Genomic DNA, 72,089 nt, shown 5'->3' on the forward strand with positions numbered 1-72,089 from the left:
AAATGGGCCAGGAGAAGTTTATACATTAGTTGCCTCTAACCAAAGGAGCTCAGATCAGCTATAAACATCTCCGCTCTGTCAAAGACACGCCTTTCACTGATCAGGGAGGAGCCTTCTGCCTGGACCAGGAGGAATCACGCAGCTCAATCAGCAGGGCAGGAGTCTGCCCTCAGCCAGCAGGGGTGTTCTCAAGGTGGCCGGGTGCCAGAGAAGCGTCAGCCAAAGTGGACAGCTTGTTATCATGACCTCTGTAGTGAGTAAAGGACTGCCAGCATGATTGTGTGAATGAACTATTTGACAGTAAAGAAGGGACCACCCACCAAAATTGAACCAAAATAAGAAATATGGTGGAAAATATTTGGATTGTATTCTGAAGACAATGGGAATTTAAATAAAACTGGGACAACCTCATCTCCTTATCTTTCCTCAGCCAGTTAAATTCAAACACAATTTTGCAAATGTCACCCATTTTTCTAGAATTTTTAATCTGAAAGTCTGCTGAGTTCTTTATATGGGTCAAAATATACCCCCTTTGCCATCCTAAATACCTACCCTTGTTCTTCCCAGATACTTTATTTCTCAGCACCTCCATTTTTTAGCATTTACCATATAAAACTTCCTTCTCTTAAAGTTAAGTGTTTATGAAATTATACAACTCTTAGTATATCAGTCCCTATATAGAGCATGATGTATTTATTCAATGTTTATTAACAATGATGTTCACAGATTTGAAACACTCACATATTACCACTTTCCAGTTGGGAATTATATTTGTGTGGTAAATAAAATGTTTCATACTTTCCTATTATCTATCAACATTTTATTGGTGAATACAGTAACTTTGCTTTTTTTAGAAAGTGAAATTAATTCTATACGAAATTGATCCATCTTCATTTACTACATCTGACTTCATTTCTATCGTTAACAATAGCTTTATTCCTACTAGTTTTCTCCTCTTTCCTCATAAGCATTGAAATAATATTAAAATATATAACTCATAGTTAAAGCAAAATATAACTTGAATAAATGTTTTATTTCTTTTAGAGTCTTCCAAGCCTCTACAAATTTTATCACATCCATCAGCTTATTGGACAATATCTATTGAATAATATCCTTATGCGCTGGTGAGTTACAGAACCTTGCAAATATTCATTCTCCATCTTTATAAAGGGGGTGATAAGAAATAGTAGAAATCCTGTCTGATTAATCATCTATGAAGTTTAGAACTGTTTTTTAAAAATCAGTTAGGTTTGTAAAACAGAAAATAAGAGAGGTAAAGCAGCTGTTTACTCACTCTACATACTAGTTTCTGCAGTATACTATATGGACAACTGAAATAAATCACCTGAGATATAGACCCTCATTATAATACATGGCATTGTAAAACTCAGTTACACTTAATGAGGCGATGTACATGCCCCAGTCAGGAATGCTCGACAATTGTTGTTTGGTTGTCATATTCATCTCTTTATATTCCTGTAAAACTATTTAAAGCAGGGATACCAATTTTGGTAAAGTATATTGAGTAAGATAAATCCCTGTCTTATTAAAAGCATTTCTTCGAATAGTGACTGTATTTGAATATTTTGACATCATACATATGTAGAATTATTAGGGTTAATTTTTTTTAAAAAAAAGATAAAATGTATTGAGTACTAACTACAGACCAGGCACTGTTCTATTTGCTTTACATTAATTAATTTGTTTAACCCTCATCTACACTGAATTAAGTGCTATTCATACCCACATTTTGCTGATAAGTAAGCTAAAAGATAGGAGATTAAATAACTTGCCCAAATTCACACAGCTAGTAAACAGGATATTGGAAAACCCTTATTTTAAGGAAAGATCTAGATGTCAGCTGTCTTGGCCAAGCTCCACTGATATCTCTAGAGATAATGGAAAATGGGCTCCGGTCTCTGAATTCCTAGTTAACATATCTTCCCATAAAATCATGCTACTTTATATATTCAAAAACAGTACAGGTATAGGTGCACTCACAGTGTTGAAGCCATGGGGACTTCAAGTTTAGTGTCAGCCAAAACTGTCCACAAAAGGTGCCCCCTGATGTTCCTTGATCTCCAAACAGTTCCTGTGCTAAGTTCCCCGCCTTCTTGTTCATTCTGCTAACTTTTTAATGGTGATTTAATTGTTATGTAAAATTTGGATAATACAGACAAACATAAAATATAATTTAAAAGTATCCATAATCACTACATTCTTTTTTTTTTTGCGGTATGTGGGCCTCTCACTGTTGTGGCCTCTCCCGTTGCGGAGCACAGGCTCTGGACACGCAGGCACAGCGGCCATGGCTCACGGGCCCAGCCGCTCCGCGACATGTGGGATCTTCCCGGACCGGGGCACGAACCCGTGTCCCCTGCATCGGCAGGCGGACTCTCAACCACTGCGCCACCAGTGAAGCCCCAACATTCTTCATTCAGAAGAAACCACTGTATACATTTTGGTGAATATACATCTAATTTTTTTTCTACGCATATGCATGTGAATGTGTGTGTATACATGTGTGTGTATGTGTATGTTTTAGTTAATTTGGATAATAGTGTACATATTGTTCAATAAGCTGATTTTCACTAGTTTACGTATCATGAATATTTTCCATATCACTAAATATCCTTCCACATTACTGTCAATGGCTAAGTTCTATTCTAGATGTGCCATAATTTATTTAACTAACCCTTTATTTAGGGGACATTAAAATTTTTTCCAATTATGTACTATCATGCTTAACAATGTAAATAACATCCTTGTACATAAAGCTTTGACTATACCCACGATTATTACTTAGAATAAATTCCTGGTTGATGAGGGTACGCAACAATCCTACAGTATCAAATATATTTTTTTTTCTGCTTCTGAGAGTACCAACTTACCTACTACCTTGCAAAAATTGAATTCCGGTGTTATCTTTTTTCTTTAATCTCTGGTGATATTATAGGTGAAAAATTGCACCTTGTTGCTTTAAATTTCATTTTTCTTACTTTGAAGACTAAACATTTGTTTCATGTTTATTGGGCACTGCACTTCTTTTCCATGTCCTGTCGACTTTTTATTCCAGACTGATATTCAGAGTTGAGTCTTTCTTAGATGATCTAGAATCCGACATGAGCCAAGCCCTGGCCTCAGCAGCAGTGAGGCTCTGCATTCCGCCTTTGCTCACCTAGCGTTTCAACAGCCCACTGCCCTTTCCTTCTGTGTTCCCACTTCCAGCTTCATGGTGATGGCTCACTCTGATTCTGCCTCACATGACGCATACAGAGAGGAAAGAGAGAAAAAAAGCCTACACCTTGGTCCACTGTATCAGAAGACTTCATTTATATCAAAATTTCAAATTTTAAATACCAGAGACAAATTTAATCCTTAGAAAGATATCAAGGAGTTTATCTCTTTTTTCAAAGCATCAAAAAGCCAATACATCCCTGACCAGTATGGAAAACTGCCAGTTCCTCACTAAAAATGACTGCCAATTACTAAGCACTTTACTATGTATCAGGCACAATAATAATGATGCCATTAATTTCTTGGAAACTTGTCCTTCTCATCTGATTGTGTCTGATGATGTAACATCCCAAGGAATGAACCCCACCCTTTTGAGAAATTTCGCCCAAAACAACTGACTTTGTAACAAACTTCCAGTCTTCAAAACTATTATTTCTAAAATCAAGGTGAAATTTAGTACAGGTGTGACTATGGTTAATGATTTCTAGCACTAAATAGGTTTAAAAATATAAAACTCTCCTGATTCTTAAATAATAATCACAGGAGCATTTCCTAATATCACTCACAGACTCTGGAATTTGTCACCTACTTTTGGCTTTTCTACACAAAGTCTTGTGATAAATGATTCCAAATATCTGATACTATGAGGCAAGTCCTCCAACTTTGTTCTTTTTCAAGATTGTTTTGGCTCTTCTGGGTCCCTTGCACTTCCACATGAATTTTAGGACCACCTTGTTAATTTCTTCAAAAGCAGCTTGTTGGGATTTTGATATGGATTGTGTTTGCTCTGTATAATACTTGGAGATTATTGCTATTTTAACAATACTAAATATTCCAATCCATGAACATGGAATGTCATTCCGTTTGTTTAGGTCTAATTTAATTTCTTTCAACAATGTTTTCTGTTGTCAGAGTACAAGTTTTGCACCCTTTTGTTAAATTTATTCCCAAGTATTTTAATACTTTTGATCTATGGTAAATGCAGTTTTTTCTTAATTTCATTTTTGGATTGCTCATTGCTGATGTATAGAAATACAACTGATTTTGTATACTCTTCTTGTATCATGAAGACTTTCTGAACTCATTTATTAGCGCTAATAGCTTTTTATTGATTTCTCAGGATTTTCTAAATACAAGATCATGTCATCTGCACATAAAAATAGTTTCACTTCCTTTCTAATCTGGATGCCTTTCATTTCTTTTTCTTGCCCAATTGCCCCAGCTAGAACCTCTAGTACAATGTTTGATAGATGCGTTGAAAGCAAATAACTTTGTCTTTTTCCTGATCTTAGATGCAAAAACATTATCTTTCAACATTAAGTATGATGTTAGTGAGTTTTCATAGATAGACTATACAGTTTGAAGAAGTTCCTTTCTTCTTCCTAGTTTGCTGAATGATTTTATCATGAAAAAGTGTCAGATTTTGTCAAATCCTTTTCTGATTTATTAAGATGATCCTGTGGGTTTTGTCCTTTATGAATATGGTATATTACATCAATTGATTTTTGGTAAACTAATCTTGCATCACTTGGATAAATCTCACTTGGTCATAGTGTATTATCCTTTTAATATGTTACTGGATTTGATTTGTTAATATTTTGCTGAGGATTTTTATCTACACTCATATGGAAGATTTGTAGTTTTCTTTTCTCCTGACGTCTCATCTGGTTTTGGAATAAGGGTGATACTCGCTTCATAGTGTGAGTTGGAAAGTGATACTTCCTCCTTTGTTTTTTTGGAAGAATTTATAAAGAATTTATATTAATTCCTCCTTAAATATTTGGTCATACTTTGTTTTTTAACTTTTTCTATGTTTACATTAAAAAAAAATGTAACTCCAATAGCATGTCCGATAGGAGGAAATGAATGTCCACCCATTCACTCTGTAACAACCCTGAGGTTAATCTATGGATCTATGATCCACAATGGTATTGTCAAAGTTTGAGTTACTCCCAGGGAAGAGAAAGAAGTCCCCTAATTAGTCCTTAGAAGTTTCCCAAGTTTTAAAAAAAAAAAGTAGAGGAATGATCTCGGTGTGAAAAGCTGCTCCTGCAACCGCAGCTCTCTTCCATTTCTCCACTCCCTCCCGCAATGCCGGGTTCTGGGCCTGGCACTCAGATCTAATAAGTGACAGTGGGGTGACTGTGGCATCATGCCGCTTCCGTCAGCATCTGGAGAGGAAAGGGGGTTGGGCCGAGAGGGTCTCTCGGGAGGGGCGGAGGAGGAGGGAGTTCAAAACACAGCCTCGCCCCTGGAACCCTCGAAGCAGCAACGCCCCTCGCTATAAATTTGTAGCTGCCTTCGTAGAGAATGATTCCAGCGCCTGTCAGCCAAGGGCCCCAGGCTGTGGGCGACTGAGCGCCTGGGCGGACGCAAGACTAGCAGCTCTGCCGGCCCGAGGCGGCGATCCCTGGGGAGGAACCCGAGCGGACCCCGAGAGTGAGGGCGCACCCCGCACCAGCGCCACCAGCTCGGCCGGACGTGGGCGCAGCGTCCCGAGTGGCGGTGAGTGGCGCGGACTGCCCTGCCAGGCTTGGGGGCTGGGGGCGAGGGTAGTCAGTTCCCTGCCGAGGTGTGAACTGCGGGCGCTGTGCCGGGAGGCTCCCGGGGACGAAGGCGAGAGCGAGCTTAGTTCCAACCGGCGCCCACCCCGAGCTGGAGGCCCTTCCCCAAATCAGAGGAGGGGCGTCTGGGTTGGGAAGAAACAATTTGAGCTTGTTTGCCGCATGCCCCAGAAATTTCATTCCGATTTGACACAACTCTATCGAGTACAAGCAAGGAATCTGCAGAAATGGGATGCAGCCAAGTAAACTTTCTTCCCGACGCTTTTAGCTAACTCTTGTCTTTTAAATGTGACCTGAGTGTATGACTCCGCGGGGCGTCCATTTAAAAGTTGTGCCACTTCTAAAAGTGAAGTTGAGTGTCCGTCCCCTGCCTTCCCAGGCCTCGCACCAACAAAGCTCACCTCCCCCATACCCCTCTCTGCAAACCATATCGGGGGGTCCTTGGCACAGGATGCCGTGCCCACATCGAATTAATTGGGGAGGGGAAAACCCGGGGCTTCTCCACACCCCAATCCCCACAGCTTTGGCCAGGGCACGTTTGTAACTGAGGGGGATTCTAGGAGAAGCTCTTCTGCTTCCAAGACTGAACAGAACCTCTTGCTGGCCCCTTCCCTGCATCCACCTCTCTACCTAGCACCCCATTCTCCAATTCTCTTAACTATCCAGCCCAATCTCTCCAAAGTGCCAGATGCTTCGTCTCCAGAAGCATCTCCTGCCCTGACTTTGGGCCCCCATTAGAGACCTGGCTATTGAACCCATCTGGGGCCTCTGTACCTAATCTTTGTTTGCTGATGGCTTCATTAAGAATCAAACACTCACTAGCGGCCCTCTGGAGCCCTCTCTTCCTGGTGAACGTTTGGGTGCTCACTTTCCGCTGGGATCACATTTTCGACCTGCTGCATTTACTTCCAGTGTCATTCCTGGAGGAGAAAGTAACAATGAGGCAGGGAGGAAATCTGGCACCCTGCTTCTCTGTTTTATAACTTTCTTGAGCAACTTCTATCTCCTCTTAAAGGTGCCTCATCACCAACATGATTCTCTTGGTAGTTACCACCCAAGGATCCTGGGTCTCCAAGGTTTATTCTCCTTAGCATAAGCAGTAACACCTTTATAATTCTTCTCAAAAAAGGAAACTGTCTGTTTCCCTTGTCCCCTGCAGTGTTTCCCTAGCTCTAAAGGCCCCACCGCGTGGATAATCTTTCCTCAGGCTGTGGTGGAGTCCACCACCCTTTTGGAAGACAGTGCAGGAGCAGGGAAGCACAGAGAGCTGGGAATGGAGACTCCCACTTAACTGGCCATGTGCTGTTAGAGTTATTTCACAACTCTGAACCTCAAGCCCCCGCCTGTACGTTTCCCTCCAGTGATAAAATTCCTTGATTCCTTTTGTTTCCTAGTTATTGCTTAAAAAAATAAAAGCCTAAAATAATTACCCTTTTATAGCCCATGTCTGTGGTCCTCAAAACTGTCTAAATAGCTCTCCTGGTAAATTGTCTGGAAAATCATTAGGTCCAAGTGTCCATCCCCCAAATTAGAGTTGGCAATTCCTACAACCTGGCTTAAGGCTCAGGGAGTGGCCCCAAGTTGCTAGATCTCAACATTTGTTAAAGTTTCATGATTGTTAGTGTCAAGTCTGTTATCTACTCTTTTTCCCCCTTTTTTTCCCCTGACTTCATTGTTCTTTGTGCCCATCATGAGGCCTTGATTTCTAGCTCGGTTCTTCTTTGATCTTAAACTGAATAAACTGCTCCACCATCCAGCTCGGAAGAAAACTGGTTTTCTTCCACTGATGCCAAAGGAAGACTTGTCTTCCTTGAGTTTTATAAAGTGTCTTTCAGTCACTGTTGCTTTGGCAACGCTCTGCATCCCAAGAGCTCTGAGCTTCAATCTCTCCTATCACTCTCTCACCCTGCTTCAGTGTTCAAATTGTGACTTTGTGAATTGTTCAGGTTTCTTACTTCTTCGTTTTTTCTTTTCCTACTTTGGGTAAGAACTGTGTGTGTATACCTGTATATGATTTGGGGTGATTTTGCTGCTGCTGCTTGTAACTGTTGTTGCTGTTACTATGACTAATTGCTTGCCCTATGCTAGAGGGAAAATAATGAAAGAAAATTTAGTCTGCTCCTTACCCAAAGCCCAGGTAAAATACTTAGCTGAGAAGGAGTTTGAAACTCACAGTTAAAATGCGTGATGCACGTCTCCCATAGTTTTATCTGTGCTGTCACACTGTCCTTTTCATGCAGCTGATAGTTGCTGTATTTTGCTCTCAAATTTGTTACAGGGACCAAGATCAAGTCCCATCACACTTAGATGTTTTCGCTGCCTGACACAGGCTCCTGGTCTTCAGCCCCAAGCTCGCTAGTTGACTTGGTCCTTTTCCTGCTCAGTCATGACTGAGCAATGCCAGAGATTCTCCCAAGTGGGCTAGCAAATTAAGAAATTTATTTAGAAGTTTGATGTAAATCCAAGTGTTGTGAAAATTAAAAAGCTGTCTTGAAGACAGCCTGTGGCAATAAACAAATATAGAGCCAGAGCAACAAAATATGACAAAGTATCCAAGGCTGGGTTAGGAACACTCTTCTCCCACGTTATCTAGCAAATTGGAAAAATCAGCTTTCCAACTCATCACCACTGGAAAGTACTATTATTTTCTTCAAAATGCTTATAAGCTTTCTCTTTCAAAATTGCCTGAAGTCATTGGATTACATGTGTTTCTCTTCATGTAAGTGTTTATTAAAACAGTATACTAAAGCTCCCATAAACAAAAGTAAATTTTGTTCCATTTCCAGCCTTAATTTAGCTATCACTTTACATTTTCCATTCTTCATCATGATATGAATTTTAGCTACTAAGACTCAACTTTTCAGTGGCTTAATACACAAAGCCATCTTAAATCTAGGAGTATCTATAGAGATTTAAGGTACTATTCAAATGATTTGGCAAATGACTACCATTATCCTATTAAAGCTCTAAAATACATCTAAAATAAATCACAGCAAAAAAATTATATAAAGAGCTATAAATTTGCCAGATGTTTTGTCCGTTGGTAGTTAATGACAAATTTGACGATTAGAAAATGAAATATATAACAATCATAAAAATGGTAAGTGAATCTTAACTGTGGTTGTATTAACATTGAAAGTTTTTCTATCTGATTTTGATTCTTTCTCTTGATAGTAGATGATCACAGAGGGAGAAAAATTCCCTTGAATATGAAAACCAAAATTTCTTTCAAAATATTTTACTAACGAAGTATGCACTATATACTGTAAATGCTGTACAGCTGCTTTATACTATTGATATATTATTTTTATAGCTCAATTTAGAAGAGTTTATTTTTGTTTGTCTGGTTCCTAAATAGGTGCATATCTAAATGTCTTAAGTAGAAATAAGTGTCTAGAATCTGCCCATTATGGTTTGATTTTTCTTCCCATACTCAAAAATATTTTAAATTGTGTTGCCAATCTCATATTTAATTACTTTTCTAACACAAGTTGGAAAAATGGGTAAGAAATAGACATGCTTTATTTTTCATAATCTCATTGTGCCTTCACATTCCAAGTCCCAATTCTAGGTGTCCTTAAAACTTAAAATCATAGAATTAATAATCATTCAGTTTGGGTCAACTTTTATGGGATTTCTTGTTCATTTTAAATACATAAACGCTGCTTTGTTCCTCAAATGATGTTAAAATCTCATTTAGATCAATGAATTAAAGTACTTTGACTAGTGAACTTCAGACTAAGAATAGTAGAGAATACACATTTGGTTCTGCACTTTTAAAGAGAGTTAATGATTGCTAATTTCCCCTCTAAGTTTTCTTTGGCTATTTCCCATTTTATATTAATCAGGGCTCCTCTTATCTACCTTGGAAAATGAAGAATTATATCTACGAAATATATCAACAGTAGTAGAAGATACTTAGAGGGAATTCAATGGATCTGATATTAGGCCCTGAGGACACACCAAAGTATAAAAATGGTCTTTGCCCTAGAGAGATGTTGGTCAAGCTAAGTACATATTTAGATATGGGTCTCTCTAATCATCTCAATGCCACTGGGGTGGGAAGCCATTTAGAAACAACCCTCCTCCCTCCTACCTTTCAGACTAGGTGGAATGTCTAATGTGGTTACATTGTTTGATTCTAGCCATTTCCATAATAACCACTACAACTTTCCTTTCCCCATGGGGTTATAACTCCTTTGATTGTATGCACCACACCCAATTGCATCCTTGTATTCTGTTACTAAATGCTCCACAAGTCACTTTCTTGCCTGTTTGTTCTTGGCTAAAGCTATGGAAAACATAAAATACATTTTCAGATCCCTATATTGTAGAAGAGAAATGTTAGAGAGAAACCACTTCCTACTACACACAATAAAATGACTTAAAATTGATGCTTTAGTCTTACTAATTGAGGAACTAAGTATTAATACCATTCTTTTAGTCTAAAGCTGTAATGGCAAGGGCAATGTAGAGAAAAGAGTAAGAAAAGGAGAAATGAAAAAGAATAAAAGGTTGAAATATCAAATCAATGGTTCTTCAGGCTTTAGAGAGCAGGTAAGGCAAGCATATGACAATCACCTGGGGAGCGTTTTAAATCTGTACATATTGTCTACACTTCCCTTTTTCCTCCTTTCCCCATTTCCCCCTATTGAGAACCACCACATCTATTACAAATTAGAACCAATCTTCCATAATTACCTCAAGTGTCCAGGTCCAGAGACTAGCATCATGGGCATCACCTGGAAGCTTATTAGAAATGCACACTTTCAGACCCCACCCAGACTCACTGAATTAGAATCTGCATTTTAACAGGATCCCCACGTGATTCAAATGCACATTAAAGCTAGAGAAGCACAAGTGGACAGTACCTCTGGCTTGTTCAGAATGATTACCTAGAGATTCTTTCCTTGGCTTTTTAATAAACAATTTTAATAAAGCTAACATTTATTGAGCACATACAATGTGCCAAACAATATTCAGCCTTTAAATACTGTGCTTTATTTAATCCTCACAACATCCCTATATAATAGTCACTGCCTTATCCCCATCTTATAGATTGGGATACTGAGTAATAATGAGATAAGTAGCTTACCCAGATGTGGTAACTGGTAGAGTCAAGATTTAAACATAAATGTTGATTACTGTGCTCTGAGCCGCCACCCACACTGTCTGCTCTACACTAGGCTGCCTGCTTTTGAAGGCCAATTAATTATTTGATAATTTATTTAAAGTTATAACTGGAAATCAAGTTCTGTTTCCCTCATAGCAAAAAACAAGATGTCCTCCATTTTGGTTAACATTTGCCTGTCATCTTACCTTTAACTGCAATAATGAAGAATTCTAGAAATTCCTTCTTTAGTTGGGAAAAAAAATGAAAACTATGACAGCCCATTATTTAAAACTTAAGGTTTGATATCTCTATTTTCCCATAACTTAACCTGAAATTTACTTTTTTTCCTTACCTTTTTGTGTTCTGATGAACTTTTTTTTTAAAGTACTTGAATTAAACAAGCCATTTCCTACATATATAAACTGTTCATCTTTCCAACTCAAATTATATATCACTCTTTCAGCTTTTAATATAAACACTTACTTACCTATAGGCATAGTTTACAAAACTTTAGCTGAATATAGTTACTAATCAGTCAGTCTGCAAACAAGGGTGACTTATTTTAAGCCAACGACTCCCCAAATGATTTAGTCTCTGAAAGATTTCTCCCAATACATATAGATTGAGAGTTGTCAGTTGGACCTGGTCAAATGTCTGTTGCTTTGACAGGGCCTCACTGATGTTGGTCAAAAGATTGAGGTGATGGGCTTCCCTGGTGGCGCAGTGGTTGAGAGTCTGCCTGCCGATGCAGGGGACACAGGTTCGTGCCCTGGTCGGGGAAGATCCCACATGCCGCGGAGCGGCTGGGCCCGTGAGCCATGGCCGCTAAGCCTGCGCATCCAGAGCCTGTGCTCCACAACGGGAGAGGCCACAACAGTGAGAGGCCCAGGGCTCCCTGTGATCATGTTTGAGAGGAGAGGTGTGTCAACGGGACTGAGCAGCCATGATTTTCTCCGTGATAAAGGGACATCCTTAGGAGACAGAATTTCACCAGCTGCTGCTTAGATCTAGAACTTTCAGCAGTGCTAACAGTACAGCGTCTACCTTGTAAGTTATGGCTGAGGGCGAAATCAACCCAGCGGTGCCATAAAGCCAAGTAGCAAGGGAACTCGTGCCCAGGAGACATCCTGCATGTTAGCAGGCAGAGTTTAAGTGCTAATAAATGATAACGTACTAGTGATTCTCTTATGACCCTTTAGAGTCCTGCTTGTCTCACTAACCCCAAATATCTGTGACTGTGGCTGAATATAATCTGCACCAGGTTTTTTCCTAAATAAATTGAAAAAAAATCTCACAGCATTTCTTCTAGTAAACTTCATTCGTTTACAATTTTATTATCACACACACTTTTCTTCACTTTTTGACCCAAACTCTTCTTGTTATACAATTCAAATGCATCTTACATGCTTCTGAATTATGTGGGTTGCTGCTAGAACAAGAATGGTCCATTAACCCAGCTTTAATAATCTAATTTTCTTTCCATTCAAATGATGTCATGTCACATAAAACACACTGTACCATGATGTCTTCCAGCACTTAACCTTCACACAGTTAATTACTGCCACTTTATCAGGAATGGAAAAGAATCTGATGTGATTCCTACGTAATGATCTCCTGAATGTGTCCTAGTGTTTGATCTACTGGGTTAACAGAATGGATTTTTGAGAGAAATACAAATCTACTCTTTTAATTCCCATTACATTAAGCCATATGATGAAACATTATATAGTCATTATATATTTTTATATAAATATATTTTAGAACATTTAGTGACAAGGAAAGATAATCACAAGTAAATATAGCAACATATAAAACATAAATCGAGTGAGAGCCTGTGTGTGTGTATGTGTTTGATAGATTCTTGTCAAGGTGCCATTAAGGTCTTACTTGGGTCACTGGTATTCTAATGAAAATAGTTTAGTTATATTAGCACTGATTTGTGAGTAAATCACTGATATATTTTTTAAATGCCTGCATATTTGCGGAACAGATAAAAAATACCAGGAAAAATATATAACAAATCTTAAATGCTTTTGAGGATTATTAGGATCAAGGCTAAGATCAAAGGTGACTTTTTTCTTTCCCCCTTTTTTTTTGCATGTGCTTTCAAAATTTCCTATAATGAACCTCTATTATACTTCATACTTGCTGTTTATCTTGGAATTTCTTTTCCTTTCCTTCCAACTCACTCTAGATTTCAGATTGTAGACGCTACTGTTAACCCTCTGGAGAATGATACTGGCAAGTCAGCCCTGTCTCTGTTTTTTTTTTTTGTCCCTAAGGTACACTAGAGCCTTACAAGAATCCACAGATTTTACACCAGAGTGGTATTTTATAGGAAGAATCATCTAATGGGAAAATCTTTGCTATAACACCAAAAAATTGGGATAAAAATAGATACTTCTAATGCCAAAATTCTCCTATATCTCCTGTTATCACAATGTGATAGTAAAGCTGGTGTACATTGTTGTTTAAAAAAAAAAAAAGCAACCTCTATACAGTCTTCTTGAATAACTCTTTAACTTTAAAAAATTTCCTACTTAAAAAAGTCCCCAAATCTATAATGAAAAATATTGATAAATTTGGCTACATTAAAAAGAATTGAAATGGTTGTATATTAAAAAGCACCATAAACAAAGTCAAAAGATAAACAAGAACTTGGGAAAGCTATTTGCCACACATTACATGTAAAACGCCCATTTTCAACATGAGCTCTTTAAAATGAGAAACAATGAACAACCCAATGGAAAAATGAGCAAAGGCCAAGACTGGGCAAACTAGTAGAAAAATGACTACAAAAAATAAGAAAACAAAAAGCAGCTCAACCTCATTCATAACTAAAAAAATGCAAACCAAAACGAATATATACTTTTCACTTATCAGACAGAAAAAAATTTAAGATTTGATACAAGCCAGATTTTTGGTTTCATAAATTCATGTAACCTTTATAGAGGACATTTTGTAAGTATCTTTCAAAAACTTAGAGTGTATAAACAATTTGCATCAACAACTATATTTGGAACTTATTCTACTGATATAATCATATAAGTACAAAAATGCATATGTATAAATATGATCATTGGGTTTTTTTTTAAGCATCCAAAAAGGGAAATTGGAAAAAAAAAAAAAACAACCTTACAGCCCATAATAGGGGCTGGTTAAATAAATTATCATATTTCAGTGCAATGAATGGAATACTATATAGCTATTAAAATGAATGAGTTAGATTTATGTATACTGATGTAGAAAGTTCTGCTAGCATATTATTAAGTTTAAAAAAAAAGGAAGCAAGGCACAGAACATATAATGTATAAAATGAAAAAACACGGATATACACATTTATATGCATGTATATACATTTTTTAAAGTACTAGAGGGGTACATAAGAAACTATTAGTAGTAAGTATCTCTGGGAAGTCAATCTGGAGAGACAGAGTTAAGAGATGTGTACTTTTGTTTTATATGATTCTGTAAGTTGTCACTTATATCACATGCATCTATTACTGCAATGAAAGATTACAACTGAAAACATCTTTTTAAAAGATCCTTTTTCAAAATTATGGTAAAATAACACTTGTATAAGCTCTAGAATCATAGCAAAGTTTAAATGTAAATTCACAAGTAAAAATCTAATCTATTAGGATATTTCTTATATTTAGTAGTTATGTCTACAGAAATGCCTTAGAAGATTGCACTGTTTTTGACCCAGAAACAGTCTTTTTCTCCTTCTCTAGCGTTCATGTAAAAGGGTGTGAGGGAAGATGTCGACTATAAGCAGGAACAGGACCAGGTCAGCCACTCAGCAGAGCCCAAGTCTATATAAGGAAGAATATGTTCTTGATGTCAACCAGATGGCTTCATTACCTTCAAAAACTTCCTTAAGATGTAGCATTAATGCTTATTTTATAAATTAGAAAATTAAAACCTGACCATATTCAGTGAATCTCATTAATCTTTTTTTTCTTTCCAGATTTGATACATGTTAAATTGGTCTAAAATGGCTGAGGTTTTATCTGAATAAGTCACTGAAGCCATCCCAGAAGGTCTACATCCAGGTAAATGTCTTACACCTATAATGCTGTGTCTGTCAGTAGTTTTCTCTAACGTGTCAACAGTGAAGGTAGCACAAAAAGCCACATATGCCATTGTCAGGTGACAGAAACAGAGGAGGCAGAAAAGAATGAAGTGCCAGTCTCACCCCATCCCTTCCAATATACAGCTGAAGAACATATATATTAATATGATTTTCAATATAAACAGTCTCAGAATTACCAAGATATTCATGTATTGATGATAAACCATGTGAGAGATGTGCAAACCCTTGGCGAGGATCTCCTCATGGTCATAGGCGATTGCTCTGAGCAGTGCGTTCCATGCTACGTAGGGCTTTAGTAGGGCCAGGAGGGAAATGACTGTGCTCTCTCATCGGCCACCAAATGGGGAATCGGGGCTCTGTGATGCCCCAGCACTCACTTCTAGAGGCGGGCATATATCTAAACACCATAAACCTTGAAACTACCTGCTCACCTTCAGAAAACCCGAAAGTCTCAGAGTCTCATTCTTACAAAAGTCTCCCTTACTCCAGTAAGATATAGGAAAAGGGGCTCTGAAATTGGATATAGAGGTACCCTTTAATTCCCATGCAGGTTAGCCCTCTGGTAGATGTGAGTCCTGTGGAGTCACACGGCAGGGCATTACACTCAGAACCTCAGAGGGCAGCTAGAGACTGCTCTGTTGGTCCAACTCCCATCACATAGGCCTGAATGATATTTTTCATAAAAAGACTCCTGGATTTACCCGGCTAGCAGGACTTTTTTCTCCTGACGTAAATTCAGCTCAAAGAACAAGCCCTCAGCTTCCCAAACTAACAGGGGAGACACTCCCTAGTTCCTCCAAGGAGAATGAAAAGAGTAGCTTGTCCCATTCTGAGTATGTTGTGATTGCATTTTATCAGAGTAGAAGGTAGATAAGATAGGTGGTGGGTTACATATGTTAGAGGCGACTAGTCTTTTTGATTGACAAGTAGGAAACCCTTGCTGGAAGGCACTCCACAGTGGTGTTAGGAAACTATTTAGGACTGCTTTAATCTTGGAGACAAAAATAGTAACATTCTACAGAGTTCTGACACTGGAAATCTTTAGGGGTTTTTTTGTGAGGTGTAGTTAAACCTAGGAAGCATAGCTGTGCATGTTTTCAGCAAAAATCCAGCTCTGGAAAACGTACATTAAAATCTATTGAATCAGTTAGGAAGACACCAAGACTGGAAGCTTTCTTTTGCATCCTAAGAGTACGGATCAGAAGGAACTCTTTGTCTGTAACACCCCATCAGCCTTAGGGCAGAAGAATCAGGACAGCAATACGGGGAGCTCCTACTGGAAATGATTCTTAGACCATCCTCTCTTCTCTTGTATTTTCGAAGCCCCTCGGGTTCTGATTAACATTCCCATATTTGTAGCAAAATTTTCCAAATAACTGTGACATTTTGCTTACAAATAAGAAAACACTGAACAAAAACATTGTGTAAAATTTTAAACTTTTTCAAACCTTTAAGGTTCAAATGAATGAGCAAAACATACTTAATTCTAAGACTTTTTTGTTGTTGTTAAAGAACTAATGCCATACCAATTCTGCCACTAACTAGCAACTTTGCCTTTGGTTTCCTGTGAAAGAATCTTCGAGGCCCCATCCCAATCCATGGTCACTATATTGAAATACAAATAGTGTTTTCCAAGGGCCTTCTGAACTTTGTATTGTCACTTTAAAACTTTCACCAACTTACAACTACAGAACTTTGATCTCTTATTGATTTAAACCAGTAATGTGTAAACAGCATTTCAGAGCTTGTTTTATTGAACCAAAAATATTTAGGTTGAAATCTACTTATGAAAAATGGGAAAACCTGGTTCGGACATAGAATAAAGAACATGTTCAGTAGCTTAAAATCTTTGGTAACCATTTGCCCCATGTGGCTACTTAAATTAATTACAACAAATGAAATTAAAAACCGAATTCCTCAGTTGTACTAGCCACATTTCAAGTTCTCAATAGACACATGTAGTTAATGGCTACTGTATTGAATGGCACAGATATAGAACATTTCTATCACTATGGAAAGTTCTATTAGACAATACTATCATAAACAAACTATTAATAATGCAGTGGACTTCCACTGCTACTTGGCAAGAAAGTTTTGTGCTCTTTTATACTTATTTGGAAATTTTAAAATATTTTTTAAATTCCAGTTTTCTCAGTTGTAGGTTATCTGGTGTATAGTTAGTTCTCACAAGCCCCTTTTCCTTTTTCCTATTTATTTGCCTGTTAAAATATGTGGAATTAAATGTTTTACTTAAATATTTATTTAAATATTTTATGTACTCTTCTAAAGTTAGAGGTTTTCATTTCCTTAAAAATTGTGAAAAGTGGTACACACAATTATGTTGAGCTAATACATGGTTGTTGGCTTTTTTTACCTGAATCATTGACATCTCCAAGTAAGAAAAAACTAGAAAAGATGTAGGATCATTTTTAAGGCCAATATTTTTTCTTTATTGTTGATATTCTGTAAGATTTTATTTTTCCTACAATGATAGATGTGTCTCAATGATACTGACTTTAAACTAAAGTTGATTTACATTTTTTCAGCAATTGGAGAGCCAAGCAAAATAACTATTAGATCATTTATTTCTTTTTATCTTTTTTTATGGAAATGTGTAGTATTTTGATTTCAAAATTGTATGTATCCCAGATAACAATATTTTGTTTATCATTTTAATTAATATAATCACCCCCTTTTACAGTGTATTCTTAAACTTCTTAGTCACGATTTTTCCACTAATACGATCCTGTTATTTAACATCAGTCTCAATTACTTTCCAGTCACTTATACCTAGTAATTCAATTAAATTTGGTTCCTGGACTAACGGTTGTACATTACGCAAGGCAAGAAATTTAAAACAAATTTATCTTTGAGTTATTGAAGTATCAAGGATTTGAGATAGCTATATAACTAGCTGTGAAAAAGGCATATAAATATCCAGCCAATATTCCCTTTACAGATTTAATAGTATCATTTTTCAGTGAAAGCATAAATAATGGAAGTTTGGACCCAGTCTGGAACTGTTAAATATGAATCTGAGTCTTACCAATGAAAAAAAGGCAAAGTAAAGGTTAGCCACTTGTGGAGCTTTTTTTTTTTTCTTCAATAAACCAAAAAATAGCTTTCTTTATAGAATAACAGGTTTACTCCAAGTAACCTATTATTCACACAGTTTATCTACAGTAACATTGTTCCTAGGTTTAAATAATATAGATAGATATGCTCAACATACAACTATTAATACTTTTAACAATTAAAAGAGCTCAGAGAATTACCCTCTAAATTTAGAGGTTCTGTTTTGCCAGCAGGAAGAACTTTTCACTAGTACCAAAAGTGCTGTCCTCCTCTCCCTTCAACTAGCTAGTCATTCCTTTTAAGACTCTTGAGATGATTTGGATATATAGGAGTCATTTCTTTTAATTCTAGGAAGATCTAAGATATCTCAGAAATGTAATAGTACAGTACAGACCTGGCAGAAGGTAACCAGTTATCTGGAACTAGGTCTTTGGCATCTTTCCAGATTTGGAACAAAATACTGGACTCTCCCTGGGCATCCGTGAGACAACAGGAGCAATGTCATACCGCAAGTCCAAAATCCAATCAGGAGCAGACTTCCTTCTCCTCTTATCCAGGCGAAGCCAAAATACTTCTGCATACAGCATGGGCCACCATAAAAAGCAAACAAAGCCACTGTAGATAAAACCAAGCAGTGGGTAAGGCTGTCTTTTGACCTAGAGTCTGAACCCTGGCTCCTCAGTGATGCTCCAGGCCAAAGAGCAAGAACACGATGGGCATTTTGCTGCCTCTTGGTCCCTCCAGTGCGGTCAGTGTACAGAGCAGGAGGATAAAACAACTCAGTATCTTCCTGAACAATGCAGAGAAGGAAATCCAACCTGCTTTGGCAGTGTGAAAGCAATGCAAATTTGAGTCATTGATGACCATAGCTTCTTATGTGATATAGAAGTTTATTCTGTAACACTAATGGCCCAGCCATATTTTATTCAACTCTAAACCATTAATGAATGCTCATCTTCATTCTACATAGAACGTATTTATCTGTACACAACTGAACAAATAGGGAATGTTGGAAATGGCCCTGTGAGAAGTACTGGCCCACAATGCATCTGCTTGATTTGGGGCATTTGAAGTAGTTAGTATAGGTCCCTCTGGATTTCTGCTAGAATGTTGATTTAACTAGATCAATGAACTAGACACATAACATCTGAATTAAAGAGTGAGAAATACAATATGAACCAATTAAGTGAAGGAAAAATTTACTATGAATAAAATAATAAATGTCAATAAATTTAAAAATTGACTTCAGTTTCCTTTATATGACAAATGTAACAGGTCTAATTTGACATCTTAAAATGAAGAGATCTATGTGTAATCTATTTTGTGATTTTTATCTTCTTAGGAGTATGTTTTGATATCTTTAACCTTCATATTTAATTTTTTTTCTTTTATCAGTTTCTATGGTGTAAACATCCATCAATCCATATTGGTTGACACACACACATATATATATATATATATATATCTCAAGAGAAAGTAATGCTGCAATCCTTCTCAGCAATTTATTCTAACAATTAAGAACCCTTGGGGCTTCCCTGGTGGCGCAGTGGTTGAGAGTCCGCCTGCTGATGCAAGGGACACGGATTCATACCCTGATCCGGGAAGATCCCACATGCCGCAGAGCGGCTGGGCCCGTGAGCCATGGCTGCTGAGCCTGCGCGTCCAGAGCCTGTGCTCTGCAACGGGAGGGGCCACAACAGGGAGAGGCCCACATACCGCAAAAAAAAAAAAAAAAAAAAAAGTAAAATGTGAACTGATGCGAGGGACACGGATTCATGCCCTGATCCGGGAAGATCCCACATGCCGCAGAGCGGCTGGGCCCATGAGCCATGGCTGCTGAGCCTGCGCGTCCGGAGCCTGTGCTCTGCAATGGGAGGGGCCGCAACAGTGAGAGGCCCACATACCGCAAAAAAAAAAAAAAAAAAAGAACCCTTAAGCTAAATAGAATAATTCATTTCACAGGAAACTCTTATTCAATATGTATAATTAGTTTTAGTTAACTTTATTAATGAAATGCTGCAAATCAATTAGGTTTGCAATAATCAGATCCCAAGGACCCAAGAGGGGCCGTTTCCCTCACAAGAGGGGAAGGTGATATACAATTTGGTTGGGAAGCAAATGTAATTAGATTTGATCAGTTGAATATTCCTGTCCTGATGTGGAATTAGGCACATACCCAAGCCTGAGTTTATAGTTGGAAAGAGGTAGAAAAAGCAGCATGACTTAGAAAATGTCTTCATGGTCCTACTGACCACAAACTAACAGCCAAAGTGGGCCTTTGAAACCACAGGTAGACAGGTTTTCTTCCGACAGGGCTATGTTTACATTTGTTTTTCAAATCTGAATGTCTTTAAGTAGAAGAGCACATGAACTCAACTATTTGTCACTCCTTAATGGCACTTCACGCATTTATCTAACTGCCTAAATCCTGATGGCATTTCAGTTTGCAACTATTGTGACCTAGAAGTTTATTACTGAACAGGTGTGGGGTAACTCTAAAGTTCCTTTCTTCTGACTCTAAAATAAGAATATCAAAGAAATGTCATGACAGTAAAAAAGTCTTCTGAATGAAAGTTATATTAAACACAAGGTATTCCTATTTAGGGCTGCAGTTTGCAACAGATTCTGCTGTTATTCACTCAATAAGTATTTTTATTGGACACCTACATGCCAGTCACTATTTTCAGCATTAAGGACAAAGTGTGAGCAAAGCAGACAAAAATCCCTACCCTCATAGAACTTACATTCTAGTGCATGTAGACAGAAAAACAAGTAAAGTGTATATGTTGGATGGCATGAATAATGGAAATAGAATGTGGAAGCAGTGAGGGAGAAGGGCGCAGTTTGTAAAGGGAGTTTAGGGAAAGCCTGCTTAGTAAGAAGGAAGGAACTATGTGGACATCTGGAGGAAGATGGCTGTATGGAGAGAGCAGAGCAAATGCAAAGGCCCTGAGGCAGCACTATACTGGCATATTCGAGGCACAGCAAATAGGCCAGTATCCAAAAAGCCAGTATTCAAGGGTATAAACTGACAGGTAGACTAGAGACATATTTAGAATGGATGCTAGAAGAGGGGAACAAATGAAATTTTTAAACTGAAATGGTTTAAATATTTACTTTGCTGGCATATTATATTGAATATATTGAATTATATTGAATACTGGCATATTCGAGGCACAGCAAATAGGCCAGTATCCAAAAAGCCAGTATTCAAGGGTATAAACTGACAGGTAGACTAGAGACATATTTAGAATGGATGCTAGAAGAGGGGAACAAATGAAATTTTTAAACTGAAATGGTTTAAATATTTAAAATGCTTTGAAATATAGTGGAATATTTTCACACAAGAGATTTTAAAAAGAAGTCAGGTCCATGATTCAATCCCCAGTGACTGGTTCAGTAGCCATCATGGTCAGGGGCTACGTCTAGAACTCTAATCACTAAAAATCTGCATTTGATGTCAGTTCCTCCTGGACAACCAAATGACTTGTTTGGCACCTTTGGTATACCCCAAAAACACTTTGCCTATCACTGACCTGTAATCCCATGTCTCTGGGCCTGAAAATAAAGCTCCCTGCAACAGAGTTAGTGGTGCATGACATTACCATTAGATTATTTTTAGTGAAAGCTTTGCCTCCTGACACAAATGCACTGATGAACTTAATAGTTCCTGGGGCTACCACTGAATGCAAAATGACTTCATATACTGGTTATTCCATTTAAATTATTTTATCTTCAAGTCCAACAAAAAGAAAATTCTAAATAAAAAGATACATTTGGGATTGTATATGTGGCATCCATCCACATAAATCTGAAATAAAATTATTTAATGGAAAATTTCAAATTCAGCCACCTCTAAATATGTAAGATAGTCTGAATGAGAAGGAACAATTCTGACTTTGTATTTTTTTTTAGTGGTAGTGTTTTCTCATAATCCCATGCCTTTTTCCTGTCCTGCTATTCTTCAAGGTTTCCTAATGAGAATTAGAGAACAGGCATATTTAACAATCTGTATTTGCAGGTTGTAAACAAGAAAATGAAGACTAATAGTTTCTCTCCTGCTAATTTGATTTTCGACAGCTCCTCTCCTACCAGCTTAGGCAAAGGACTTAGTTACTATTTCCAGCAGATGGGGCCAAGGAAAAGACAATCATCTGTGATGTCATGCTTCCCCCAAATAGGCCAGCTGCCTTTCAGGCCTCGGTTAGAGACTTCTAACCGAAGAAATGAGAAGTGATCATGAACAGAACGAGGAAAAAATGCAATTTCCTTTATTCTAGAAAAACAATACTCAGTGGCTGGTTCACAATGCTACAGTAAAACATTTTCATACATTTCTCCTGCACATGTGGAGAATTATAAGGTATGCACTTAGAAGTAGAAATGCTGATTTGATTTCCAAAGTGGTAGTGATAGAAGGAGGCTTCTGGAAACGGGGTTGTGCTGAGTTGACAGAAAGGTAAAGGATTCAGTCCTTAACTGGTAATATGTGACTGGCTCTCTAAACTGAAATATAACCCCAAAAGAACTTCTTCTGGTACAATTCCAGGTCCCAGGGCTAGTTAATGGTACAAATATTTATATACAACTATACAGGAATGTATTTCCCAGGACCCCTCTTATCATTGACATCTCATAAAATCAGCCCTGCAAAAGAACTAGAACATTCTGAGAACATACAACACGTAACTTTAAATGAGGAAATTTCCTTTTCTCATGCAAAAGCATGAAAGTTGGTTTGAATTGACATGGACTTCTGTCCAGGCCAGGGCCTGTGATTTCAGGAAGCATGTATCTCTTTTGAAACTCTAGTGTGTCCTTGGAAATGGCTGCGTAAAGGCCAAACTGCCAAAGTCTATTCCTTCTCCTCTGAGTAAAATCTTTTAGTTGTATGTCAGTAGCTGGTCTTCGTTCTCCTCAGTGCTTGTTGCAAAATACCACAATTTTCATTCTAAACCCCAATAGTATTAGGAAGACAAGTTGAGTTAAAATAATGCCTGTAATTTAATAAGTATTCTGTCCCTAATAAAAAGCTAGTTAGTCACAGCTTCGTTCAAATCCCTCTCCCCCAGATTTTTCTCCTGAAAGGAGATACTAGACAGCATTTTAGGTAAAACAAACTTTCGTCAATCGCTAAGGATAAGGTAATAAAAGGGTTGAAAATAGCATTTTAAGCATCATGTTTTTTCTTTAAATTCCCTGAGGTTGAACAGATTCTTAAACTTCATTTCTTTAACTGCCCTGAAAATAGTTTGTCTCTAGTTGACTCTTATTCAGGGCAATGTTATATCTTCTTAATCTAGTAGAGTCACAAATTTAAGTCATCAACCTGAGCAAGTAATTGAAATGGTACAATCTTCTCACTCAAAAAAAATAAAAAATCCAGGAATGAATCATCCTTGAAACTCTCCCAACTTGCAGTCTAGTTTCATGGGTGAAAACTTTGGGAGACCAGTTTGGGAAGCAACCAGAGCCTGGTAGTTTCATACACTTGATCTTATCACCTTCTCACAACAACACTTAAAAGTAACTAGGATTAAAAAAATAAACTTGTTATTTAATATGGTAATAAAGTGTTTTTATGTGGAAAAATAAATAAATAAAATAAAGTATACCTCAGTAAACCTGGAAAAAAAAAGTAACTAGGACTATTGCCATTGTATTATATTGCTATTTTTTTATTTTATTTTTTTTATATTGCTATTTTTTTAAATGCAGACACAAAGAGAATGTAATAGTTAACATCTATTAATTGGACACTTAGTTGGTCAGGCACTGGTTTAGTCACTTTATCTCCATTTTCTTAATTCACAAAAACAAAACAAAACTGCAAGCTAGGTTTTCTTATTGGCTTCATTTTTTCACAGACAGTGAGTCTAAGGGGCCCATCTTGCTAACCAATACCAGAGCAATAACTGAAATTTTGGACTGACTCCAAAGCCCTAGTTCTCATTTCTCTCCCAGATGTCACCCATCAAATTCTTCAAAGCCTGAGATCTTCCTTTTTTCAATTAACTGCTACACTAGCAGCATTTTTTTATGTATATGTATACAAGCGAACACTGTGCTAATATTTAATTATAGGTTTATACTGATGTTGGATGCAAGTATAAGCTAGCATCATCTTGAATGATAGTAGAAGAGTCAGGAGCTCTGAAAGTAATGTTCAGGATTAGGTAAAGCAGGTATTTTTCTGTCACATTTCAGTGAGAAAATTAATTCATATGCCACCAGCCATATGCAGAAATGCAACAGGAAATGAAAAACTTAACTACTTTAAATAATGTGGTCTGCAATACAAATTGTTGCACTGTGAATTCGTTTCCTTCTGCTGTAGAATTGATCATTTGGATTATATAGGCAAGCGGTGTAAGACATTACTAAAATTATCCTTGAATCCTAGCTTTGAGATCTATATAAAACACTAGGCAGTTTCCCTGAGAACACATAGAAAACACTTTTTTAAAGGATTGGGATGGGTTATTTTCCCTTCTGTTAAATATTAGCCTTTGAAATGAACTCAGATGATCTGCTAAATAACATTTGCAAGTTGTGTTTTAATAAAGTGACAGACTGAGAGAGAAGCCACACTAGACCTGCTTATGCTTCTGGAGGCGTTACAGACCAGGAACATTATGCAATAATGCCTTTTAAAAGAAGGGAGCCACTTAGCTTTACACCTTGCCTGGCAACAAATGTAGACACTTACTCCAAACTTGGGGGTAATTAGAATCTATGAAAATCCAGCATCTAAATCCCAAACCCCTGGTGCAATACATACTCAGTAAATTACCGTTTTTTACCTCTAGTATTTTCAACACTTTCATTTAAGTATGTGAATATATGAGTGTGCGGTGTTTTAGGAGGCCTGCTCTATAATGCTATGGAAAGGTTTCATCACTATTAATCAGGTATGCAGTAAATGGGACACCTCATTTTTTCCGTTTCTGGAAGGCTCAGAGCCTTTGCTGCTGCTGGCAGAAGGCAGACCCCAATGCATTATGCTAGTGAAAAATCCCCGGCAAACATGGAACCCAGTGAAAATGTGGGAGACACAACTTGCAGTCGCTACCACTGGCAATCATCGCCACTATTACAGCTTTAATCAGGCAAGCCAAGGCTCATGCATTTGTTTATAAAGTTGCAGCAAAGCCTTATAAATTAAGCCTGAAAGAACATTAAGTTTTAGTCTAATCTTGGATCAACAAGAAATTCTTATTTAAAAGCCTTCATAAAAGTAGTCAGATTGGTGTTTTAAGAACTAAACCGAATTACACTGCTTTAACCTTTCTTTTGTTGCAATAGGAAAATAAATGCTTTAAGAATTAAAGTTAAAACACAGAGATCTTAAAATGTGTTGGAGGAAAAACTACAGAAGATAAATTTGTTCCCTGGACTTGTAACTGGCTGTTGATTTCCGGGTTTCTGAGTGTGAAGGTGTACTGTCTCCTGGACAGTGCAGGGAAGACTTGGTACCCTTCTGAATGAAAGGGTGCCTATTAGCTTTTCTCCTTCACTTCCTAAAGTGTTGTGATTTTTATTCCCTGGTGTTATGTTTTTAAAAGATTTTAAAACATAGAAATAGGTGTTGAAATTGAGAGCTGAAAGTCTCAACCAGTTGGGTATGATTTTTTTAAATAGGTAATACAGACCTCTAGTGGTTGAACAGTTTGAAAGCCTCTGCAAGAAGAGGAAATTGTGCATCAGGTGCTTGCATTTTTTTTTTTTTTTTTTGAATTTTTGCGGTACGCGGGCCTCGCCCGTTGCAGAGCACAGGCTCCGGATGCGCAGGCTCAGCAGCCATGGCTCACGGGCCCAGCCGCTCCGTGGCATGTGGGATCTTCCCGGACCGGGGCACGAACCCGTGTCCCCTGCATCGGCAGGCGGACTCTCAACCACTGCGCCACCAGGGAAGCCCAGGTGCTTGCATTTTAAAGAGGCAAAACTGTTGCTAGTTACAATTACAATGCAAAATTCACATAGTTCATACAAATCAAAAAAAGGTAATACTGGGCAGCAAGGGAAGATGGAGCACTTCCCATCCTTTTAGGTGCTCTCAATTCTCCCAAGACAAAAGCAAGGACCCCTCCCATCAAAGTCCCAGCGAGAAGTCTGGATCTGTACTGGTTTTCCTCTGAAAGATTAATGTCCAATTCACTTGTTATATGAATGGAGCTGGCAGATATCTGCGTTATGTAAAAATAGATTTTATTTTCCTTGGCACACAGTTTTGCCTCCATGAGACTCTTCTTCCTCTAAACTCTAAACTCCAACTCCCCGTGAAAATGCAAGAGAATCTCACACAGCCACTGCTTGCCTGTCCTTTCCCAGGTTCTCTCCATGGGGACAGCCACACTCCACTGGACTGGGGCTCAGTGTCTGGGGTGTTTCTCCATCTCTATGAGGTGCAAACTATTGGATCCGTGCACAAGCTTCGGTGATTATTAAATGTCTCTCTAGACCAGCGCTTCTCAAACATGAATAGCTACACAAACTACCTGGAGAATCTTGTTGACATTCAGATTCTGACTCAATAGGTGTGGAATGGGGCCTGAGATGGCTTTACTAGAAAGTTCCCAGGTGATGCTAACGCTGGCATCCAGGATCACAGCCGGGAGGAGCGAGGAGACGCTCTAACATCTCTAATTTTTTATTACACTTTGTGTTTCACTGATTTCTTCATCTTTCTCTTCTTTTTTACTTCAATGGCATCTCAAAATTTAATTTTTGACTTTATATAACTTTTAAAGTTCTCTTTCACTTGACTATGTACAAAAATCTCTGGGAACCTGTTATTCAAGTATTGTAAAGTTGACCTTACATTTTAAGAATGGATTCAGTGTCATCTGTTTAGTTTGGTGAGTTCAAGGTGGTTGTGAGCACCTCTCTAGCACTTGAAGTAATTAGGCATTTGTAACCACAATTAAATACCTGATTAGCCATACTGGGAGAGTGTCTGAGATCGGGTTTAGTGCGTGCTGAAAAACTACTAAGGGCCCAAGGTAACATCCGCATCGTAAAATCAGGCAGAATAAAAAGCACAAGCTGAAACCCTTAAGAGTCAACAGATCAGAGTAAAATATGGGAAAAACATTTCTCAGACAAAATCCATCATCCAAATAAGTTCCTATCATGGCATGTTATCAAGCTTAATTTTGAAATCCATAATTTTAGAACTTATGTCATGGGGTAGTCTTGAAAAGCCTCCTGCAAACTTTTAACATCCAGTTTCAAATCAAAAATAGTATATTAACAGGCTGTAGCATGGAGGGAGTACATAAATTATCATCATTGCCCTGCATGAACAGTAATTCACAGATCTGGCTCAGACACGACTTAGATGAAATAATTAACTATGTATAGTACTTAACAGTATAAAAGTAATTAATCTAGCCGCCTCATACTGGTTTGGCCTAAATAAACATGTAATAAAAAAAAGCCATAGATTTTAGTATTTTTTCACTCAATGTTACTACTTTAGTAAGTTGGAATTTTAATATGGCAGAAGAAAGATATCTTTCCCTTAAAGAAATAACACTTTCTTTTCAAATGTTAAAGTACTAAACTATAAGCGGAATGAGTTCTGTTAATAACTGTGCACAGATGTTCTCAAGTAATAGTATTATGCATTCTGCTTCACAGGAATTTGGCGAACATGATTATTTTAAATTATGGTGTAAATAAGAAAAAAAATCGATTTTTTTAACCACAAGTCACATAGACTCTGTTGAGGTACTGCAGTTGTGTGGCGGTGTAGCTTTGGCAAAATGTTTCAGATAAACTTGTTTTTTGCCCCATGGGTTCTGAGAGGAGACAAGTGGCCTTTGGCTTATAGACCCTTCATCAGCAGGTCTACAAGGTAAAGGGCAGGGTCATTAGTTGGTATGAGGGCAAACAAATAAGGCAAGTATCCCTGTTTGGGCAAGAGAAAAGAGCTCGGGTGATTTCTGCGAGGGAGAAAGAGGTGCACCCCATGCAGGTCTTTTTTTAAAGTCCACTTTCAACGTATGGCTGCTCCTTTGCCTATTTTTTTTTTTTTTAATGTTTATCTATTTATTTGGCTGCTCTGGGTCTTAGTTGCAGCACACGGGATCTTCATTGTGGCACATGGGATCTTTAGTTGCCGTATGTGAACTCCTGGCTGCAGCATGTGGGATCTAGTTCCCTGACCAGGGATAGAGCCCAGGCCCCCTGCACTGGGAGCGCAGAGTCTTAGCCACTGGACCACCAGGGAAGGCCCTCCTTTGCCTAATCTTATAGACCACAACATGTTCTATATGACCCCATTGCCTAATCATTATATTATTATCCCTATTTCATAAATAGACAAAGAAGACAAGGAAGCTAAGTAATTCTTCCAAAATTAAATAGCACACAAGATGTAGGTCAAACTCAAACCCAGAGACTTCTACTTCTAGCCAAGATGGAGTGAGAGAGATTTACTGTCTCACCAAAAACAACTACTAAAATATTATATATATATATATGAATATATATATGAATATATATGAATATATATATAAATATGAATATATAAGAATATATATGTGTGTATATATATATATATATATATATATGAGAAACAATGATTTTCAAGACAGTGGACACCAGGCAACAAAGGACAGTAGTCTCTGAGGGATAGGAGACAAATGAAGTGAGCCCCAGATCACACTGCCTGCAGAAAGCTCCAAGCCAGGGCTCAGAAAGGATAATTCAGAAGGAGCTCCCAGGTCTCCTACAGCTGTGGAGACGGAGCTGGGGTCCAGAGACGCAAGGAGCTAGAGATCACAGAGCAGAGTACCAGACGCTAGAGAGCTTTACAAAGAAAGAGCGTGGAAATCTGAAAGGTCCCCCCTGTGTTTCAGTGCATGTGAGTGAGTTATCACCCAGAAGGATTAGAGGGCACACTCGGCAGAGATCAAGCAGAGCCAGAAAATAGTTGTTGTTCCCACGAGCCTGAGGGGTAAAACTCATAATTCATGGGACATCAGGTAGCATATTCACAAGGGTTTTGCCTCAAGAATAGGAAAAAATTAGACTAAATGCTTCTCTGGCCCCACCTAACAAAGCTTAAAAGCCAGATCTGAAGGAATCAAACCGTTTGCAAGTAATGTAACTGCTTCCCAGAACAGAGCTGGAGAATTTATGTAGGAATACAAAAACATTCAATAGCCAACAAGGTGAAGTTCACAGCGCTTAGCATCCATTCAAAAATTACCAGGCATGCAGAGAAGCAGGAAAATAAAATCCATAAAAAGAAAAGAAATCAATTAATAGAAACAGACCTAGTAATGACACAGATGATAGAATTCCATATGTTCAAGAAGCTAGGCGAAAGTCTGAACATATTGAAGAGACATGGACAATATTCAAATGTCTGAAATAGAATTTCTGGAGCTGAAAACTCAAACCAAGACTTCAGACATTATGACCATGTTCCTTCCACTGCCCCCACCATATTCTTCCCTGGATCATGAGTTTGATCCCAGTGGCCTCATACTTACTACTTGCTTAATACTGAAATTCCCGGATGAATACTTCCTTTTAAGAGGGGTTTAGCAGCTGAAGACAACAGACTTCCCGAAGGGCTCCACATGGGCCCTTTCCCAACCCACTTTGACTCCCCCAGCCCCGAGGCCCTTCTCTGGCTCGTGGAGCAGATGGCACCACTGTCCATGGACTGACACTCCACTCTGGCATGGACTCCTCATTAGAGTCGCTACTAGCAGTCCTTAACATGGCACCTTCCTAATTATAAGAAAGTTTACATTATCAGACCACCATGTTCCATCTCGATCTTCCATCTCACATGAAAACTCTATAGTTTGAAACAGCATGAAATTTGTTCTCTTCACCCAAAATACAATTAAAATGGAAGTTAGTATTGATACTTTTGAAGCTTCCCACCCTTCCCATCCAAGGCACTATGTATAAAACCATGAACTGTGTTCTTCCAGCCAATGAGGCAATTAACCAAAATGTACATGTTGTCCTTTTACAGAATTCAAAATATGCTCATGAGAATTAAACTATCTTTCCAACCAAGCTAAAAAAATCAATTTACTTGTCTAGGAAGTTTTATTAGGGCTAGAATTCCAAGAAATGTATATGCTAGCCAAATATTACTGTTCATCAGAAATGCTCCATATGCATCCAGTATTAATCCTGTGTAATTCCCTCAGTCAATGTACCCACTTAACAGCAGATATATTCTCTCTATGTATTTTGTGTGTGTGTGTGTTCCTAAACTTGCAGTGAATGAATTTAGAAAAAAAGTATCAAAAACACAAACGTAGCCTTGCAACACAAATATGTAGATAATTTCATGCTTGGAGCATCACAGTTCACTTTAGAAACACTTTACTTGACAATGAAGCTTTCAAGAATAAGTATTTTTCAGCACTTACTGAAAATGTTTTAAAATCTCACCTCATCACCAGTTATATAACCAGGGCCATGTGGTCGTTGTGGCTCTATGAAATGGCATCAGGCCCCTTCACTACTGATCGTCTTTTGGGCACTAGATGATACTTTTTGAGTAGATGTTGAAATAATGTGCAAGAACCAAATATCACAGATTGTGTGCTGTGTTCACCCACATGGAGACATCACTTTAGTGAAATGCAACAACAGCTCTAGAAAACATAACAGTATCTTTACCAACATATAAAAAGGAAAAAGGAAACGTAAGTTGCTGGCAAGATCAAAGAAGCGGGGAGGTGCAGTACCGGCTGCCATTCTGAGACGGTTCTCAGACTGCACCAGGCTAGTCTTATGAGAGCAGGGGTGGGTAATACCTCATCTCATCATATCTCTTTGTTTTCCCACTACCTGCTACTCCTTGGTCATGGATTATTGTTGAATGTGGAAGTGGAATGGGGGATGTCTAACAACAGCACACTTCAAGTATTTAGTGTATTATAAAAACACTGGAATGGGGGTTTGCAGCATCTTGCTGGGGCTTAAAGTCTCTTTTCTTTTTTTTTTTTTTTTGCGATACGCGGGCCTCTCATTGTTGTGGCCTCCCCCATTGCGGAGCACAGGCTCCGGCCGCGCAGGCTCAGCGGCCATGGCTCATGGGCCCAGCCGCTCCGTGGCATGTGGGATCTTCCCGGACCGGGGCACGAACCCGTGTCCCCTGCATCGGCAGGCGGACTCTCAACCACTGCGCCACCAGGGAAGCCCGAAGTCTGTTTTCTTAATTGTAAAATTAGGTGGTTGGCCTGGATCCCGAGTTGTAAATTGGCAGCTCTTGGACCAAATTTGGTCTGCAAAAGAGTTCTGTTTACTTCCACGCAGTGTTGATTTTTTCTCATTTGCTTTAGTTGAAAATATTTCAAAATAGGATATTCCAGGTAAAATTTGAAATTTCCAGCTTATCTTAAAAAATCAGCCTGTATCTTCCCCTGATCACCACTGGCACAATTAAGAATCCCCATCCCCACCTCCTCTGAGAAAGGGGAAGTGTCCACCACCATGGTCCACTACCATACCCACTTCACCCATCTCTGTTGCTCCCAGCCCCTATAAGTATTTAAACATTTGAACCCTGAAGCATGTAATTCCTAGGGCCCGTTCCAGCAGCAAAATGTTATGAATCTCTGACTCAAGTTGTCTCAATAAAAGCAAAAAACTATAGAGAATAATATTTCAACTACATTCTAGGTTAAAACAGACTTTGCTTGGGTAGCCTGACAACCAAGACCCCATTTGGAATATCGTAATTGTGTATGTTTACAGGGACAAAGGGCATACATATAGTTTGTAGGTCACCCACCCGGCGGATATGGAATTTGATTGTATCGCGAATGTGCCCCTCCTACAGTCTCGTTATGGCTTCTTCTTTGTCTTTGGATGTAGAATATCTTTTTTGGTAGGTTCCAGTCTTTTTTGTCAATGGTTATTCAGCAGTTTGTTGTGATCTTGGTGTTTTCGTGAGAAGAGGTGGGCTCAAGTCCTTCCTGTCCACCATCTTGTCTCTGCCTCCCCTGGTGTCTCTAAGGGCGTACATATATATTCCTGTATTTCTCTCAAGAAGAAAAGCAATAAATATGACCCCTAAATTTCCTTCTATAGCAGAAATTTCTGTGACTTCCTGATCTACACTGAGACAAAACTACACTCCAAACCTAAATCGAAAGTCCATAGTTACAGAATGACTTTTTCCTGTAAAGAGAACATCTTAATTTGTTGATGTAACATGAAGCTTGTTATTTATCTAGAGAATGGCTTTTAAGCGGATCGTTGGCATGCATATAACAATGCCTACTGAAACAGACTGATTCCTAGACATATTTTCTCTGTATCAGAACCTCTTCATATCCAAAATTATTAGCATATTATGTTATTCTCACAAAGTTCTAATGAACTGCACAAATCTGCCTGCTCTATTCTGAGTACAAAAATATTTAGCCTAATTTGTTTTTCCATTATTTTATATAGTAATAAAGTAATATCAAAAATGTTATTACCAGGGGCTTCCCTGGTGGCACAGTGGTTGGGAGTCCACCTGCCGATGCAGGGGACACGGGTTCGTGCCCCGGTCCAGGAAGATCCCACATGCCGTGGAGGGGCTGGGCCCGTGAGCCATGGCCGCTGAGCCTGCGCGTCCGGAGCCTGTGCTCCGCAACGGGAGAGGTCACAACAGGGAGAGGCCCAAGTACCGCAAAAACAAAAAAATGTTATTACCAGAACTAATACAGTGTTTTATAATTATTAGAAAGTGAATCTCATGAAGTCATATTAAAAAACAACAATTACCACATGCTAAGTCAGATAATTCAAGGAAGAGACATATGAATACTAGGGGGGCTGTTGGCAAAGATATTTTTTTCTCTCAATCCTACGCTTTGAAGGAAATTTTTGCCATTTAATTAGTTTAAGTATGCTTCATCAACCAAAGGTCTATAGTATGGTATTTTCCCCCCTCCAGCTTAAAGTACTCTTAAAATCATCTACACTTTAGGTGTTCACACTTTCACTTCTTTTAAAAATGGATCCTTCCTGGATCCTTTACATTGCTTTATGGGATTAACAACAAATTGTATCACCATACTGTATTGTATTGACAGAGCTCTAACATCATGCCAATCTGTTTCTTAGCCATGTGTAATAATGTGACAACTTATACATATATATAAATTTATGGGGTAATTCACTTAGTATTTGGTGGGGACATATGAATATATATTGAGAATATATAAAATGATAGTAAAAAGATATTTATTGAGTGTTTAATATATGGCAATCTTTTTTCCCCCATGTTGTATCTAACCCTCATGTTAACAGCAAGTTTTTATCCTGTTTTAAAAGACGAGGACACTAAGGCTCAATGAGGATGAATAAATTAGCCAGTTACAAGATTAGTCAGAGGTTGAGCCAGGATCTTACCTTTGTGACTGCAAAGCTTACGGTTTGTTTCCCATGATGCCTGCCAGCCACCAGACTCTGCTAACGTTAATTAAATTAATGTTCCCTTTTAAAATTCTAAGTACTGGATATATACCTCTTGATATATAGATTAGCTTTCCACTTCAGCCATATATTAAACTTGTTTTTATGGTATATAGTCTGTTCACACTGAATGAGTATAATAAATTATCTTTTGAGGAAATTATTTTAAACATAGAATCTTACAACATTCTTACAAGGGAGAGGTAGAGGCTTTATCATCTCATTCCCATTGGCCAGAGCAAGGTCCAATGAAGGTTTAATGATTTGCCTAAGGTCTCAATTTCTAGAACGGCAAAGAAAAAGCCACCAAGTCCTCCACCCCCCAGTTCCAGACTACTGTTTGTTCTCAGTCTTTTTTTTTCCCTCTGTTAAACCCTGCAATCAACTGATTTCTACTCTTCAACTTCTTAAATTATGTTGCTTTTTTACTCACCACTATTGGTTTTATATATTAAGATTCAGCATCAGCATTTACCACATCTTTTAACTTCCTAATTCTGAGTGTTTCCATCTGATTGCTTATTTTTGAACCTTATGGGCTTTTTCTTTATTTCAGTTTTATCCCAATTATCCAGGAAAGGCTGCCTGAGTCTTCTGAAAGCTCTGATGTTCTCAATGAAAAGACCTTCTCAATGACCTTGTTTGTCTCCCATGGAGTTGCATATCACAACTTCAAATGTCCCACTAAAATGTTACCCATTTGGCATCAGTATACAGAAAAGGCTGCATTCTGTGATAAGAAGTACAGCAGTGTTTTCCTAGTGAGAGAACAGAGTCCTCAATGGTTTTGGGGAAGTATAATTTCCTCAGATTTAGCTGGTATTTCAAACACAATGGTGCTTTTCTTCTAGAACTAGTCAATAAGAAATCTGTAGGGAAAAATACCACAGGAACCAATAAACAATTAAAATTTTGGTCATAGAACTCTATTAATATTGGTCCTTTAGAAACCCTTTTATTTTTTTTCAGAAATGTTCTTCGGCTACAAAAACAACTACTCATTGCCCTTATGGATCAGTAAAGCAGTTGGGCAGAAGAGACAAGTAACAGAGACTCAAACTAAGTAACTGAAACTCTTTGGTTGACAAACTTGGAGAGATAATCATTTGTAACTAGGTATGTTTATCCCTCTCTAACTAGGTATGCTTATCCCTCTCTTACTTTTCTCTACTTGGTTTAATTCTCATTAGAGCCTTGATGACAGGCTACGTTCAATGTGTAGAGAAAAAAAGCCTAATGTGAATGCAAAGATGAATTTACATTCAAATATTGTACAGTCAGTTTAGACACTAATGACTCAGATTGACACAGCAGTTGCCTATGGCAGTGACGCCACCAGAGGGCAGGGTTTGACTTCCAGACCTGGTGGCTGCCTTCCTCCAGAGGCAACCTTGGAGTTACTATAAGAGCCATCAAATCCTTAGAAGCCCTTATAATGAATCTAAGCTCAAATTCTCTCTTCCATTGTTTTTGTATACAGAATCCTAGAATTCTGGAAAATACTTAGAGAGGATAATTTCTAGAATGATCTGACACAACAGATATTTAGTCAACTCACAATTTTAGAGCCCCTACTAAGTATTCAGCATGACCTTGAACATTTAAAGGCTACCTGACAGAATTTTATCTTTTGAGGGATCTATAGTTTCCCTGGGAAGATATGAATATAATACCACCAATAAAACAGACTGTATAGTTAACTTATTCCACGAAAGATAAGGACTATAGGTCATCAAGAATTGAAAGGGGAAAAAACAAAGTCCAGACCAGAAAGATTTCTCAACGTCAGTACCACTGACATCTTAGACTAGATAATTCTTTGCTGCAGGGGTCTATCCTGTGCCTTGTAAGATGATTAGCAGTATCTTTGGTCTCTACCCACTAGATGCTAGTAACACTCCCTCCTCCCTTTCCCCCTGTTATCGGAACCAAAAATGTCTCCAGACATTGCAAAATGTCCCTGGAGGGCAAAATTACCTGATAGAGAAGCACTTAACCAGAGTATATAGAGATGACCTTACAAAAAAAAAAAAAAAAAAAAAAAAAGAACTGAACCTCGAAACTTTAGAATGTCAGAAATGTAAGGACCTGCTCTCTAAGCCTCCGTCTCCTCATCTGAAGAGTGGGAATAATGGTGCCTTCCCTCATAGGTCTTGTATTAGTTTGCTAGGACTGCCACAACAAAATAACAATAGAAATTTATTTGCTCCCAGTTCTGGAGGCTAGAAATTCAAGATCAAGTTGCCAGCAGGGTTAGTGTCTGGTGAGACCTTTCTTTTTCACTCGAAGACAGCCACCTTCTCACTGTCTTCACATGTTTTTTTCCCTCTGTGCAAGCACATTCCTGGTGTGTCTTCCTTTAATAAGGACACCAATCTTACTGGATTAGGGGCCCAACCCTGAGACCTCATTTAACCTTAATTACCTCTTTAAAGGCCCTATCTCCAAATATAGTCACATTGAGGATTTAGGCTTCAATGTATGAATCTGGGGTTGGGGGGACACAATTCAGTTCATAACAGGGCTCTTACAGAGATGAAAGCAATTAGCACAATACTTGGCATATAGTAAGCATTCAACTAATCATAAATGTTCCTATTGTTAATATTAAGCCACTATTATTACAAGTCCCCCATGTGAATCAGATACCAGCTGAAGCACAGAAGAGTATTAAACAATAAGTTTATTTGAACACTTGTGTGTAACTTTGTGCTGAAGTTATGCAGTTAAAAAGTTTAAATTGACATTTTCCCCATTGATGTAGCTAATTATTTCAAAGATGTTCTGGCTTCCTTTATGCGAAGGTCAAAGGGCAGTAGATCCTGCATCCCCAGCATCTGATGAGTAGTAAATGACCCAGAAATAAGCTTTTAAGTGCTTTGGGGAATTTCTTTGTGTAAAGAAATTCTGTGTAAATATTTCTTGGGAGTGAGGGTGATTAAGTTCACCCTCTTAATTTGATTTATGTTTCACCTATCTCACAGGAGATAAGAACAAAAATAAACTAGGGAGGAAAAGAAATAAACAGTTTTGAACAGTCGTGGTCTTTAGCTGGAACCAAAAAACCATGGAGATTTTGAAATTGCAAAGGAACATGGGCCTTCTTCTGCCAAAAAACTTGTTTATAAAAACTAGAGAGTGTTAGATATTTCTACCACACTGGCTTATCATTTGAAATTTCTGCTGGCTCAAGTGAAAGTGTACTGTCCGATATCCTGCTGTGGGATTTCCTCCTTAACCACAGTTGCTTTCCGATCAGAGGCTTGTGACTTTGAGGACCAGAACGCAGTCGGCTTAGCCAGCCAGAAGAACAAGAGGAGAGGTTTCATATCTCATGAAAAAAAGGAAGCACTAACGGGGGAAAAATGGAGTCAATGCTGACAGTTGCTGAGTTGAACAGTTTTACTGTTGGTAATAAAAGCAGAAATTGCTTGCTGAAAGAGAAGGTGACAAAAGACAGGAATTGCTATACCAAAGTTAAAAACAAGAGGAGATGGTGGTCTTGGTGTGGTACAGAATGTTTGAAAACATTCACCTTGTCCTTAAAGAGCTGCTGCCGTATGAGCAATGTGCCACTTCACTGCCTAACCTTGTATGCAGAAATGCTGTATTTCCCCTGTACAAACCAAGGGATGCATTTATTCTACGTTTAGAGGAGAAACAAACAATCGAAGGCAAAGAGGTGCAGCATCTTATGCAGCTCTCTTGGAAACAGTTCCTTTTTTTTGTCCTGCTCAGACTGCACACAAATACTGGGAATATATTTTAATTTCAAATCTGATAGGTGACATCTGGTAACTCATTTATTGCTAATGAAGTTTTCACAGGAAGCAGCAGTCACCGGTATCTCATCGTATTTTTCAGTTGGCAAAGTGTTGTTTACCTTTTATTGGCCCAGCATCCGTGCCTCTTATCACAGGGTGATTAATTAGAGAACACAAGTAGTCCCACATAGAAATGAATGGAGAGGTAAATAATGGGAGATAGAATGGTCTAAACTTTTTTTTATTAAAATCAGTGGTGTAGTATCACTGTAATTTATATTTTAAAATTATATAGGTATTCAAGAACATGATTAGAGCTGGAAAAACTGGTCAAGAAACTCATTAGCAGTGCCTTCAAGCCCCTCTCTGAGCCTTTCCACCCCTTTCTGGTCCTTTAGCTTCTTCTCCTTCCAGAATCACACGCAGTTTTCCAATCCTTCTTATCCATATTCGCTTGCAAGGGAAAAATTGGTCATTTACACCACAGTGGATTTTAATAACACTAACAAAAGTCTTAAAGCTACAGGATCTCATAGCATCTCCACATACATGATCTCATTTGATGTTCACAATGGTATTGTGAGCCAGACTGGACAGATATTTTTTCACTTCATCATTATCATGAACTTCATTATCATTATTTTCCAGATGAATAAGATGAGTCGTAGGTTTGGTGAAAAGCTAAAAACTTCATAGCTCGTAAGAGGTAAATCGTGTACTTGATTCAGGTCTTTGGTTCCCAGCACCACGCTCTTCCATGACCTTAACTCTGGCTCTCACCTGAGTCAGCGTGTCTTCTCCTGCAGGTAGATCTTGGTTCTAATGGGGGCATAGATGTGGGTATCATCCACCCCACCCCAGTTAAAGAAATTTCAGACATCTAGGAGTAGGTGCAAGGGTTATTTGACTAGATGACTCCTGTTCAGCTCCCCTTAGCTACTCCAATCCTGAAATACAGAGTTTAATGTGTAATTCTCAAGCTGCATTTAGGAATTTGCCCTATTTCTTCAGGTTTTAATGTCTCAAAGGGGCCAAATGAAAACATTTTAGCTGATGGCACTTTTGTTGTTTGTTGTATTTGGTTTTGCCTATGAGTCATGACAGGCACAGAGCACATAAGCAAGGGTTACAAATGAAGATGCCAGTAGGACAGTGGTTTATAAATGTTAGCATGCATCAGAATCACCTGGAGGGCTCATTAAAATTTTGTGGGACCTCACCCACAGGGTTTCTAATTCAGTAGGTCTGCGGTGAGGCCTAAGATTTGCATTCCCAAGGGATTCCCAGGTGATGGTGACGCCGCTGTTCCAGGGACCACATTTTCAGGACCATTGCTAGAAGGGCTAGGTAGGTGACTTACGTGAGGGAAGCACATATGCTGTGCTGTCCAGTTCAGTGGCCTGCCCCAAGTGGTGACTGAGCACTTGAAGTGTGGCTAGTTTCAACTAAGAGGTGCTAGAAACAAACTATACTCTGGCTTTTGAAGACTTGGTACCAAAAAAAAAAGTAAAATATCTCAATAATTGTTATATTGATTACATGTTGAAATGACAGTATTTTGGGTATATTGGGTTAAATAAAATATATTACCAAAATTAATGTCACCTGTTCCTTTTTATTTTTTAATGTGGCTACTAGAAAATGTTCAATTACATATGTGGCTCACATTGTATTTCTTTTGAGTAGCACTGACCTAAAGAATCAGAAAATAGAGAATGGTGGGGATTAGTGAACCACAGAGTATTCAAATCCCAAAAGCTATAAACACTTTGGGGGCCAAAGAAAATATATCTGTCAATCAGATTTAGCCTGAGGGTCCCACGTTGTACACAAACATTTGCTGCTACAATGTAAATGTAGAAGCTATACAATATCTTATCATTTTACCTTTCAGCATTAATCAAGTACCTTGTTATAATTCTTGAAGTAAAAGCATTAGATTACAATAATCAAAAATATTTCTGCTGAATTTCTGAATGAAAAAAATTCCATGAATCTTTTGAAGTTCTGAGTTTTCTTTCATGAAGTTCATTTCATTTATCCTTGCATTATAGAACGCTTATATTTTCAAAGTGTCTCCATACCTTCCAAAGACCTCACTTTTTAACTTTAACAATCTATGAAACAGAGGTGAGAACAGGTATTGGTATTCCCATTCCAAATACTTTGTAATATTTAAGGGATAACAAAGTAAGAGATTAAGTTACCTATGTATGATTTTAGTGACAAAACAAGCCATTGGACAGGACTCTATTCCAGTGCTTTCTCTGTCAAACCATTCTAATATCTCTCCGTTTTTATGACATTTTAATGTAAAAAATAAAATTAAAAGTAGCATATGAAACTGTATTTGAAAAAAAATGTAACTCTGTGATAAAAATCAAATGGACATAACCCTTACAGAATTCATTTTCTTGGCACAAAAGTCCATTTAGCTCATCAAAACACCAACAATATAATACTTTGAAGTATTATTCTAAATAGTATATTACTGTGAGGTTCCTCTGCCCTCACCTCTATGTTTTATCTGGGCAACTGAACCACTCTGAGTATATGCTAAACTTTAAAAAGTTGTATTTTCCCCACAGAGAATCTGAGAATAGGTTCATTTTGAATAAGTTATTTTAACAATAACATATTGTGCCACCTTTTTCATAGGATGATATAATCTTGACTCCCTAACTGCAGGGCATACTTTTAATTTTGACTTGCAGCCATGAATCAATCTGTCTTTACCCTTTCACCTGGAATTGCCAGTGAATAACACAAGGGATGCCTGAGAGGCTCATAGTCTTTGACCATAAATGGAGTGAAAACAGCTAGTCTAGATGGCGCCCAAACCTATAATCTTGACCTCATCCTGGAGTCACAACCAGCTATCTAAATGCTCTGCTGGGGAAACATTTCTTTGGGTTAATAGTTAATCTAAAAAATGGGGTGGGGGGGGGAACGCACTGCCACTGTAACATAAGGAGCTTAAGTAGAGTTTCTTTATTCATCTTCAGTAAAAGGTAAAATTCTTTTCATTTTAAATAAAAAAGAGTTTTTATATTTAATTACAGAATGTTATTAACTCATCGTGACACTAATAATATCTGTATCAATAGACAAATAGCTGGCTGATTTAATTATTTATTGGGTAATTTCTACTTGTCCAGCCATTATTGTATACCTTTTGTATATCTACCTAATATATATCTTTTGTAGATTGTATACAAAAGATGTATACCTATTCAGGAGAGAGATTATGAAATTTCAGTGTTTCAGGAGATTTTCTGAAGCATGTACCAGCTCCCCGATGACACAGAAACCTAGAGAAGCTAAGTGACTGGTTCAAGGTCACCTTGCTAGTGAGTGGGAAAGCCAAAATTAGAACCCAAGTCTCCTTACACATTGTGCAGGACCAATTTGTAGACTATCATCCAAAGAATATTTCTGCTTCAATTAGGACACTGGGTAATCTGGGGAAACATGTACAATATACTGACTATTTAATCCTTCTAGCTTCATTTAAAATTTATGGTTATCTGATTTGCATAACATTAAAAACTTTAATCTGAAATGAACTGCCATGTCATATGCCATATATGGTTATATGCCATAACCTCTAACATAAAACTCATAATACAAATGCTATAATATTATCATCATTTCTTAAGGGTATAAATTAATTAGTGCATCCTTTCCTTCCCAATAACTTTCCTTATACCCCTTAAAGTGGAATTTGAAATGAAATAAGCAGTGTCTGCTCCCGATTTAAAGTCTCAAAGAAGCAAATGTGGAGTGGCTCCACAGATGAAATCCGGGCTTTTGTTCACAAGTTGGATAAAGGAGCTGTTGTTGACTGAGATGCCCACCTAGGAGCTGCCTTTTTCATCTTTAGAAAAAGAAAAGCTTGTAAGCAGTCTCCAAAAGCCATATATTAAAAATGAGGTTTCCTCCACCTTGATGGCCAAGATACTGATCTTTCGAAATGTGGTTATGATTCCCTCAGGGAGATTCTATGAGTCCATAAATTTGAGGAAGTTGGAAGTAGTAAAGGACAGGGGTTCATGTATGTACAAGCTTTCTTCCAAGTTAGATGTTATTTTCCTTTTCTCCTAATCTCTGGAACACTACTCTTTCTAAGCTCACTGAAAAACCTTCCATTGCTTTCTATATTTAACATAAGAAGAATATTTTCTACTAACACCAGTGTGTCAAAGGAAGATTATTAAGCACCTGATTAGACTTAATCACATATCTTTCATCCCTATCTTTCCTTTCTGAAATTAAAAAAAAAACCATACTACAGAAATAGCCAAGAGTTTAAGATAGACAAGAGTGGGAGGAAATAGCATAGGAATGAAGAGAGTTGTTTGGGGAGCTTGGGATATTCATCACAACCGACTTGTTTAAACTATAATCTATGATAAATTGGAGCTTCTCGAGTGGAGAGAAATTTAATTGTAGTTTAGTGTTATATTATTAGATATTAAAGTATTGAATAATTTCCAAGAGGCAAAAATTTAGTATTAACATTTTACTTTCCTTGACATTTATACCCTAACTTGGAAGGAACTTCTGAATTTCCTTTCTTAAATAAAGCTGAGTTCTTTAGGTTCTTGGGCTGTTTTGGACAAAGCAAAGGGGAGGACTGGTTGAGGACGACAGAATATTTAACCACCGTCACTACAGTTGGTTACATATGGTATGAGCAGAAATAAAAATGTAGCTTGCACTGTTTTCATTTCTTGTGAGGGCAGGCCACAGTGGATGACATTGACTTAGGAAGAGGGCCAGACACCACTACTTACCACGTAGACATACCACACTTGCATTCATTAAGTTTGAAGAGATTGAATCTTAAGTATGTAATTAGTATGGCATTAATACTTTTAATAAAGTATCTTTTGTGTTAAGAGAAAGATTAATCTGGGAATTGCAGAGGCAAACAGAATCATCTCCAAGAAAAGTATTTAACATAGAGAAGTTGGGCTGGGATTGCTGACCAAAAGCACTGCATTCTCCTGTGGATCTGACTTGAGAGTAATTCTGGTCACTTGCCTTATGATGCAGGCTCTTTGCCATGTTCCCTTCTTCATGGCTGCCAGGATTACCAGCCTGGAGGAGAGTGTCACCCAAAAAGGCCTGGATGCTTCATCAAAGGTCAGGATGGGGCAGGGAGCGCAAGAAGAGGGACAGGACTATACTTCAAAGCTTATTGGATCCAAGCAACTTAACCATTATCACCAAATAATGTGTAGGGCAACTTGCAGTCAAGATGAAGATAATGGATTAAGCAATCATGGATAGTACCTTTTTTCTCTAAATACATAAAATACCCCATTACAGCTCCATATAAGAATTGAGACCACAGGGGCCAGAGAAGAACCAACACCAGATACATAGCTGAGATAAAGTTCTAATGACTTTACCAGAATGGAAGTAAAGGCCATTAAGCTCATGTACTGAAGGCCACGTACACTGGGTTTCCTGGTTAAAGCCAGGAGACTGGAAAATTACTTCCCATTGTGACCAAAGACTAAGATAACTTCTGTAGACTGGCAAAAATTTGAGAATGGGTAGAGGGCCTAATCTGCTGCAAAGTAAGGGGTTGGAAACTAGGCTGAGAATTGGCATTAAAAGCTTTTCCAGATCAAGTGAGTGTTGTATGCCCAAGCAGAAATTTTACCACCACTGCCATCCACTCAGGCCTACTAAAGAAGTTAATTCCTACTAGAGATAACTCGCAAAGATTATGAAACCTAAAATGAAGGCCAATGCCAAGAAAGAGCGTCTACAGATGAAACAAATAGAATTTATACCTGAAGAACTACAAATAGTAAAGCAATTGGATAGGGGCTCTTCACATACAGATGTTCAGAACGGTTAAGGAGATAAGGGTAGAAATAGACCCCATAAAATAAGAACAGAAGGTTAAGAAATAAGAACAAGTGGATTTGAAAAAGAAACAAGTAGAAACCCTAAAAATTTGAATGCCAACTTCTATGATTCAGTGAATTCACAAATGGATACTAATAGTTGTTCCCTGTAGAATGCCTCATTCATTACTAGGGGAAGAACACACAGGAGCAGAAACAGTTGCTTTCTGATGTCTGAATTATAAGATAGGAGCAACAAAAAGAATGCCTTTTGAACAGGATGGTGTATTGAACTGTCCAGCACTACAGGCAAATAACAAACACTGGCCTACTCTTTTTGATATTTAAGAAAGATACTTTGGGGCACAGTGGTTAAGACTCCATGCTCCCAATGCAGGGGGCCTGGGTTCGATCCCTGGGCAGGGAACTAGATCCCACGTGCATGCCGCAACTGAGAGTTCACATGCCACAACTAAGGAGCCCTCCTGCTGCAACTAAGACCCGGCACAACCAAATAAATAAATATTTTAAAAAAATAAATAAAAGGAGATAACAAAATTAAATAGAATTTTTTAAAAAAGAAAGATACTCTGATAGATTATCCTAAAATATAATTATTTGGTCGTTTAGTTCTCTCTTTATTATCACAGGAAACTTCGGGGTATTTTTTTTTTCTTCAGATTGCAAACTCATTAAAAAAGGAGCTTGTAATGAACAATTTAATTAGATTGGTTTTGGCTTGCCTAAAAGCTTAAGGAGGTATTAATATTCTAATCAAAAGTCTTGGGGAAATATTCTTAGAATTAAAAAAGAAAGAAAAAAGAAAATCTTCTTTCTTAGGTTCCTTTTTAAGAACCAGGGAAGCTGTCAAGGAATGAAAGGTAACTCCTGGGCTTCCCTGGTGGCGCAGTGGTTGAGAGTCCGCCTGCCAATGCAGGGGACATGGGTTCGTGCCCTAGTCCGGGAAGATCCCACATGCCGCGGAGCGGCTGGGCCCGTGAGCCATGGCCTCTGGGACTGCATGTCCGGGGCCTGTGCTCCGCAACGGGAGAGGCCGCAGCAGTGAGAGGCCCGTGTAGTGCAAAAAAAAAGAAAGGTAACTCCTACTATTTAGCAAGCAGTAGATAACTGTGGTGTGGCCACCATGAACTAACCTTGTGTTTGTAGCAGACTGAAAGTTCCCACCTGACTCATGTCATATTTATTCATCTGCTTAAGATTATTTTTTTACTCATACTTTGAAAGAAAAACAGCTTGGTATTTTTAGCCTTTTAATGGCAAAAGCTTACCAATGATAAACCTTTTTTTTAAATCTCTCATGCTTTTTTGATCCATGGCTGAGTCAGCACTTGCCTTGCATTCAAAAAAATAATAGTAAAGATTCACATAAAACACATTTATTAAACACTTACTCTTTGAAAGATAGGCCCAGTACTTTCAAGTTATTGCATTTAATTACTACAATAATTAAGTGCAGTAAGAATCATTGCTCCCATTTCTTACAGATGAGGAAACTGAGGCTTATGTTCAGAGAAAAATTGGGTGACTTATCCAGAGTCACACAGATTTGTAAGTGGTAAAGGAAGTTTCCATTACAAGCATTTTGACTCCAAATTCCATCTTGTTTTACCCCAAGAGGAAATGATGTTGTGGAATTCATGTAAACCACAGAACCTGAGTAAAAGCTACAGTGAGACCCAGAAATAAAGAGAGGTGGATCCTCCTGTGTTTTTAATCAGTATCCTACCTGCCTATAACCCTACTGGAAGAAGAAGCAGGATGAAACAGAAAAGTAGCTGCTTTCTGGGACTCAAAAGTTTGGTGTCCTAGGAGATCACATCTCTCTCTCCTTCAGCTGCTCACCAAAGTAGCATACTTTCAAGCTTCAAAGAGAAAAACACCCTACTCTTTACCACTTGTTTATCATCAGTCTAAGGTGACTCCCATCATAAGCGTTCCATTTTCTCTCTTTCTCAAGAACCAGGTTTCTCGAGGGAAGCCTATGAGTGGCAACAGTGCAGACTAAGAGAACAATATTTCTTACCTACCAGCATGGCCTGTGTCACCCTCCCATCCAGTACACATTCAGAACCCACACCCCTGCCTGGAAGGTTGTACAATATCTGTAAATTTACAAGAGCAGTTTCCCACAGATGAAGCTTCAGACATTTATAAGGAGGGAAAAGTTCAAGCAATAACGAAATCTCTATTCCACCTTAGCTGGCCAGGTGGTTGCCTTTAACTTCTAACCACTCTGTTTCCCATACATCTTCCAAAGTCCAAGTGCCATCTCTGGGAAATGTACCTGATAACTCCTGGACATTCCCACCCATCAAGCTGGGTCAGTGAAAAATACAGAACTTTCCACATGCCTCTGGTATGGTATAGTATTCAACACAGTGGAGATAATTTTGGCTTTAAGGCTCCTGTCCCCCCAGTTAGACTCAAATCATCCAAAGCAGGAGAAGGACTGTGACTTTATTCACTTTGCATCCCTGACCCCAGCACATAGTAGGTGTTTAGTGAATATGGAACGAATGGATGACTGCCTGCTGAATACACTGTTTGCATTTCTGCTTTCTTGTACTTGTTCCTGCTATTTTCATCCCCTGAAATTCCTCTCCCCGACGCCTTACTAGATAGGAAGTTTTGGTCATTACTTATATAAACATTTATATAAAATGTCCTTCCAGTTAGTATATTCAACGCTATGCCCAGAGTTTCTCAAATAATATACTCATTAAAATAATATATACCTCATTCAAACTTCCAGGGATGTTTCCCTAGGTGTTCAGAACAACCTTTTACATTTTAAATATTAGTCAATATGGATCGATGGAAACTTAAGAAAAGGCTGACCTCAGAATGTGAAGGAACTGGAGTCCAAAACCATGTTTATAAATTGGTCCTTTCAAATGCAAATTTTTCCACTGAAATTCTTTTATAAATGATGGTTATAGTTCTAGCCTAGTCAATAAAGTTCTACCCCCTCCAGACAAAAAATGGGACCAGCAAGAGTTGTGTGCCCTCAAAGTGAGGTCAAGAGAGGAAAGAGAGTTTCCTCCCTACTCTTGTGCACCCAAGCTCAGGGCACCCAAGGAATCCTAATGAATCCAGTTTATTCCTTCCTAACATTTAGTGCCCTTATGCCCAAACTGAAACAAATATTTAACTCTGCCCTATTTTCAGTTCAACCCAGGCTACTTTTAATCTTTGAGATTCTTTAACCTTGACATTTCCAATTTTTTCCTAGGCAAAATCCAACTTATCACGACTAGATGTTAGAAGGAGAGCAAATAAGTAAATTAATCCACTTTAAGGTATAAATGACTGCTAGCTCATAGACTTTTTAAGAAGCATTTAATTTTTAATAGAGAATATTTGTTTACCTAAATGAATTTATACTTTTAAATTGGCATAATTTCAGTAATTATGACTTTTTTAAAAACTGAAAAAATCAGGGAAGTGTAGAGAAATCCTTCTGGGTAAGGAAGAAGTAGGTCAAACCTTCCTGAGAGCCTAGCCCTAGTTTCTACTAAGCAATTCCTTATTTTTATCTTCTTCTGTTTTGTAAACTACAGATTTCTAAAAGTGCCAAGGGTTTGTTTTTTTTTTTTTTTTTTTTTTTTTTTTTTTTGTCAGTTTGGTTTGGTTTGGTTTGGGATTAGATTTGGGTTTGGGTTTTGGCTTGTTATCCAAGGTGAAGCCCAGGTTGACACTGAGTATTTTCTGTCAGATTCTTTGGGAGCAGAATGTAAATTGATTTCATTAGCCCCTAGAAATTAGTCTCAATACTCTCTACTTGTAGCTTTAAGTTATATAATATTCACTCATTCATTTGTCCACTTGCTCTCTTATTTATCAGACATTTATCGTCTGCTTCCAGGAAGGTGTCAGGGCCTATACTAATGAACAAGATGCTTCCAACAGGCCTTACCCTCAAGTCACTGACAAACCAGTGGAGAAGACAGATATGTCAACATACCATTGTAATATATAGGTCAAAACCTACATCAAGAGTGCCAAAGCAGCACAAAAAATGGAACAGCCAGTTGCCCAGACAAGTCAGGAAGGCTCCACAGATGATGTGACACCTGCCTGTTGGGGGATGCTGATGCCCCCATGAATGAAAAGAGAAGAAAGGGATTTCGATTATATAGTCTTGAGTACAAGACGAGGGCATAGAGCCAAAAACTTGGGTAGGGAGAATAACCACCTCCTTGGGGGAGGCAAAGAGGCCACTTAAGAACCTCTCTTTCCGAGTGTTACCTCTTAAAATCTGGCTACTTGAGGCTCATCCTTTTCATAGCACCACTTTGCACCAAGATGGACACCACCTTAAGTGCGCGAGTTCATCCAGCTCTCCGGGATGCCAAGCGCAGCTATCCTGGGCAGACTATTAATGTCTTATTCCTGCTCCTCTCCTTACCCAGGATCATCTGCTACAAGTGGAAAGCACGCCCATGCTCATCTAGGGACCCACTCCTGGTGGAGCAATAGGGTCTTTACCCAACACCACTACCCTGCCTGGCCAGCCTCGCCTGTGCCTAGGGCTGGCCTTCACCTCGGAGCCTGCCTGTGCCACACCCTGCCGTGTTATCCTCACAGCATCTTCAGCTTCCCTTCCAAGGGTTTTTTGTTAGACTCTTGTCTAGGGCAGAATATGATGCTTTTCTAAATCACATAAATGAATGGCTTGATTGTTGATTATGTAAAATGTTGGAGCAAATATTTGCAAAAGTCTCTACGGAGCTCATTCCTGAGCATCTGATTCTTCCTAAAATCCTAAAGAACTGCTGCTATCTTGAGCCCCCCCAAAACACATGTTTTATTGATAATCCTGACCTAATCTATTTGTTTGACATCTTGTTAGACAACCGGGTAACCTCAGAGTTAACTACAGAAATGGATTGTGGGCACAAAAGTTAGGAGATTCGGGCCCTTTTGCTAGCTGGGGTGGAAGTTAGAGAATAAGTGGTAACTACCTGTAGTGACCTGGAAAACCATGGAAAGAATGCTGTTCCCCAAAGCCTTGAGCCCTCCCTTGTATCCCCTCTTAAATCAATTCCTCAGAACCTAGAGGCAGCTAGCTATTCAGACCACTTAAGGGAGGATGCTAATAATTTTTATACCTAAGACTGTGATATGAAAGAAATGGTTCAAAGAATAAGATACGGATGTGTCACATTTCTGAGGTTAAAGACAAATTAGTTAGCCTCAGGAAAAACTCAAGTCTTTCTGAATAACTAATTTAATTCAGTAGTATTTTCTGAGATTTAGATTATGTTTTTCTAATCAATTTGGAAGCTAGGATTTACTCCTAGAAAAAAGGCAAAGGACCTAGATAAGTATTCACATAGGACCCCACGTCTACTTGTCTGCAGGATCTTTATCATTTCCTAGAAAAGCAATATGTTCTAAAACTGAATTTAAATGTGCGATCTTAGGTTTTATCAGTTCACAGCTTTTCTCCAGAAAATATGATCTAATTTTTTTCCTAAAAACTAAAGTTGAGTTACTGTATTAATGACTGAGAAAGAAAACTATTCATTTACAACTGGAAGTTAAAAATTTTTTACCTTTTCATTTGTATTTTTTCTAGGTGCATTTGGCATAGTGTCTGAGACCAGCTAACCCAGGAGATCAAAATGATCCTCAACTCTTCCACCGAATATGGTATTAAAAGAATCCAAGAGGACTGTCCCAAAGCTGGAAGGCACAATTACATATTTGTCATGATCCCCACTTTATATAGTATTATCTTTGTGGTGGGAATATTTGGAAACAGCTTGGTGGTGATTGTCATTTACTTTTACATGAAACTGAAGACTGTGGCCAGTGTTTTTCTTTTGAATTTAGCACTGGCTGACTTATGCTTTTTACTGACTTTGCCACTATGGGCTGTCTACACTGCTATGGAATACCACTGGCCCTTTGGCAATTACCTATGTAAGATCGCTTCAGCCAGCGTCAGTTTCAACCTCTATGCCAGTGTGTTTCTACTCACATGTCTAAGCATTGATCGCTACCTGGCTATTGTGCACCCAATGAAGTCCCGCCTTCGGCGCACAATGCTTGTGGCCAAAGTCACCTGCATCATTATTTGGCTGCTGGCTGGCTTGGCCAGTTTGCCAACTATAATCCACCGCAATGTATTTTTCATCGAGAATATCAATATCACGGTTTGTGCTTTCCATTACGAATCCCAAAATTCAACCCTCCCCGTAGGGCTGGGCCTAACCAAGAATATACTGGGTTTCTTGTTTCCTTTTCTGATCATTCTTACAAGTTATACTCTTATTTGGAAGACCCTAAAGAAGGCTTATGAAATTCAGAAGAACAAACCAAGAAAAGATGATATTTTCAAGATAATTATGGCAATTGTGCTTTTCTTTTTCTTTTCCTGGGTTCCCCACCAAATATTCACTTTTCTGGATGTATTGATTCAGTTGGGCATCATACATGACTGTAAAATTTCAGATATTGTCGACACCGCCATGCCCATCACTATTTGCTTAGCTTATTTTAACAATTGCCTGAATCCTCTCTTTTATGGCTTCCTGGGGAAAAAATTTAAAAAACATTTTCTCCAGCTTCTGAAATACATTCCCCCAAAGGCCAAATCCCACTCAACCCTGTCCACAAAAATGAGCACACTTTCCTACCGCCCCTCAGAAAATGGAAGCTCATCTACCAAGAAGCCTGTCCCATGTATTGAGGTTGAGTGACACACTTGAAACCTGTCTGTGAAGTCATCTTGTTGAAGAAGGAGCAAGAGAAACATTCCTCTACAGCACTTCACTACCAAATGAGCATGAGCTACTTCTCAGAATTAAAGAAGAAAGTCGATTATGTGTACTGAACTGACTTTTCTAAACAAAAGCTTTCCTCTCCCTTTGCAACTAAACAAAGCAAAGCCACATTCTGCATCAGATAGACGATGTCCACTCAAAGAATGATGTCGGAAACTGGATGAGTGTGTTGATTTGGAAATTTTTACTGGTAGAAATGCCATCTCCCCAGTCTGCTCTTGTTCCGTTATTTTTGATTTCCACATAAAGGTACTTAGAATATGTTAAAACTTGAGAGGAGCAACAGGAGATCAGAGCTCAAGATTGCTCTGCCCAACTTCCAAAGGGCAGCAAAGCTTTTGTGCCTATTTACCTATTAGCAACTTAGCAAAGACTTGCTAAGCAGTAGTTGTCAGGTTGCAGGAGTTTATGTGAAATTCAACCAGTGTCTTATAGATTCACACTGCCAAAACATGCCTGCTAAATGGCTTATCTGTATAATGATGTTACTAAAGTCATGTATAAAAATTAAACTACTTGTCAAGGTGTTATTCCGGTCCCAGGTAGTAGTGTCTTCCTAGCCATATTAGTTTTATTTCGTATCTGAGAAGCATATGTATTTTGTGGTAAAAAGATTATATATCATAAAATATGCCTTACCATTTTAAAAAGTATATATTCTACCTATATACGTATATCTCTAAACTGTTGTTATTTCATTAAAATCTGGCAAAGTTATATTCACGTTAAAATAATGTTACTGTAATGTATTTAATCTTCATTACTTAAAATAGATGATTTATTTTTAAAACAACTGCGAGTAAGTACAAACATATTTCTATTTAAATTTTGATACAACTGATAGTTTAACACTGTTGGTTTTAGATCTTATGTCCCGCCATGAAAAGATAAAGAACACACTTTATTCCACCGCACAACACGGAGTAAATACACCATTTTGAATTTTCCAAAGTTTTTCATGCAACAAAGAAAAAACTCATTCCTTTTAACACTAAAATAATATATTATTTTACACAGAATTTTTTAATAATAGGATTTTTCTATTTACATACATGATTATTGTAAGAAATATAGGAAAGCAGTTTTAAAAAATGTCATATTTAGTTCTCCTGCTCAAAAATTACCATTTTTAACATTTAGGTGCAATGTTCTACTTTTCTCTTATTAATTATACACATGTACATGTATAAATCATGATACTGGAGTCATAAAGTATATAGTATTTTGTATACACATTTTTCACTTAATGTCGTAGCACAGTAGTTCGCTACTCCATTAAATGTTTTTCTAAACATTTTAATAATTGTATAACATTACAAAATACAGACATATCATGATACAGTTAGCTAATATTCAAATTGGAACATTTAGCTTTTTTCTGATTTTTCAGTATCATAAATTGCATTGTACATGAATATTCAAGTGCATGAATCTGATAAATCCCTCATGATACACTCCTAGAAGTGGTACAAGTGCATATACAGATATGAATGTTTTTAATATTCTTAATACGTATTGCCAAATATTTTCCAGAAAACATAACAATTTACAATACTACCAACTATGTATGACATCTCACCACAGCCTCAGCAGCATGGAATATATACTAGATTTAAGCAGAAAAGGAAAATTTACTGTATGAATTCAGGGGCCACATGCAAGAGCAAGGATGCAACTGCACTGAAGAAAGTGCTGTTGCGTTCCTGCTCCCCTTGGAGCATCCTAGAGGCCTCTGCTGCTTTGCTCCGCACAGAGCAGGCAGAGGTACTCATCTGACTCCATAAACAGTGGCCAAGGATTGGGGTGATGTACAAAGGAGCTGATGGGAGGTGTGAGGGAGGGGGAGCATTCAGAGAGGCCTTGGTAAGCTGGACAGAATCTCCACAAAGCAGCCTACTATCGTTCACATTTCCAAGGACAGAGTTATTTTGTGAATAAATATGGTTACATGTGCCTCGTTTTCCTTTTATATTATTTTGAATTCCACTGACATAAAATGCCAGCCACTAACTCCAAAGGTCCTTTACTATTTTCACAATCACCTCCAAAAAATAAATTCTAGCTTGTCTCAAATTATAGTGTAAACTTACCCTATTTGAAATCCCTCCGAGTCAGCTGTATAACAATTCGTTTTTTTATTCAGTAATCATCTTAAGCCAAGTGATTACAAGTACTTCAAACTTGTTGAAACCATAAGTTATAGCTGTTAAGATTTCTGGTAGACAATTGTACTTAGATACCCTCTATCTCATGTATTTATTAACTGGTATGAATAACAAGCTCCAAGCCTCGTTTTCATTTTAATTTCATCAAATCATCCCATTTTGTGAAACAGATACTGATAACTTCATGATTAATCTTGCTTTATCAGTGAGACCAACTTACTACTGAAGTTGAGACTCTACTTACCAAAATGTTAGGATGGTATGCCATGATTTATTTGTTATTCTGTTATGTTATTCTTCATGAACATATTTAGAGGTTAGGTGGATTCCTTATTTTTTGGAATATTTTTAAAATTAATCAGAAAGGAATATTTACCATGAGGATCTAGGTGCCCAACAGAACTCAAGGTCCATATATATATATATATTAAATTTTTTTACATTCCAATCCTGTTTCCCCCATGAAAGATTCATCTTTTCAGTCAATAATTCATTAATTCATGGATTCAATAAATTTTGTATTGCTTACCTATTCTGTGCTGGAGGCCTAGAGTTATGTAACAAACAGCTTAAAATGCACAGTAAACTTTTCAACCAGCTGCTGTGGGGAGTATGAAAGCAAGCCAAGTGAGAAATAGCTTGACTGCCAATCCACGGAAAGGCTCACAAAGGTTTGACGCCACAGGTTCTCAGTTTTATAACTCTGTATACCAGGCCAATTTTTTTCCAACAATACATGCCAACCTGGAGGACCAAAGGTGGGAAAGTAGATTCAGACAGGTCACAAAAGTGAGGTGAAGTGAGTGAAGGAAAGGAGTCCCAAGGAATTTTGAATACTGGTATGAAGGGTGATTTCCCTGAGAGCAGTGAAGAAAATAAATCAGGAGCAGATGAGATACAGAAGACTGAGGAGTGGTAGAGGCTGGGGGACAGCCACACACTGCCTCAAATGTCAGGGTGCAAACCCCCAGGAGAGCTGCATACAGATGTTTAGGCCCCCAGGGCCATGTTGGATCCAACCTGAGGAAGAAAGAACCTAAATCTCAGGAAGGGAAGCAAGTAATGAACAGTAGACGATGGTATGCGGCAAAACTCAGCAATTTTTATATATTTCAGGTTGCATTTTGGGAAAGAAAAAGTCCTCTGAAGAACTATCCACACTGGAGGTTTTGATGAGACTGCGCCACCAGGGAAGCCTGACCATCCTTTTTTCACATGTCTCCTTATCAAAGGGCGAGGACCAAGACATCTAGGATTGTGTGTGATAGAGAGGAAGAGGTGTGCTGATAGCAAAGGACCCAATTTAGATGAGACTGAAGGTACTACAGTACCCACTATTGTAAATTATTATAAACTGAGATCTTCCCCTGAAGTGGCACACTGGTAAAACACTCTTCTGTTGCCCAGGAAATGATGATAAGTATTATCTGAACCATTAAATATAAGTAAAGAGAGGTAATGAGCACCCTGCACCCCCTGAGAGTTCAAATACATGGTCCACATGCTGTCTGGACCCTCCCCTCTCTCCATGACCTGGATGTTCTCTAGATCTCACAGACCTTGTGAACACTGCATCCTACCCTGCCCAAATACAACAGAAAAGGCCTTCATTCAACAAGTCCATCCACCTTACTTGAGAAATGATATAAATGAATTTTCACAATCAGAAAGAGTCAGAATTGGATTATTGTCTTTTTTTTTCAAATGACAATAACTTAGAATGAGAGAATTTAGCTTTATTATTATTTAATTCTGTCACTCATATACAAAGAAACTTTGTATAATAACCTCTAAGAGCTTAAATACCCTGAGGTTTGCCCTTCAAACAGCATGATAGGAAAATATTTATCTATGTGTACAAGAGATGTAAATTTGATAAATAAATGATGTTAATTTTGAAACTATTAAAGACCAGTTTGCTATTATGATTACTTTGCTTCAAATATCAAAATGATGATGAGCCATATATGTCCTGGGGCCCATTTCTTGATTCGTTTCATGTATTACAAAGGTTCTTTTGAAAAACTAAACAAGAGAAATAGGAATCCTGGCTGAACATTCCAATGAGTTGGGCTATATCTCACAGAACTTCTTTTCCAAGCCTGATAAAGTTCTGCTATGCCATATTGGCACACAGAGTTGCTAAACGATAACGTGCAGAAAATAAGATGCACCTCAATTTCAGTCTCTGGAGATATGCAACAACAACAAAAAGAGAGAGAGAAAAAGGACCCCGAAGCACATAATCTGATGCCCTTACAAATAAGTAACTGTTATTTTCATTCATTCATGTAGTAAGTGGATAGTAGGAAAAAAAACTTTTCAGTGATATCACCTTTATAGTTGTTCCTTGAGTACCCATATCTGTTTCACCTTCCTCCAGAAATAGCCCCCTATTTCCATTTTGGTGCCCTCTCTGTCCCACATTTAGTGTAGAGTCTGGATAGGGCTCTACCCCTATTCCAAACACATGCAATGAGGGGTGTGAGGAGACCTAAGCAAATGAGCCCATATATTCCCCTGACTGCAATGGAATAGGCACATAACCTAAAAGGACCCAATCAAGGTGCATTTCCTAATTTTGCCAGGAGCCACCAGACAAAATGCTTATTCTTTCTCATCATATAGAACTTAAGTAAATGTGAGAAGCAGATGCAGCATTTGGTCACTCCAGAGGGAGAGGCAGAAATTTCCTGGAGTTTTCACAGAAAGCATAAGAGTAAAGTCAACATATGAAACTAAAATAATGAAAGGGTAGACCAAGAATTGGAGAAGAACCAAGCCTTTATGATATCATTCAAGAAGTGACTTTCTGTGCCAGACTTCTCTTTTTTCTTAAGCTGGCTGAGGATGAGTTTCCTGTCAAAATTATCCACTAAAGGGAAGGCTTCCCTGGTGGCACAGTGGTTGAGAGTCCGCCTGCCGATGCAGGGGACATGGGTTCGTGCCCCCGTCCGGGAAGATCCCACATGCCGCGGAGCGGCTGGGCCTGTGAGCCATGGCCGCTGAGCCTGCGCGTCCGGAGCCTGTGCTCCGTAACGGGAGAGGCCACAACAGTGAGAGGCCCGCATACCGAAAAAAAAAAAAAATTATCCACTAAAACCCAATCTTCAGCAAAATCATTAGAGCCACCATTTATCAAATTCTTAATATAGGACAGAGTCCTATGCTTATATGCATTATATTATGTAATCCTCACAACAACCAATCTTATCAGTTCTATTATCATCCAATGAGACAAAATGAGGCTTAGAGATGTATAAACTGGTCCAAGGCAACGTGACTGACAAATGCTAGAGCTGAAATCTGAACCCAGACGTTTTGAATCCAGAATCTGTGCTCTAATTTACTAAACTATGTTGCCCCCTTCCAAAAAACAGCATCACAAAATGTGAATCAGGGGCTTCCCTGGTGGCGCAGTGGTTAAGAATCTGCCTGCCAATGCAGGGGACACAGGTTCGAGCCCTGGTCCAGGAAGATCCCACATGCCACGGAGCAACTAAGCCCGTGTGCCACAACTACTGAGCCTGTGCTCTAGATCCTGCAAGCCACGACTACTGAGCCTGCGCGCCACAGTAATGAAGAGTAGCCCTGGCTCACCACAACTAGAGAAAGCCCACACACAGCAACGAAGACCCAACACAGACAAAAATAAAATAAATTAATTAAAAAAAGAGAGAACCCCATTAAAAATATATATATATGAATCATGTAGGTACCTTCCAAAATATTGCCCAAGTCTATTTATTCAAAATCAACATGACTATTATTTTGGATGAGCTTATATTGGGTCTAGCAAATAAACAGGCTATGACTGCTAACTATCACAGTAATTAGTTCAATGCTCTGGTCTTTTCTGCAGCCAAGAATTTAGACAGTATTTACTAAATTGGAGAGGGAAAGAAATTCCTAAATTAATTTTTTTCATGTCAAATTTTCTTCTTACAACTTAATGGAATGATGTTCTTTGGAGAAAACATTGTGGAGAAACTATATTACATTTGAGAGATTTCCTTTTAAGTTATACAGTTCAGATTTGGCAATAAATTTAGTTGAAGAATATACCTAGAATAATGAAAACAAAAGTGTGATTTATCTCAACTGTGTCCAGTGACCAAAAGAATAAAGCAATAAGATCACAGCCATGAGACCTGAGGAAAGTTCTAGCAGTATCATTGAAAAATCACCTCAAAATGGATACTATTTGAAACAGTGAGAGCTAAGAAGAGAGTTGCAACAGATCAGGCAAAACATGCTCACCGCTTGACCTTTGCTTCAGGGTGCCGAAGACGTAGAAAGGAGTGGTTACACAGGAAACACTTAAAAACAAGGTGATTCAGCCATGGGCTGAGAGGATGACCACGACATGATAGAAATTCCAACAACTAATGTGAATCAGAAAGTAGTAATGGAGGAGATCAATAGAGATGGCAGAGCAGGAGGACATGGAACTCACCTCCCCCCCATGAACACGTCAAAAATACATCTACATATGGAACAATTCTCACTGAAAACTAAATAGAAACTAGCAGAAAGACTCCTGTACAGCCAAGGCTGTAAGAAAGATCCACAAGGAATTGGGCAGGAAGGGAGGAGAAACAATCAGGTCAGGACCTGTGCCCCTGAGAAGGGACTCAGAGAAAAAAGGGAAATTATCAATACATGGGCAAAGGCACACCCTGGGGAGTAAGCAGTTTTAGCCACAGACTGGGCGCCCCAGTTCTGGGGCCCTACACAGGGAGACGAGCCCCCTTGGCTGATTTAAGGACTGCTGAGACTAACAGGAGGGCTAAGAGAATCCTGGACTCCACTTATGTGGAGTACACACACACTGGTGTGGCCCCAAGGCAGGGCAGAGACAGCAGATAGGAGATGGCTCCAATGGCTGCCGGGTTTCCCACAACCAACTCAGGGAGCACCGCAGCTCAAGCTGAGGGAACGCTCCAGCCCCGCTTACTCTATGTCACAACATGGCAATGGATCTATGGCTGCCACCACCAGGAAGAAAGCTCAGATGCCGGACACAGAGGCGACTCGGTCCTGGGGCAGCACTTGAGTAGGGCAATCAATGGTAGCCACTGCTGGCGCTTACTCAAGCAGCACGTCAGAAGCAGCCCAGGGCTCTGACAGCTACCAGTCCAAGACTCCATGCAGGACCCCTGCCCTGCAGTGTGGCTCCACAACAAGGCAGGGGTGTCAGAGGCTGGGGGAGTGATTGGCTATGAGGGACAAAGGGGCTTGGACTCGAAGCTACAGTTCAGCAGAGTGAGGTAAACAATTGCTGGCACCAGCACAGGCAGTGTACTGGAGACAGCTTTGACCTCTGTCTGTTACCAACACGAGCTGAGAGCCCACACAGCCTCCCCTTGTGTCAGCACTCTGCCACTCTGGAGCAAGGGTCTCAGTGCTTGGTGAAGGGAAAGCACACACTCAGAGGGAACAAAGCCAGCTAGGGCCCGACCCTCAGGGCTCCTCCATTAACTTGGGATCAGACCCCACTCCTGATAGGGCAGTGATGTCCACTGAGCAGAGGGGAAGCCCCGCCTCGCACCTGGCTCCAGCTCTAGCCCCTCCATCTCCAGTCCCACCTCCTACCAAGATGATAGCTGAGTACAACCTGAGGAAAGACATGTCTTGTGTCCACGTCAAATCCGTCTCTCCCACCAAAGGCACTGGGCTCACACAGTCTGTATAGGGACACTCCCACATAAGGTCACACCTTCAAGACCACAATAGGTAAATGTTTCACCTAAATTCATAGAGGCAGAAAAAGTTAAATAAAATAAAAAGGCAGAAGAACTGGTCTCAACTGAAACACAGCAAAAGAAAACTCCTGAAAATATAAATAATGAAAAAGAAATAAACAACTTACCAGATAAATAATTTAAAGCATTAGTAATAAGAATAATCACTGAATTAGGGATAGCAATAGATGAACACAGTGAGAATTTTAACAAGGAACTAGAAAATATAAAAAAGACCCAATCAGAAATGAAGAATTCAATAACTGAAATAAAAATCACACTAGAAGGAGTGAATAGCAGACTAACTGATATAAGAGAATGAATAAGTTATCTGGAAGATAGAATAATGGAAAATCACTCAATCAGAACAGCAAAAAGAAAAACAAATTGTAAAAAATGAAAAGTGTTTAAGAAATCTCTAGAATAACATTAAGCATACCAACACTGATATTACATGGATCCCAGCAGGAGAAAAAAGACAGAAGGGGATCACAAATGTATCTGATGAAATTAGAGCTGTTCTAATTTAGGGAGTGTTCTAATTTCATTCTTTTAGATGTAACTGTTCAGTTTTCCCAGCACCACTTATTGAAGAGGTTGTCTTTTCTCCATTGTACATTCTTGCCTCCTTTATCAAAAATAAGGTGACCATAAGTGCATGGGTTTATCTCTGGGCTTTCTATCCTGTTCCATTGATCTATATTTCTGTTTTCGTGCCAGTACCATACTGTCTTGATTACTGTAGTTTTGTGGTATAGACTGAAGTCAGGGAGCCTAATTCCTCCAGCTCCATTTTTCTTTCTCAAGATTGCTTTGGTTATTCGAGGTCTTTTAAGTCTCCATGCAAATTTAAAGATTTTTTGTTCTAGTTCTGTGAAAAATGCCATTGGTAGTTTGATAGGGACTGCATTGAATCTGTAGATTGCTTTGGGGTAGTATAGTCATTTTCACAATGTTGATTCTTCCAATCCAAGAACATGGTATATCTCTCCATCTGTTTGTATCATCTTTAATTTCTTTCATCACTGTCTTACAGTTTTTGGCATACAGGTCTTTTGTCTCCTTAGGTAGGTTTATTCCTAGGTACTTTATTCTTTTTGTTGCAGTGGTAAATGGGAGTGTTTCCTTAATTTCTCTTTCGGATTTTTCATCATTAGTGTATAGGAATGCAAGAGATTTCTGTGCATTAATTTTGCATCCTGCTACTTTACCAAATTCATTGATTAGCTCTAGTAGTTTTCTGGTAGCATTTTTAGGATTCTCTATGTACAGTATGATGTCACCTGCAAACAGTGACAGCTTTACTTCTTCTTTCCCGATTTGGATTCCTTTTATTTCTTTTTCTTCTCTGATTGCTGTGGCTAAATCCAACACTATGTTGAATAATAGTGGTGAGAGTGGACAACCTTGTCTTGTTCCTGATCTTAGAGGAAATGATTTCAGTTTTTCAACATTGAGGATGATGTTGGCTGTGGGTTTGTCATATATGGCCTTTATTATGTTGAGGTAAGTTTGCTCTATGCCTACTTTCTGAAGGGTTTTTACCATAAATGGGTGTTGAATTTTGTCAAAAGCTTTTTCTGCATCTATTGAGATAATCATATGGTTTTTCTCCTTCAATTGGTTAATATGGTGCATCACATTGGTTGATTTCTGTATATTGATGAATCCTTGCATCCCTGGGATAAGTCTCACTTGGTCATGGTGTATGATCTTCTTAATGTGTTGTTGGATTCTGTTTGCTAGTATTTTGTTGAGGATTTTTGCATCTATGTTCATCAGTGATACTGGCCTGTAGTTTTCTTTCTTTGTGAGACGTTAGTCTGGTTATGCTATCAGGGTGATGGTGGCCTCGTAGAATGAGTTTGGGAGTGTTCCTCCCTCTGCTATATTTTGGAAAAGTTTGAGAAGGATAGGTGTTAGCTCTTCTCCAAATGTTTGATAGAATTCACCTGTGAAGCCATCTTGTCCTGGGCTTTTGTTTCTTGGAAGATTTTTAGTCACAGTCTCAATTTCAGTCTTGTGATTGGTCTGTTTATATTTTCTATTTCTTCCTGGTTCAGTCTCAGAACATTGTGCTTTTCTAAGAATTTGTCCATTTCTTCCAGGTCGCCCATTTTATTGGCATATAGTTGCTTGTAGCAATCTCTCGTGATCCTTTGTATTTCTGCAGTGTCAGTTGTTACTTCTCCTTTTGCATTTCTAATTTTGATGATTTGAGTCTTCTCCCTTTTTTTCTTGATGAGTCTGGCTAATGGTTTACCAATTTTGTTTATCTTCTCAAAGAACCAGCTTTTAGTTTTATTGCTCTTTGCTACTGTTTCTTTTCTTTTTCATTTATTTCTGACCTGATCTTTATGATTTCTTTCCTTCTGCTAAGTTTGGGGTTTTCTATTCTTCTTTCTCTAATTGCTTTAGGTTCAAGGTTAGGCTGTTTCTTTGAGATGTTTCCTGTTTCTTGAGGTAGGATTTTATTGCTATAAAGTTCCCTCTTAGAACTGCTTTTGCTGCATCCCATACGTTTTGGGTCGTCGTGTTTTCATTGTCATTTGTTTCTAGGTATTTTTTGATTTCCTCTTTGATTTCTTCAGTGATCTCTTGGTTATTAAGTTGTGTATTGTTTAGCCTCCATGCGTTTGTGTTCTTAACAGATTATTTCCTGTAATCAATATCTAGTCTCATAGCATTGTGATCAGAAAAGATACTTGATATGATTTCAATTTTCCTAAATTTACCAAGGCTTGATTTGTGACCCAAGATATGATCTATCCTGGAGAATGTTCCTTGAGCACTTGAGAAGAAAGTGCATTCTGTTGTTTTTGGATGGAATGTCCTATAAATATCAATTAAGTACATCCTGTTTAATGTATCATTTAAAGCTTGTGTTTCCTTATTTATTTTCATTTTGGATGATATGTCCATTGGTGAAAGTGGGGTGTTAAAGTCCCCTACTATTATTCCATTACTGTCAATTTCCCCTTTTATGGCTGTTAGCATTTGCCTTATGTATTGAGGTGCTCCTATGTTGGGTGCATAAATATTTACAATTGTTATATCTTCTTCTTGGGTTGATCCCTTGATCATTATGTAGTGTCCTTCTTTGTCTCTTGTAATAGGGTTTATTTTAAAGTCTATTTTGCCTGATATGAGAATTGCTACTCCAGTTTTCTTTCAATTTCCATTTGCATGGAATATCTTTTTCCATTCCCTCACTTTCTGTCTGTATGTGTCTCTAGGTCTGAAGTGGCTCTCTTGTAGACAGCATATATATGGGTCTTTTTTGTGTGTGCATTCAGCCAGTCTATGTCTTTTGGTGGGAGCATTTAATCCATTTACATTTATGGTAATTATCGATATGTATGTTCCTATTACCATTTTCTTAATTGTTCTGGGTTTGTTATTGTCTGTCAAAGGAGACCATAAACAAGACGAAAAGACAACCCTCAGAATGGGGGAAAATATTTGCAAATGAAGCAACTGGCAAAAGATTAATCTCCAAAATATAGAAGCAGCTCATGCAGCTTAGTATCACAAAAAGTAACAACTGGAAACTGTTAAGACTAAAGACAAAAGGAAAGGTGCATAAATACTGTACTTAGATTGATAAAGTTGTTTCCTGTGGACGTTAACATTTCTGAAGGTACTCTACATATATACTGAGATTGAGCAAATAAGTAAAGGCAGGACAGGTGGTGTGGTGGGAGCCAGTTTTCTCCCTGTTGGGAAAGGCGGCTACAGGCTAATAAGAGGGGCAGGCTAGAATGAACCGTGTGGGCTTGGATTAAATTTGGCGACATCAGCATGAACTCATGTTTAGCTTAATATAGATACAGACTGATAGATACATGAATAACTACAGATATGTGTGTATACATATGTGTACATGTATGTTAATACACGTACATATATTTCCTATCTCTGTGCACTGAAAAGGCTTAGGAGCAATTACACTCCCATAGCAACAGGCACAGCAAGGGCCCACCTGTTGCTTTCTGTACATTCTCCAATTAAAGAACCAGTGTTCTCTGGAGAAATGGCTGATTCTAGGGCTGGGGCCAGGAATATACCAGATGAACCTGGAGTGTTTTGTAGTGCCAGAAAATAAGGAAACGCTGAAAAAATAAACGATCTGAGGGACACAGGAGCCAATCTGAAGAGCTTCCAATGGCCAAAGCTGAAATAATTCAAGTTATAAAATAAATAATATGGTATTGGGTTATAGCCCAAAATATAAAATAAATATTCAAGAGTCTGTGCTGATATAAATGAATGATTGAATAAATAAATAAATGGGAGCTCAATATCACAACAACAAACAACCCCAAAATGGACAGAAGACCTAAATAGACATTTCTCCAAAGAAAATATACAGATTGCCAACTAACACATGAAAGGATGCTCAACATCACTAATCATTAGAGAAATGCAAATCAAAGCTACAATGAGGTATCTCCTCACACCAGTCAGAATAGCCATCATCAAAAAATCTACCAACAATAAATGCTGGAGAGGGTGTGGAGAAAAGGAAACCCTCTTGCACTGTTGGTGGGAATGTAAATTGAAACAGCCACTATGGAGAACAGTATGGAGGTTCCTCAAAAAACTAAAAATAGAACTACCATATGACCCAGCAATCCCACTACTGGGCATATACTCTGAGAAAACCATAATTCAAAAAGAGTCATGTACCACAATGTTCATGCATCACTATTTACAATAACCAGGACATAGAAGCAACCTAAGTGTCCATCAACAGATGAATGGATAAAGAAGATGTGGCACATATATACAATGAAATATTACTCAGCCATAAAAAGAAGTGAAATTGAATTATTTGTAGTGAGGTGGATGGACCTAGAGTCTGTCATACAGAGTGAGGTAGGTCAGAAAGAGAAAAACAAATAATGTATGTTAACATATATGTACGGAATCTAAAAAAAAAAAAAATTGTTCTGAAGAACCTAGGGGCAGGACAGGAATAAAGACGCAGATGTAGAGAATGGACTTGAGGGCACGGGGAGGGGAAGGGTAAGCTGGGACGAAGTGAGAGAATGGTATTGACATATATACACTACCAAATGTAAAACAGATAGCTAGCTAGTGGGAAACAGCCACATAGCACAGGGAGATCAGCTCGGTGCTTTGTGACTGCACAGAGGGATGGGATAGCGAGGGTGTGAGGGAGGCTCCAGAGGGAGGGGATATGGGGATATATGTATATGTATAGCTGATTCACTTTGTTATACAGCAGAAACTAACACAACAATGTAAAGCAATTATACTCCAATAACGTGGTTAAAAAAAAAGACACACACAGACTGAAAATGAGGGGATAGGAAAAGATATTTAATGCAAAAGGAAACAACAAAAAAGCAGGGGTAGCAATACTCATAACAGACAAAATACACTGTAAAACAAAGGCTCTAACAAAAGACAAGATAGTGCATTATATAATGATAAAAGTATCAATAAAAGAAGAGGATATTTCACTGATTAACATATATGCACCAAATACAGGAGCACCTGTATACAGGTACAAATATTAACAGAAATAAAGGGAGAAATTTATGATAATACAATAATAGTAGGGGACTTTAACACCACACTTAACATCAATGAACAGATCACCAAGACAGAATATCAATAGGCAACAGTTGTAGGAAATGACACAATAGACCAGTTAGACTTAAGAGATATCTACAGGACATTCCTTCCAAAAACAGCAGAATACGCATTCTTTTCAATCTTAGATGAGATTGACTCAGACTCCCTGAGAAAGTCCAAGGTGTCCAGAAATTTCTGCTGAAGGCTGAGAAGTTTATATTTCCATGGTCTAATTATAACCATCTGCTTCCCCCAGTTCACTTTAGACATCATCTCACTATTCTACACAGACTGTAGGATGTCCCTGTTCCATGGGATATAGACGTGAAACAGCTTCAGTTACTTACACACACACACACACACACACACACACACACACACACACACATCTATAAACACTGAGGGATATCCTTGAACCAAAAAGGCCTCCATCACTTTGGACATTTCTCCCTAGACCTCACGCAGTCCCCACCTTCACCCTATCTCACACATCATCCCCTTCCTTTTCTGCACTCTTTGCTCTTTTATCACCACCTCCCTTGGGGGAAGCAAATCCAGTTTCTCTTATTTTCTCACATAAAACAACCTAGTCATTCATTTCATTAGCTCCCCAGTGCTGAATATCAACCATGCCCGAGGCAGAGACTCATCTTCTCCCCAAAGCAGACTGTCAGAATATGTCCTTAGAGAAATTCCAGCACACACCACTAAGATAAAGAATTGTTCACCCAGTTACTGACAGTCCAATGGTCCTCAAACAGTAGTAGTAGTATCAGTCCTATTGGTGGAAAACAGAAAAATTTCTCATGGAATGGAGGATCCCATAATTTTATTTATTCAGGATTCATGTTCCATCAATCTTGTTTTTCTGCCATTCTGATACATCACTTCCTGCTGTTCCTACTTGCCAGGGATTACCCACCGCTTTGTATATGGAAGGGTCCCCATGATTTATGTGGACATCCACTCAAGAAGACACACTCATGGACTTCTTTCAATAAATTTTTAAGCGGTACCACCTTTTCAACCTTTTTTCCCCTTATATCCATTTAACATATCATTGGGCTTAGTTTTTAAGAAGTTCCCATATTCCACAGTTATTTGAAAAATTTTAAACAATATCATCTTTATTTTGAAATATAAATCATTATGTAACTAATACCTAGAAGTACACATTCTAAGTAATCATCTTCTCCATTTACCACATGCAGGCATAAAAATTAGTGATATTGTTAATATAATCTCATATTTTTAAAAATCCTGGGGTGTGTGTGATTAATTTACTGAAGTTAAAGATTAATTTTTGACAGAGGAAGGTTGCCAAAACAACAGCACAAACAGTGGACTAAAGGTCTTAGTCATTTCTTGAGTCAGAAGTTTAGTAGTGCCTGCTATTGCTGCGACCATGGCTCTCCTCTCAGGGCCGAAAGTGTTGTTGCCTGACATTCAGCAAGTGCTTAATGTTGGTTAAACAGAATTAAATAAATGTCCCTTGTACAGGAATCACTGTTGCTATAGCTAGATGGAATGGTTGAGGTTTCCAACCCAGCTGCCTCATTTTGCAGAGAAAGAAATAGAAACTCAATAGGTTAGGTCTCAAATCATATAGGCAGGCAAGAGCAGAGTTTAGACTCCAAATAAATCTGATTCCCAGTTCTATGCTGTTTCACCATGGCATGCATTACCTTTAGCAAATACTGGACTCTATTCTGGAGTCTATTAATAGAAATAGCCTCTCCACTATCTCTGCATTTGTAAAATGATGAAAGTAACACTGATTTACTTAATAGATCTTGTACAAAGGACTGTAAAATAGCGATGTCAATAAAGTACTTCATAAATTTCATTAAAAAAAGATTAATTTTTTTCCCTTGAACTATATGTTCTTTTCATAACCTTCTTGACTAATCTCTTACTTACCAAATACCTTACTTTTATAAATTTTTATTCCCCTGCCCCTTATCAAGGCAAGTTTCAGTTCCATCAGAAAGACTAATAAAGTTTCATACGTTATCAATTATAGGAAAGGAAATCTTGTTGGATATGATCTTCTGTAACCTCCTCATTTTAAAGACAATGACACCACAGCCCTGGAAGGTGAACCTAGCCCTCCCAGAGGCTTTTTGCTTTAACACAGGACAATGGCTTACAAGGAGTGGAACTTCAGAAGTAGAATTCCAACTCTTAAATATCAGACAGAGGGGAGAGAACTTTGGAGCAGAAGATGTTTCTAAGACTCTTAAAATCACACCATAGGTCAATCCTGATCATAGAAAAAGGCAATTAGAAGAAATGACAAGTCACTCCCAGGGAATCTGGGAAAGGGGAGAAGGGGAAGGTAGGTTTGCAGGTAATTAGTAAAAAGAAACCTAGTTCCATGCAGAAGTGGCTCTAATAAGTGGAACCCAGTTCAGTAGCAGCTTGTTCTTGTTCACTCCTCATAGTGACAACTTCCACATGCCCCCAGGGTCATGACTCCTAGCTCCTAAGACACTGAACCCACAAAGCAAAGGGCTTCTCTCAGGGAGAAACCCAAAGCAGTGCTTCTCAAACATTAAAGTGAGGATCCAGTACAAGAGTCAGAGTTCAGCCAGAGTCGGAACTCAAATCTCCTACTTCCTAGATATGTAAGCCACATGCTTTCACCCAGGAAGCATTTCCTATATATAAAAGTTGTACTAAAATGAAATTTGGGGAACTTCTGCTCGAAACTTAATTTTTGTTACTTCTGACATGGTAACTATGAAATATCCTTTAGGTTGCTTGAGAACAATAATAACAGAAACTTAAAAGACTAAAAGCATTCAAACCAGAAAGCACTTCCAAACCACAAACCAAGGTTACGACAGCTGCTCCCACAGCAGCTTCTGAGTCCTCAAACATCAAACATCTGAGTCAGCAAACATCTCGGAAGTGTCTATGGCTCTGTCCTTGCCACTTAATTTGGTACTGCTTTGAGGAACAAGTTGCAATTTCTTGCCTGTTAAATGACAATGCTCAGACTTCGTGTAGGTTCTAAGACTCAGTCTGTGTAGCCATGCACAATCTGAGGCTGACTGTCTATTTCAAGATGCTGGGAGAGAACCATTATATCTCTTTCAGAGTTTTATATTCTCTCAAATGCATATGGATACACAGCAAGCAAACAGCAATACCGTACTTCCCTGGTCATTGACTATCCTACAGTGTACTTCTTAATTAAAACCAGCGTCACAACTATGATTGCTTAAGTGCCAAAAACCTGGCCCGCTTAATGGCCAATCAGAGAACCACATGATCATTAAATCCATTTGAAACTACTTTTTTTTTCCTGCGGTGAATACAGCTCTAAATATTCTTATCGTTTTCCATCCAGTGTACTTTTTAAAATACTGCTTCTTTTTTTAGCATCACAACTTCCATTTCACTTTTCTCATCAGATTTAACCCTATGTTACAATAGCTTATAGTTTTTTTGTCTTTTTTAGGTAGAATTTGTAGCAATGCTGGGGATTAAGGAATAATTTGAGTGAACGACATATATCATGTTGCTTAGTAACACAGGCTGATCTGTACAAAGCCATAAACTGCAAAATTTCATAGCAGCGTAAAATCTTTTACTGGCACTTAAGCATATTTTTCCCTGATTGAAGCAGAATTCATACAACAATTACAACCACATGACAAAAACTGGTAAAGATTAGCCTTCAAAAGCTGCTGTTATTTCCTAACAGTTCCAAAGCTGTTTTTGTCTGTGTCAGGAAAGAAAGCATCAAATCCTTTATGGACTAGCCACACTGACAAGGCAAAATTGATCCTATTAATTAGCCAGTGCCAGCATTTTAACTCCAGCTCCCAGTGAAGAATGGAAGAGTTATGTAATAATTTACAATTCTAATTAATTTGTGTCAACCAAAACCAGCTCTGAGTATACCCATACACACTTTAGAGGGCAGCCCTCTTCGTATGTAATATAAAGGTGGAAACACATAACCCCATAATGGCACAAACAGGCCTGAGACTATCCCTGAGAAAAGAGCTTTATGAAGATGAAAGCTGGAAGCCAGGAAGGTTGTTTTCATTAATTGTAACAAATATCTTATACAGCTATCTTAAGATATCTTCAATATTTATAGTTATTAAGTAAGAATTGCAAAATAGTTGTTAAATTATCCAGGAGAAATTACTTTCATGATGAATTCAAGGTAGCTTATTGAGTAATATCCCATCACCAGTCCAAAGAAAGTATGGGTTTGTGGAAATAATAACTTATCTCACACACACACACACACACACACACACAAAATAAATGAATGTTTCACTGACTCGATTGGATACTGGTGACTTCTTTTTCTCTGAAAGATACATGTTTCTATGAATAGATTCACCAGTGTCAAGGGATCTGAGGAACAAATGCTTTGATCCTTTCATAAACTTTTCATTCTTCTAGCTCTTCTATAAAAAATGGTTATAAAAATTTAACAGGTAATGCAGGCACAAAAGAATGCATCATGAAACACATGGGAAGAAGTGTGTGTTCAGGCTTAGTTTTTCCATCAACTTTGTGGCTGAGCTTCCTGGTATACATTGTGATAAGTCCAAATTTACTTTCACTCGAGCCCCATAATGTCAAATTTCTGGTTTGCTTTCTCAGAATACCCAATCCCAACACAGATAGATACTTTGGAACTGTTAGGAAATAACAGCTAGATACAGCAAGATACTTGCTACGATCCAGATGTCACCAAAGGAAATGGACAAGATGGCATGAAAGCAAAGGTGGATGTCTAAAAATAAAATAAAATAAGGGAATCCATCTAATCCAAAGATCCTAGACCTAAGAAAGGCCATCCACGCTCCACAGAAATAACACTTGGAATGCATGAAAATGGTCCAGAACTATGATAAGCTCACAACTTAGTGACTGTGGTACCTTGAGAAAGTTGCTTAACCTTCCTGCGTTCCAGTTTCCTCCTCCATAAAATTAGGGAATTAGATTATATGAGCTCTAAAATCCCTAACATCTCCAAGATCCTATAACTAAATCTGATGATCTATAAGCAAGTCCCCATGGCTTCCTACTCTATCATTTTACTATGAGCAGCAATAAAGAAACCAGCGGTCAGAGCTGAGAAACTACGTATGAGCTACAATAGTCAAGGTGTCATATGCTTTCCAAACATACAAGTTCACATCTCAGAAATGAGACCTGTGTAATCACTTAGCATGCTCAGTGCATAGTGGATGCTCAGTAACAATCCCCACACCCCACTTCTGCCCCTGCTGTACACACACAAACCTCCAAACAAGCTTGCTGTTTGCCCTCCTTTATGGAATGAGGCTTCTGTGATTATGAGTGTCAATGTGAAGACTGAAAATAACAAATCTGAAAAACTTAGAGAGTGGCAGTATATTGCCTGGATTATGTGTAGACTGAGTGACAATTTAGTCACTAATTTCTGATTAAATTGTTAAGGCTGATCCATTTAGATATTTTGAAAATAAGTTGATATTTGTCAAATCAATTCTAATGATAAATGAAACATGTCTTTTACACTGTGTTAGAAGGCAATAGAAACAGCAAATTCTTGAATGATCATTAAATGAATTAGATGAATTATGAATATTTTGTTTCATTAAAACTAATAATTTATTCTGCAAAGAGGCAACAGAATATGGATTCAATACCCTATTGAAGCTAAGAGAAGCATGAGAGTAACAGAACCTCTGAACATGTTTCTACAATCAGCCCAAGAAGAAAACAGAGTTATCAAATTACTACTCATTTGTTGCTAGTCAGAATAAAATAAAGCACACAAATTCCCTTATATGTTTTCTAAAATATATTACTTAAAATTTCCGAAGACTTCTTAAATATGAATATTGTATAATCTTTAATAACTAAGGTAAAAATTCTATGGGTTATCATAGTCATATATAAATTTTGCAGTTTATTGAGTTTAATGGGCATTACTGAAGTGCTTTAGACACTGCATTACACACATGTAAAACACTTTTATTAAAAATCTCTGTCACAAATTGACAGGTAGAAAATTTTGAAAATCTGTTTTTATTATTTAAAAAAAAACGTATTCTATCTCTTAATCTCATAACTTAGGAGTAAAGTCTAATGTAGCCAAATTGGGGGAGTTAGGTTCCTAACCCACTAAAGGGAAAGTTTAGAATTAAACTTTTTGTCTTATCTACAAGGTCATTTCATTTCCAAAGTAATGGAGTATTTATGCTTTTTTTTCTTTTTTTTTTTTTTTTTGCGGTACGCGGGCCTCTCACTGTTGTGGCCTCTCCCGTTGCGGAGCACAGGCTCCGGACACATAGGCTCAGTGGCCATAGCTCACGGGCCCAGGTGCTCCACGGCATGTGGGATCTTCCCAGACCGGGGCATGAACCCGTGTCCCCTGCATCGGCAGGCGGACTCTCAACCACTGCGCCACCAGGGAAGCCCACTTACACTTTTTATTATGTTCAAAACAGTTTTATTTTAACTATCATTAGTGTTCTCTTTGGGGCTTTTCCCATTTACATGAATGATGTGGACACACAAATTGCCTAATGCAAGACATCTGAAGGTCTGAAGCGAACCAGCTTTCTTAAATCTAAACTTTAAAGCAGAAACCTTCAAGATGGCGGAGGAGTAAGACATGAAGATAACCTTCCTCCCCACAAATACATCAGAAATACATCTACACGTGGAACAACTCCTATAGAACACCTACTGAACGCTGGCAGAAGACCTCAGACTTCCCAAAAGGCAAGAAACTCCCCACGTACCTGGGTAGGGCAAAAGAAAAAAGAATAAACAGAGACAAAAGAATACGGACGGGACCTGCACCAGTGGGAGGAAACTGTGAAGGAGGAAAGGTTTCCACACACTTGGAAGCCCCTTTGCGGGTAGAGACTGCGGGTGGCGGAGGGGGGAAGCTTCGGAGCCGTGGAGGAGAGCACAGCAACAGGGGTGTGGAGGGCAAAGCAGAGAGATTCCCGCACAGAGGATCGGTGCCGACCAGCACTCACCAGCCCCAGAGGCTTGTCTGCTCACCCACCGGGACGGGCGGGGGCTGGGAGCTGAGGCTCGGGCTTCAGTCAGATCGCAGGGAGAGGACTAGGGCTGGCTGTGTGAACACAGCCAAAGAGGGCAACTACGCCACAGCTAGCCGAGAGGGAGTCCAAGAAAAAGTCTGGACCTGCCTAAGGGGAAAAAGACCATTGTTTCCGGTTGTGCAAGGAGAGGGGATTCAGAGCACCACCTAAACAAGCTCCAGAGTCAGTCACTAGCCGTGGCTATCAGCAGGGACCCCAGAGATGGGCAAGAGACGCTAAGGCTGCTTCTGCCGCCACCAAGAAGCCTGTGTGCGAGCACAAGTCACTATCCACACCTCCCCTCCAAGGAGCCTGTGCAGCCTGCCACTGTCACGGTCCCATGATCTAGGGACAACTTCCCTGGGAGAATGCACAGCGTGCCTCAGACTGCTGCAACGTCACGCTGGCCTCTGCTGCCAAAGGCTCACCTGCATCCCTACCCCTCCCTCCCCCCGGCCTGAGTGAGGAGCCCCGCAATCAGCTGCTACTTTAACCCCGACCTGTGGGAGTGAAGAACAGATGTCCTCAGGCTACCAACATGCAGAGGTGGGGCCAAATCCAAAGCAGAAACCCAGGAGCTGTGCGAACAAAGAAGAGAAAGGGAAATTTCTCCCAGCAGCCTCAGGAGCAGCGGATTAAATCTCCACAATCAACATAATGTACCCTGCATCTGTATAAACAATGAATCATCCCAAAATTGAGGCAGTGGACTTTGGGAGCAACTGTAGACTTGGGGTTTGCTGTATGCAACTGACTGGTTTCTGGTTTTATGTTTATCTTAGTTTAGTATTTAGAGTTTATTATCATTGGTAGATTTGTTTATTGATTTGGTTACTCTCTTCCTTTTTTTTTATATATAGATATATATTTCTTTTCCTTTTTCTCTTTTTGTGAATGTGTATGTGTATCCTTCTTTGTGTGATTTTGTCTGTATACCTTTGCTTTTACCATTTGTCCTAGGGTTCTGTCTGCCCGTTTTTTATTTTATTAAATATACTTTTTAGCGCTTGTTATCATAGGTGGATTTCTTTTTTGGTTTGACTGCTCTCTTGTTTTCTTTCTTTTTCCTTTATTACTTATTAATTTTCTATATTTTAATAATTTTAAAGATTATTTTAACAATTTTATTTCTTTTTATTTTATTTTATTCTTGCTTGCTTGCTTGCTTTTTCTCCCTTTTCTTCTGAGCCGTGTGGCTGACAGGGTCTTGGTGCTCCAGCCGGGTGTCAGGCCTGTGCCTCTGAGGTGGGAGAGCTGAGTTCAGGACACTGGTCCACCAGAGACCTTCCAGCTACATGTAACATCAAACAGCAAAAGCTCTCCCAGAGATCTCCATCTCAATGCTAAGACGCAACTCCACTCAACAACCAGCACGCTACAGTGCTGGACACCCTATGCCAAACAACTAGCAAGACAGGAACACAACCCGACCCATTAGCACAGAGGCTGCCTAAAATCATAATAAGGTCACAGAGACCCCAAAACACACCACCAGACACAGTCCTGCCCACGAGAAAGACAA

General features: G+C 38.6%; 1 protein-coding gene across 2 annotated transcripts; it reads left to right on the forward strand.

The window, feature by feature from the left end:
• Positions 1-5,568: 5,568 nt before the first annotated feature.
• AGTR1 (angiotensin II receptor type 1) lies at positions 5,569-51,931 on the forward strand. 2 transcript variants are annotated; one of them, XM_024769142.1, is made up of 4 exons: positions 5,569-5,742; positions 14,885-14,969; positions 34,508-34,654; positions 48,769-51,931. In XM_024769142.1, exon 4 carries the CDS (start codon positions 48,815-48,817, stop codon positions 49,892-49,894), a length of 1,080 nt encoding a protein of 359 aa, XP_024624910.1. In that variant the 5' UTR covers positions 5,569-5,742; positions 14,885-14,969; positions 34,508-34,654; positions 48,769-48,814; the 3' UTR covers positions 49,895-51,931. The 2 variants fall into 2 exon arrangements, with proteins under 2 accessions (XP_024624910.1, XP_024624911.1); XM_024769143.1 differs by lacking the exon at positions 34,508-34,654.
• The last annotated feature ends 20,158 nt before the right edge of the window (positions 51,932-72,089 follow it).

This window comes from Neophocaena asiaeorientalis, unplaced genomic scaffold (assembly GCF_003031525.2).
Source record: "Neophocaena asiaeorientalis asiaeorientalis breed wild unplaced genomic scaffold, Neophocaena_asiaeorientalis_V1.1 scaffold118, whole genome shotgun sequence".
NCBI lineage: Eukaryota > Metazoa > Chordata > Mammalia > Artiodactyla > Phocoenidae > Neophocaena > Neophocaena asiaeorientalis.

What these genes read in the sequence shown, in the direction of transcription:
- AGTR1 (XM_024769142.1), top strand. Translation starts at nt 48,815, where the DNA reads ATGATCCTCAACTCTTCCACCGAATATGGTATTAAAAGAATCCAAGAG.